Genomic DNA, 72,089 nt, shown 5'->3' with positions numbered 1-72,089 from the left:
AAAAGAGAGTTCGCTGTGAGTCACTTTAGAAATTGACCTCACAAACAAACACACACACACGCCACAGCTTATTTCAAAAATTAAAATACCTCTGCCCACGAACAGAAGGCTAAAAAAAAAGGGGTTCAGTTTTGCCTTCCTCAACTGCCCCTAACAGAAGGCATAGGTGAACTTCAATTATTTATCTGGAGCATATTCCAAAAGCTTACCTGGTTATCAAGGCATCATGAAGGCACTCTCAAAGGCAGAGTAAGGTGACAAAAAAGATACCAAAAGATACCAAAGCCCAAATCAACCTTGGAAGTAAATGCTACACTACACTAGTACAGAATTTCCATTAACAGTGGCAGAGGAAATAATCGATCCTGAAATTGTCTCTCGGAAATTAGACTACTTACTGTCCAGGCCCAAGGGCAGGGAACCTCTGTGCCAGACATTCCAGTCTCCTTGATCGTTCAAAGACCTGGTGCATCATTGGAAGCTGAATCGCCAAGAAGGAAGAGGCTTCACTTGGTGAGAGTGGTGGATGAGGTTAGAGATATGGATTGTCAGACTGGCTAATACAGATTGATTGTCAGACTGAGAAAGAAATATCTAGATTAGCAGGCTTGAGTAATACATACTGTGTGAGAGGGAAGTGAGTGGCAGAGATTTTCTAGTGAAGACAGCAGCTCTCCCCCTAACTTTGTGTAAAGATTTGTGGACATGGTAAGATTTTCTCACACAGAGGATTAATAGAACATGAAATGTTTTACCCTGAATGACTACAGAGGCACAATATCCTGAGCCATTTAAAAGGGAATTGGGCAAGTATGTGAAAATATGAAATTATAAAAGCATTTTTCAAAAAGGCTAAGACAACGGGATTAATGTACGAAACTCAACATCAAGAGCTGGGCTGTAGGTTTCTTTTGTGTCATAAATTCAGTGATGATAAGGTGAATGGATTGAGTGAGTGACTGGGAAGAGTGCACAGACTGAGTGATGGGCGAGGTGATTGAATGGGTGACTGTAGATCTGGTGCATGGACTGAGTGATGGGTGAGATGATTGAATGGGTGACTGTGGACCCGGTGCATAGACTGAGTGATGGGTGAGGTGATTGAATGGGTGACTGTGGACCCAGTACACGGATTGAGTGATGGGCGAGGTGATTGAATGGGTGACTGTAGATCCGGTGCATGGACTGAGTGATGGGCGAGGTGATTGAATGGGTGACTGTGGATCCGGTGCATGGACTGAGTGATGGGCGAGGTGATTGAATGGGTGGCTGAGCCTGGTGCATAAACTGAGTGATGGGCGAGGTGATTGAATGGGTGACTGTGGATCTGGTGCATGGACTGAGTGATGGATGAGGTGATTGAATGGGTGGCTGAGCCTGGTGCATGGACTGAGTGATGGCGAGTAGACTGAATGGGTGGCTGTGGACCCGGTGCATGGACTGAGTGATGGGCGAGGTGATTGAATGGGTGACTGTGGATCCGGTGCATGGACTGAGTGATGGGCGAGGTGATTGAATGGGTGACTGTGGACCCGGTGCATGGACTGAGTGAGGGCGAGGTGATTGAATGGGTGGACCCGGTGCATAGACTGAGTGATGGGCGAAGTGATTGAATGGGTGACTGTGGACCGAGTGCACAGACTGAGTGATGGGTGAGGTGATTGAATGGGTGGCTGAGCCTGGTGCATAAACTGAGTGATGGGCGAGGTGATTGAATGGGTGACTGTGGATCTGGTGCATGGACTGAGTGATGGACGAGGTGATTGAATGGGTGGCTGAGCCTGGTGCATGGACTGAGTGATGGCGAGTAGACTGAATGGGTGACTGTGGACCCGGTGCATGGACTGAGTGATGGGCGAGGTGATTGAATGGGTGACTGTGGACCCGGTGCATGGACTGAGTGAGGGCGAGGTGATTGAATGGGTGGACCCGGTGCATAGACTGAGTGATGGGCGAAGTGATTGAATGGGTGACTGTGGACCGAGTGCACAGACTGAGTGATGGACGAGGTGATTGAATGGGTGGCTGTGGATCCGGTGCATGGACTGAGTGATGGGCGAGGTGATTGAATGGGTGGCTGAGCCTGGTGCATGGACTGAGTGATGGCGAGTAGACTGAATGGGTGACTGTAGACCCGGTGCATGGACTGAGTGATGGACGAGGTGATTGAATGGGTGACTGTGGACCCGGTGCATGGACCGAGTGATGGGCGAGGTGATTGAATGGGTGACTGTGGACCCGGTGCATGGACTGAGTGATGGGCGAGGTGATTGAATGGGTGACTGTGGACCCGGTGCATGGACTGAGTGATGGGCGAGGTGATTGAATGGGTGACTGTGGACCCGGTGCATGGACTGAGTGATGGGCGAGGTGATTGAATGGGTGACTGTGGACCCGGTGCATGGACTGAGTGAGGGCGAGGTGATTGAATGGGTGGACCCGGTGCATAGACTGAGTGATGGATGAGGTGATTGAATGGGCAGCTGAGCCCAGTGCACAGACTGAGTGATGGGCGAGGTGATTGAATGGGTGGCTGTGGATCTGGTGCACAGACTGAGTGATGGGCGAGGTGATTGAATGGGTGGCTGAGCCTGGTGCATGGACTGAGTGATGGCGAGTAGACTGAATGGGTGACTGTAGACCCGGTGCATGGACTGAGTGATGGACGAGGTGATTGAATGGGTGACTGTGGACCCGGTGCATGGACTGAGTGATGGGCGAGGTGATTGAATGGGTGACTGTGGACCCGGTGCATGGACTGAGTGATGGGCGAGGTGATTGAATGGGTGACTGTGGACCCGGTGCATGGACTGAGTGATGGGCGAGGTGATTGAATGGGTGACTGTGGACCCGGTGCATGGACTGAGTGATGGGCGAGGTGATTGAATGGGTGACTGTGGACCCGGTGCATGGACTGAGTGAGGGCGAGGTGATTGAATGGGTGGACCCGGTGCATAGACTGAGTGATGGGCGAAGTGATTGAATGGGTGACTGTGGACCTAGTGCACAGACTGAGTGATGGGCGCGGTGATTGAATGGGTGGCTGTGGATCCGGTGCATGGACTGAGTGATGGGCGAGGTGATTGAATGGGCAGCTGAGCCCAGTGCACAGACTGAGTGATGGGCGAAGTGATTGAATGGGTGACTGTGGACCTAGTGCACAGACTGAGTGATGGGTGCGGTGATTGAATGGGTGGCTGTGGATCCGGTGCATGGACTGAGTGATGGGCGAGGTGATTGAATGGGCAGCTGAGCCCAGTGCACAGACTGAGTGATGGGCGAGGTGATTGAATGGGCAGCTGAGCCCAGTGCACAGACTGAGTGATGGGCGAGGTGATTGAATGGGTGACTGTGGATCTGGTGCACAGACTGAGTGATGGGCGAGGTGATTGAATGGGTGACTGTGGATCTGGTGCACAGACTGAGTGATGGGCAAGGTGATTGAATGGGTGGCTGAGCCCAGTGCACAGACTGAGTGATGGGCGAGGTGATTGAATGGGTGGCTGAGCCCAGTGCACAGACTGAGTGATGGGTGAGGTGATTGAATGGGTGGCTGTGGATCTGGTGCATGGACTGAGTAATGGGCAACTATGAGACAGTTGTATTGATAGAACAATGAGAAAATAAATTAACTGGGTGAAGCTTGACCTTTTGATCTGTATGCTATTAAAAGGTTGGGTGTGTAGTAGTTCATGATTTCCTGTGCTGGTGGCAGAGGCATTGTGGTAACACAGAAGTCAGGGTGTTACTGCTGTTTTGTGTATCTAAGCAAAGCATTGGGCGTGTCTGAGTAGTTGTTTTGAGATAAGAAGCAAAACCAGGAGTGTGCCAAGGCCCGACTCTCACTGGCAAACATTATTAAGCCCTAGAAAGGGTAAAACCAACAGTACATTTAAATCAGAGTTAACCCCCATCTTCCAAAGCTTCCCTATTTTTACAACATTGCTCAATATATCATTGGGAAATATATAGTGTTGATCAGTTGTCAAGTTCAGGTCAGGCATGTAGGGAGGGGATTAAAACATGTTGCTGTCCCTTGTTTCAGTTTTTCTTGTTTTGCAACTAAAAGTTCCTATCAGAAAGTTGGGAATTATGTTATTAAGACTTCTGTTTAGACGGAAGCCTAAAGGGCATGTTCTGCGGAACTGAGATATAAAGAAAACAGCAAACACTGTAAATGTCCAGCAGATTGATCAGTGAGGAAAACAGACTAACACCTCAAGTCTTTTGTTCTAACAAAGTATCAGAAGATCGTTAGTGCTGAGGAACTGAATGGTCCAGGAACCTAGCTCCCCATGATGCCCCATGACTGCCAAGAGTCATTGTGCAGCACAATACTGGAAAGAGACCTTGAGCAGAAGGTGCACTGTGTATCTAATTATCTGATCCCTTTGAAGAAAAACTGGGTGCAGAGTTATTCTGGCTCTTTTAAATCTGATTTTGAGGATCAGTTTGGAGAAGCTCTCTTTTCTCCAGTGCAACTTTTGAACGGATTTCCATTGAATGATATGTTTCAGGTCTCTTGCCTTCTGGGTGTTCATTTTCTACAAGGCTGCTGATCTTTCAGATATTAACTTGACCCTTTTAGGAGGGTAGAGCTGGGTGTCTCCTACATGGTTTGAATCAGGGTGATGATTTTTTTATGGGACATTATCTGCAGGTCGAAAGTCATCAGGAAAATCTATGTGCTGACGTACGACTGCCCCAAGAAATAAGCTGAAGAGACCACAGTGTGTCATTTTGAGACCATAGGCAGGATCTTCCCTGTGGGCTCCTGAATCCCGCCATCAGGCTGAAACGTGGGTCAGAAGCCTGCACTGTGCAAGCAGCAGTCACCCGAAGTAGCCAACTAATGGCCAGAGAGTGGGCCAATTCGGCAGCAGGCGGTGGCGGACTGTCAAGGGTGAGGAGCCACCTAAAGGCCTCCCAACTTGAAAGGAGCAACAGGATGTGATGGCAGGAGAGGAGCCACTTCAAAATGGAGGCAACCTCTCTCCAGCGCTTTGGAATTTAAAGTTTAAAAAGTGGGTTTTGCAGCCAGAGCACCACTGTTGGGGGAGGTGTTGGGGAAGCCCATTTACAAGACGGCCTGTGGCTGTTCCTGTACCCAGGCAGGCAGGGAGGGCCTCTCGATCTGTCACTGGGAGATCTGCCTCTGGACACTGAACTAGCCCCGCCACCTGTGGGAATCTGAAGGCTGACTTGAAAATCCGGTTTGCCTCCGTAAAAATAGCCCGGGGTGAGATGGGGTCGGAGAACCAGCATACTGGCTGGCGGGTCTATTTTTAGCCCCTGCCTGCCTCTGATTCCAATTCTGGGAGGACCTAATAATCAAGCCCAATATCTTTGACACCCTTACTTCCCTGCAGGGATAGTAACAAAATGGCATCATTGGCTGCAGACTGATTTTCAAACCACACAAAGGAGTGTAACTTCTTGTGCCTGTCAAGGTGACAAGTTCCCCTCATGTCACTCACCACCCTGACTTGGAAATATATTGCCACTCCTTCACTGTCGCCGGGTCAAAATCCTGGAGCTCCCTTCCTAACAGCACTGTGGGTGTACCTACAGAAGGTGGACTGCAGCGATTGAAGAAGGCAGCTCACCACCACCTTCTCAAGGGCAACTAGGGATGGGCAATAAATGCTGGCCCAGCCAACGAAGCCCACATCCCATGAATGAATTTTTAAAAAACACATTAGCATTCTAAGCGACACTTCACATCGGGTATAGCTCCGCCACAGAGGGTTTCTCCTCTCTGCTGGGGAGCTGCCAGCATTTAGCTGTAATGGAACAACATGGTTTCGGGAGCAGCTAGCTCTGGCTGGCTCAAAGGCTTTGCTCTGTCCATTGCATTCAGCTGCTTCTTAATATCATGTGGAGTAAACAGAATTGGCTGGACACTGGAACCACAGGAGGAGACCAGGGAGGATCAATCATTCAGCACTTCTGGCTGAAGACTCTTACAAACACTTCAGCCTTATCTCTTGTCTAATGTGCTCCAGCATTAGGGTCTGAGAATGTGGACATTCATGGAGCCTCCTCCTCCACCTGGTTTTATAACATCATTCTCAATTTGACGTGTAGGGGATACTATAGTTTCCTCTAACTGTTGCTTCTGGGATGCTTAGCTCTGTCTATAGCCTTGCGCTTGTGTGTTTAGGATGCAGGTAGCCCTGTGTAGTAGGTTGGTACCTGATCCTAAGCTGTGCTTGTTGTTTAGCACAATGTATGCCTGTTGTGGCTTTCCACAATCTGCACTGAATCATAGTTGGTCTGATGGTGGTCGGGGACATGCATTGTTCCACAATGTGGTTTCATGCAATTGTGCAGCCAGTGATGCTCAGACCTGGGCTGCTAGATCTGTCCTTCACGTTCAGCACAGTGGAAGAGTTGCAACTGCTCCAGATCATTTTCCTACCCAGAGGCTGGCAACCAACAGAAATGAAATATATCATAATAAAGTAATAAGGCCAGTGGAAGTGCATGTCATGGTGCTATTTTAATGCAAGCCCCAATGAAAGAAAATTCGGTGTTAAGCAGTGCAGCTGAGACAGCAAAACACATTGGAGTGTGTTTTTTTTTTGCTTGACTGCTAATTATTTCCTGTCATGTTAGGTTAGTGGTTGTTTTTCTTTAAGGCCAAATCGCTCGGCTGTTTGCAGAACTGAAGATGTTGCCCTTGCCATAAAGTGAGTTTGGACAAAATCCAATTTCTAGTGGGTGTACATCTATGGTGCAAAATCTACTCACAAGCTGGTACAGGTTATTGAATTAATTCAGAAAGGCAACAGAGGGCGGATCTAAGATGTCTGGAAGATCTACCACTGAAGGTTGGAGTGGAGGGAAGGTGGTAAGGGAGCTGGAATCACAGGAGTGTGTTGGCATGTAGGGCCTGAGGTAGGAAGAGATAGCACCCTCAAGAGATCAGTAAACAAGGCCAAGGATTTAGAGCTCAACTCTTTTGGAGATGAGGAACCAGCAGTGATCAGGAAATATGGTAGTGATGAGTGAAGAATCCTGCTTTGGACATCATGAAGTAGGCTTCCAGTTGGGAATATGTTAACAGCAAGTCGTTAATAACAATGTATTACTATGTACATATTTACAGTAGAAGGTACAGGTATGGAGATGACCCCATTCTTGGTCTTTACCCAACTGTGTCCATCGCCAGTGTTATGGCACAGCCGATGGTAAATGCTGAGCTGTTGAAACCAACTGCCACAACTATTTTGCAATTTGTATAAATTTTAAGATCCATGCCTTGAATTCAGTAGTAATAAGACCACCTAGTCTTATAGATTTCTTACAAAACTAATTAAACCTTTATTAATAGAAGAAATGATCTTAAGTACACACATAGATCTACAAATTACTACTATGATAACTTCTAAATCCCCTAGTTAATCTAACTCCCAGTTACACTTTTGTTAAGACAACAGTGAGGCACAAAGATTTTAAAAGACCCAGGCAAAGAAACGCGATACTCTGAACAATCCATTTCAAAGTTAGTTTCCTTAACTTTGGTTCTTTGTAGACAGCAGATTGAGGCTTAGATGCTGAAGGCTTTTCATACTTGTTCGATCTTTGAATTCCTGCCCTTACATACAGCTTTCTCTCCTTTATACATATTTTCCCTTTGAATGCAAATTCCCATTGTTTTATTATGTCTTTGGACTTTCACCTCTAATAATAAAATCCATCATAGTACCAATTTTACCAGTGATCTTTGGTAATACACTGTTTCTTAACTTCTCCTGGCTAGGTGTAATATTTCACTCCCTCTTTTGAATTAAATCTAATCTGGTTTATTTAAAAAAGCAATTCTTCCCTTTATATCTTACATCCTAAAACATCCTCCATGTTTACCTACTTAACTTTTCAAACCTAGCTTATCTGCTGTTGTATCAAAGCCTTCAGACCAGCTGCCTTTAATTCAGTTAAGTCACACACACACACACACACACACAAACACACACAGACCCATAGACACAGACCCCACTATTATTCTACTTTATAATAAATTCCAATAATGTTATGAAAATTATTATATCTTCCTGACACCAGACTGATCCTTACTCTGGATCAGGTGTCTTCTTCAATCACTGTGTGGGTGGTGCTGTTCTCAGTTCCACATTAACCCTTTATGTACCAGACCCTTCTACTACACCTCCCCCTAAGTCTTGATCCCATAGATATAGTTGCTTTAATTTACTTCCAAGTCTTACATTGTTGTAATTCTTATAATTCTTATAATTTAACCCTATTGTTACAAACTTAGTGCTATCCTAACATTATTGCTATGACAGTATTAATATTAACACATTAACACATTATCCCCCCAACACCAACCCCCACCCCCCCCCCCCCCACCCCGCCCCCCCCAACCCCCTCCATGTCCTTGAAGTTAGAAGTTCAGGCGGTCTGGTGGCCTTATAAACCTTCCACATCTTGTTTGCAGCTCTGTCAGGAGAATGGTATGCTCTGGTGTTGCTTGTTCTTGTTGTTGGCTCAGAGGTTGGACTGGTGTTTGGGTATCTTTAATCCATTTCTTCTATTGCTTGAGGTTAAACCACGTCTGGTTGGTCTGGCTGGTTTGGCAGGGTATGATTGTTGTTATTCTTGATTGTTTCTTGCAGGGTGGACAAAAATAGTAGTCATCTACTTGGCGGTGTTTTTTCTCCTTCCTTCTCCATTTAGGCCATCTGGAAGCTCACTGAGGCTGAAGAAGAGCATTCCTCTAGTAAGAAGAAGATTGACTAGCATGCTCACCTCTGCTTCTTACTGTGATGGTGCACAACTGCTACCAGGTTCCAGCATCCCTTGTGATTTCAGCATGCTGGCTGGAAGTCACTGTGTGTACACAGAGGTTGGTGTGTCTATTGACAGAACTATCATCATAGTTGGACATAAAGGCTCCTCAGACTGCTGATGCATCTCTGGTACCACTGCCACTAGAGGTGCAATGGTAATTTCGTGTGCGGCAGGTGGGTCTGAACATTGGAGACTTTCCAGGACCCAAAATGATGATGGGCAAACCTGCTCCACAAAAAGAGAAGAAAGATCACAGGTGAAATCAGAGCCTTAATACTCTTTAGTGTTTGAGGACTCAAGACAATGCTGTTCTGACTGGCTAAGGACAGTGTGGTCCTGACATCTTCTGCCAGCTGGATAAGATTGAGGGCTATGCAGGCATCTCTGCTCAGAAGAGAGAACAGCTGACTTTGGACAACATACATCAGCTCAAAGATTTGTTTGTCACCATCCCTCAGTGGTTCAAGGATTACGCCGATGGCCGGGAGTCGGACTCCCCCTGCACCAAACAATGGAGCGCTTGTCATTCGAATCCAAAAGCCTTAGAGACATGGTTCCTTGTCTGACAGGGCTGTCACCCTGGCACCTGAATCTAATTTTAAAATTTGTTAAAAGACCATTTACCAGGATATCAGCATTCCTAAATGAAGAGCTGCATTCTCTTTTCCCCAAGAAGAATGGCTGTGCATCTTCAGGGTTTTCAGCCTCAACCTCGTGGATCACCTTTGGGGTGTTTGTGCAGTGCTGGGGTTTATCAAAGTGACCCTGCCTGTGGCAATGGAAGTATTGGGCACTGCTCGCAGGGCACTGATCTTCCCTGTGAGGGTGCTTCGCACTGCACTGCAGCACTAGCAAGGTCACTCTGCGGGGTGGTTCAGGGGTTGCTTTCCCTGACTTGAGTGGTCCCTGTGTTTTAGTGACTTGATGTGGTGGACGGAGGGTTGATTTCTGCCCCATATTGTTCACTTAACTCAGTCTAACTAGCTGGATTGCCTTGTCAAGGGTAAGATCATCTTTAGCTTGTAGGAGGTCAGAGAGTGAATTGTCTGGAACACCTACCATGATTCTGTCTCAATGAGCTCAGATTTTAAATCGTCATACTTACATCCTTCTGCCACCCTATAAGGATCGTTAATGAAGGAATCGACAGGTTCCCCAGGGAGCTGGACTCTTTTATCAAATTTAGCTCTCTCCAGTATTTTATCGGATCTCAAGTTGAAATCAACATTGAAAGATTTCAAAGCACCATCAAATTTGGCAAATACTTCATCAATAGCTTGTCATGCAATGATGTCGTCTGCTATTGGCCCAATCAAGTAAAGAAATGTACTAACTTGTTCTGTTTCAGATTTTTTATTGAGTCCTGCAGCAATGCTGTATCTTAAAAACCTCCAAAAGACTCCAATTGTGTGACTGGTCTGGGCCATGGGTGAATCCCAGTGGAGCTGGAAGTGTGGAATTATGATTCATTTTCGAAGATTTTAAAAAGTGTGGGCACAGCTTTAAGAAATTACAGGCTTCCAAGATGGTGTCACCGGTTACTGCTGAACAAAGGAACTTCCCACGCTTGCCGGTTTTTGGTGGGTTTTTCAAAATGGTGGCGGCACACTTCTGCCTGAGGAAGGGACTGTAATGGCAGTGTAGGTCAGCTGGCTTAGTTAATTTGGTGGTATCGCGTTACAAGTTGGGTCTCTTGGAAAAGAGCCGTGGCCTTGCCGTTTCAGAACCTGGGTGGCCATGAGGTACCCGGAGTAGACAAAATGAATTGTTAATGATGATTATTTTTTTCTTGCCGGACTCGGGAGCCACGTGCCGAGGCTCAGGGTCTGGAATCAGGTGTAGCGGCGGGTTTTTCACAAAGGGCACTTCTGACTGAATGACTCAAAAGGGGTTTCTCAGGATTTGCTGTCCTGGGATTTTAAGAAGTAATTTGCAGGCTGGGAGCACTGCTCGCTGAAGCTGGACTTCCAAGCGGGATTGCAATGCAGTCTTCTGCTTGAGTAAAACTATCTTTCTTATCTGCTTCCAGGCTCCTGTGCTTCTGGAGCTGCTCTTTCTGGTGAGCTTCTCAGTGTCTATAGCTTCAGTTGGGAGTTAAGGTTCAGTGCAGAATCCGGTGAAGGTGTCCTTTCTCTGTGACCAGAATTTTACAGAGCTTGGGCAGGTGCGTGCCTAACCCGAACTCATGTGAAATCATGCGAGAAGACATCGGGCGCAGGTCCTATCGTCATGGCGACATCGGGCGCAGGTCCTATCGTCATGGCGACATCGGGCGCAGGTCCCATCGTCATGGCGACATCGGGCGCAGGTCCTATCATCATGGCGCCCTCGCACAATATTACGGTCGGCAGGCGCAGGCGGGAGTCGGAAGCATTCCCGCTAACAATTAAAAGGGCAATTGAACCATTAAATATGCAATTGTCCCGAATGTTACTGTATGGAGCTGACTCCAGCTTTTTACGCTTGGCGGATGGGCTGATCAGCCAGGTGGCGCTCACGTTGTTTCACCATTCTCAATCCAGGGTGGGATAAAAGGCCTCAATATGCTTGAGGTTGATGATTTGTGTGTGTTGCTGTCAGTTGTTTGTTGCGTCATTATAGATAGTTTGGGGAAATTTTTGTGCGCTGACATCCCTCCAACAATTCTGCAGCCCCCGGTGGCATCTTCACAACAGTTGTCAGCCTTCAGGGAGCTCGTGTGATACCGCCCGCCTATACCCTCACCTGTCTCGGCACCCGTCCTTCCCCCACCCCCCCACTCCCTCCCTCTCTTCCCAACAATGAGCACATTTCACACTGCCGGCAGTTAATTACTGTCGGGACCTGAAGGAGGGCGGGAGCGGATTTCACATTCACTTACGATCCCACTGATCACATTCCCACACCAAGCTTCAGACCTTAGCTTCTCAGTATTCTTGTGAGGATGGGGGTTTTAATCCCAAGGCTGCCACCATGAATCCTGCTTCAAACACCATGAAGTAGGCTTCCAGTCTGGAGTGTGTTAACAGCAAGTCTTTATTGACGAAGCTCGAGGTCAAACAGGCTGCTGAAGTGAGGGATGAAATTGATGGCTCTCTTACAGAGTTTGGGTCAGGGGATGAAGATAATGAGTTCAATCCTAGCGATGCTTAACTGGATGAAATTGTGACTTATTTAAGTCTGTATATCAGGCAAGTAGCTGTGAATAATGGTGAACAATTAAACAACCAACTGGAGAACAAAAGAAAAGGAACATAGGAAATAGGAGCAGGCCCTCAACCTGCTCTGCCATTTAACTAGATCATTCCTGATCTTCTACCTCAACATCATCTTCCCGTTCTATCCCCATATCCTTTGATGTCATTGGTATCTAGAAATCTATTGACTTCTGTTTTGAACATACTTGATGACTGAGCCTCCACAGTCCTCTAGGGTAGAGAATTCCAAAGATTCAATGCGCTCTGACTGAAAAAATTCCTCCTCATCTCAGTCCTAAATGGTCTACTCCATATTATGAGACTGAGTCCCCTGGTTCTAGAACCCTCAACTTGGGGAAATGCCCTTCCCGCATCTACCTGTAGAGCCCTTTAAGAATTTTTTACACTTCAATGAGATCATTCTTCTAAACTCTAGAGAATACAGACCCAGTCTCCTCAATCTTTACTCATAGGACAATCCCGCCATCCCAGGGATTAGTCTGGTGAACATTTGTTGCACTCCCTCAATGGCTAGTATATCCTTCCTCAGGTAAGGAGACCAAAACTGCACATAACACTCCAGGTGCGGTCTCACTGAGGCTCTATACAGCTATAGCAAGGCTTCCTTACTCCTTCCCTTGCAATATAAGGTCTAACCTACCATTTGTAATCCTAATTGCCAGTTGCATCTGCATGTTAGCTTTCAGTGACTTATGAACAAGAACACCCAGGTCTCTTTGGACATCAACATTTCCCAATCTCTCCGCATTTAAGAAATACTCTGCATTTCTGTTTTCCCTACCAAAGTGAATGACTTCACATTTTTCCATATTATATTCCATTTGCCATGTTCTTGCCCATGCACTTAGTCTGTCTAAGTCTGCTTGAAGCCTCTTTGCATCCTCCTCACAACTCGCACTCCCACCAAGTTTTGTGTCATCAGAAAACTTGGAAATATTATATTTGGTCCCCACATCCAAATCATTGATATAGAATGTGAATAGCTGGGCCCAAGCACTGACCCTTGCAGTACCCCACCAGCCACAGCCTGCCAACCTGAGAATGATCCATTTATCCCTACTCTCTGTTTTCTGTCTGTTAACCAATCCTTAATTCATGCCAGTATATTTCCCCCAATCCCATGAGCTCTAACTTTGCTTACTAACCTCCTGTGTGGGACCTTATCGAAAGCCTTCTGAAAATCCAAATACAGCACATCCACTGGTTCTCCCTTATCTATCCTGTTGGTAACATCCTCAAAAAACTCCAAAAGGTTTGCCAAACATGATTTCATTTTCATAAATCCATGTTGACTCTTCCCAATCTCACCATCCAATCTAAGTGCCCAGTTATCTTATCTTTTAGAATATATTCTGGATTTTCCCTACTACTGATGTCAGGTTAACAGGTCTGTAGTTCCCTGTTTTCTCTTTCCCTCCTTTCTTAAATAGTGGGACCACATTTGCTACCTTCCAATCGACAGGAACTATTCCAGAATCTAGAGAATTTTGAAAGATGATCACCAATGCAGCCAATATCTCTACAGCCACCTCTTTCCACACTCTAGGATGTCGATCATCAGGTCCAGGGGATTTATCAACTTTCAGTCCCATTAATTTCTCCAGAACAACATTTTTACTAACACTAATTTCTTGCAGGTCCTCAATCTCACTAGTCCCTTGGCTCCCCAATATTTCAGGAAGGTTTCTTGTATCTTCCTCTGTGAAGACAGACACAAAGTATTTGTTTAGTTTCTCTGCAATTTCCTTATTACACATTATAAATTCTCCATTCTCTGCCTGTAGTGGGTCCACATTTGTCTTTACTAACCTTCTTCTTTTTACATAGTGGGAGGTGGCGGCATGGTGGTGTCACTGGACTAGTAATCCAGAGACCCAGGGTAATGCTCTGGGGACCCAGGTTTGAATCTCACTATGGCAGATGGTGAAATTTGAATTCAATAAATATCTGGAATTAAAAGTCTAATTGATGACCATAAAGCCACTGTGGATTGTTGTTAAAAACCCATCTGATTCACTAATGTACTTTAGGGGAGGAAATCTGCCGCCCTTACCTGTTCTGGCCTACACGTGACTTCAGATCGACAACACTGCGGTTGACTCTTAAATGACCTCTGAAATGTTCTAGCAAGCCACTCAGTTGTATCAAACCACTAAAAAGCCTAAAAGGAATGAAACCGGACATATCACCCAGCATTGACCTAGGCACCAGAAACGACAACAACAAAATCCACCCTGTAGACAGCACTGTGGGTGTACCTACACCACATGGACTGCAGGGGTAGGCAGCGACACCCTCCATCCCACGAATGAATTTTTAAAAAACCTGTAGAAGCTTATCCAGTCCATTTTTGATGTTCCTCACTAGTTTACTTTCATATTCTATTTTCTCTTTCTTTATCAATTTCTTGGTTCTTCTTTGCTGAATTTTAAAATGCTCCCAATCCTCAGGCTTACTACATTTTTGGCAACATTATATATCTCTTCATTTGATCTAATAGAATCCTTAACTTCTCTTGTTAACCATGATTGTATCACTTTTCCTGCTTGATTTTTGTGCATTAAAGGAATATAAATTTGTTGCAACCATGTATTAATTCTTTAAATGATAGCCATTGCCTTTCTACCATCATACCTTTTAAAGTAGTTCCCCAATCTACTTCATCCAACTTGCCCCTCATACCTTTGTAGTTTCCTTTGTTTAGATTAAAGACCCTAGTTTCAAATTGAACTACATCGTTTTCAAACTTCATGTAAAATTTTGTCATATTATGGTCTCTCTTCCCTAAAGGCTCCTTTACAACAAGATTATTAATTAGCCCTTTCTCATTGCACAATACTAGATCTAAAATAGCCTTTCTGTAGTTGGTTCCTCAATATAATGTTCTGGAAAACTATCGTGTATACATTCCAGGAATTCCTCCTCCTCAACATTAGTGCTAATTAGGTTTACCCAGTCTATATGTAGAGTGAAGTCCCCCATGATTACTGTATTACCCTTGTTACATGCATTCATAATTTTCTAATTTACACCATGCCTATAAACAACACCTACCAAAGTTTTCTGCCCCTTACTGATTCTTAGCTCACCAAAACTGATTCTACATCACTCTACAAGTCTAAGATCCTCTCCCATTGATCCCATCCTTTAGTGCGATCCCACCTCCTTTTTCTTTTTGCCTGTCCTTCCTAAATGCTAAATAGCCTTGAACTTTCAGTTCCCAGCCTTGGTCACGATGCAGCCATGTCTCCGTATGGCAATTAGATCATAGCTGTTTACTTCTATTTGTGCTGTCAATTCATCTACCTTGTTGCGAATGCTGTGTGCATTCAGTTAGGGTGCCTTTAATTCTGTATTATTATTTTTGCAATCTCTAGCCTCAACTGATAAACTAGTGAGGAACATCAAAAATGGACTGGAAAAGCTTCTACAGGTTTTTTAAAAATTCATTCGTGGGATGGAGGGTGTCGCTGACTACCCCTTATATTTCTACTCTTACATTTTTATGCTCTGCCTCTTCCTGAGGAGGAGGTTAAACAAATATCCCCACCCTCAATGATGGGAGAACCAGCACGTCAGTGCAGGAAGATAAGGCTGAAGCATTTGCAAACATCTTCAGCCAGAAGTGCCGAGTGAATGATCCACCTTGGCTCCTCCTAAGGTCCCAGCATTATAGGTGCCAGTCTTCAGCAAATTCGATTCACTCCACATGATATCAAGAAATGACTAAGTAAACTGGATACTGCAAAAGCTATGGGCCCTGACAACATCCTGGCTATGGTGCTGAAGGCTTGTGCTCCAAAACTAGTTGTGCCCCAAGCTACGCTGTTCCAGTACAGCTAAAAGAGTGTGGAAATTTTTCCCAGTATGTCCTATCCACAAAAAGTACGACAAATCCAATCCAGCCAATTACTGCCCCATCAGCCTACTCTCCGTCATCGGTAAAGTAATAGAAGTGTGTTGTTGACAGTACTATTACTCAGCAATAAACTACTCACTGATGCTCAGTTTGGATTCTGCTAGGGCCACTCAGCTCCAGACTTCATTATACCTTAGTTCAAACATGGACAGAAGAGTTGAATTCCATAGGTGAGGTGAGACCAACTGTTCTTGACATCAAGGCAGCATTTGACCAAGTGTGGCATCAAGGAGCCCTAGCAAAACTAAAGTCAATGGGAATCATGGGGAAAACTCTCCACTGGTTGGAGTCATACCTACAACCAAGAAAGGTGATCGAGGTTGTTGGAAGCCAATCATCTCAGCCCAGGACATCGCTGCAGGAGTTCCTTAGGGTAGTGTCCTAGGCCCAACTACCTTCAATTGCTTCATCAATGACCTTCTCTCCGCCATAAGGTCAGAAGTTGGGATGCTCAATGATGATTGTACAGCATTCAGTAACATTCGCAACTCCTCAGATACAGAAACAATCCATGCCCACATGCAGCAAGACCTGGATAATGCCAGGTTTGGGTTAATAAGTAGCAAGTAACATTTGTACCACACATTGCCAGGCAATGACCATCCCTAAGAGAGAATCTAAATATTCCCCCTCAATTTTCAATTACCATTGCTGTAACCCCCACTATCGACATCCTGCGGGTTATCATTAACCAGAAAATTAACTTGGTCAGCCATATATATATATATATATATACTGTGACTACAAGACCAGATCAGAAGCTGGGAATTCTGCAGTGAATAACTCACCTCCTGACTCCCCAAAGCCTGTCCATCATCTACAAAACACAAGTCAGGGATATGATGGAGTACTCTCCACTTGCCTGAATGAATGTGGCTCCGACAACACAACAACACTCAAGAAGCTTGACATCATCCAGGACAAAGCAGCCTGCTTGATTGGCATCCCGTCCATCAACTTAGACATTCACTCCCTCCACCACCAACACACAATGCAGCAGTGTGTACCATCTATAAGATGCACTGCAGCAACTCACCAAGGCTCCTTTGACAGCATCTTTAAAGTCTGTAACTCCCATCACCTAGAAGGACAAGAGCAACAGATAGGTGCGGAGCTATGGTGGGGGGGTTCAATTGAAGGAAAGTTTCAAAAATCGAAAAGAAATGAGAGAGCAGAGGTACAAGGGTAGTGAAGAGGCATACGATAATCAAAGTGTGACAGGAGGGCAGAAAATATAAGCAGAAGAGTGCAGCAGAAATCAGAACCAGAATGAGCAATAATGGTAAAAAGTCAAAGCTTACGGCTCTTTATTTGAATGCACACAGCATTTGTAACAAGATAGATGAGTTGACAGCACAAATATAAATAAATAAATGATTTGATAGTTATTACAGAGATGTGGTTGCAGGATGACCAAGACTGGGAACTTTCAAGGTATTCAATGTTCCGGAAAAATAGACAAACAGGAAAAGGAGGTGGGGTAGCTTTGTTAAAAAAGGAAGGTATCAGTGTGGTGGTAGGTAGTGATATAGGTGCAATAGATCATGATGTGGAATCAGTTTGGGTGGAAATAAGGAATAGCAAGGGGGCTAAGTCACAGATCTATAGGCCCCCGAAGAGTTGCCTCAGTAGGTCAAAGTATAAATCAGGAAATAATGGAGGCATGTAAGAAGGGCACTACAATTGTCATGGGTGATTTTAATCTGCACATTGACTGGGCAAATCACATTGGCAGGGGTAACATGGAAGACAAATTTGTAGAGTGCATCAGGGATTGTTTTTTAAAGCAATACATTGCAGAACCTACCCGAGAACGAGCTATTTTAGATCTAGTAATGTGCGATGAGGTGGGATTAATAAGAGGTCTCACAGTTAGGGGTCCTGTAGGGGATAGCAATCACAACATGGTAGAATTTCAAATTCAGTTTGAGGGCGAGCAATTGGGTCTCAAACCAGTGTCCTCAGCTTAAATAAGGGAAATTACAGAGGTATGAAGAAAGAGTTGTCTAAAGCGGGCTGGGAAAATAGACTAAGGGGAAGGTCAGTGTATCAGCAGTGGCAGACATTTAAGAAGATATTTCATAATGCTCAGCAAAAATTTATTCTGGTCAAAAAAAGGACTCAATGAGAAGGATGAACCACCCGTGGTTCACAAAGGTGGTCAGGGAGAGTATCCATTTTAAAACTAAAGCATACAAAGCGGCGAAAACTAGTGGTAGGTCAGAGGATTGGGAATTTTTTCGGAACCAGCAGCAGATTACTAAAAAGCTAATAAAGAGGGAGAAAATTGATTATGAAAGTAAATTGGCAAGAAATATAAAAACAAGCAGCGAGAGCTTCTACGGGTATATAAAAAGAGAGTAGCTAAAGTGAGCGTGGGACCCTTGGAGGATGCAACTGGAGAATTGATAACGGGGAACGGGGAAATGGCAGATAATTTAACCAATATTTTGCAATGGTTTTCATGGTGGAGGACACTATAAACATCCCAAAGATATCAGATAAGCAAGGAGCTAATGGGAGGAAAGATCTTGTAACAGTCTCTATCACAAGGGACAATGTATTTGACAAACTAATGGGACTAAAGGCAGGCAAGTCACCAGGACCTGATGGCCTGCATCCAAGGGTTTTAAATGAAGTGGCTACAGAGATAATAGAGGCATTGGTCGAAATAGTCCAGAATTGACTGGATCCCGAAAGGGTCCCAACAGATTGGAAAACTGCTAATGTGACTTCCCTGTTCAAGAAGGGAGGGAGACAAAAAGCAGGAAACTATACACCAGTCAGCCTAACATCTGTCGTTGGGAAAATGCTAGAGTCCATTATTAAGGAAGAAAAAGCCGGGGATTTAGAAAAGCTTAACGCAATCAGAGTCAGCATGATTTTGTGAAATCATGTTTGACAAATTTGCTAGAGTTCTTTGAAGATATAAAATTGATAAAGGGGAACTGGTAGATGTAGTATATTTGGATTTCCAGAAGGCATTCGATAAGGTGCCACATAAAAGGTTATTGCACAAGATTGGAGCTCACGGTATTGGGGAATAACCATTAGCATGGATTGAGGATTGGTTAATACACAGAAGGCAGAGAGTCGGGATTAATGGGTCTTTTTCAGATTGGAAAGATGTAACTAGTGGAGTGCCACAAGGGTCAGTCCTAGGGCCTCAATTATTTACTATCTATATTAATGACTTGGAGGAGGGGGCAGAGTGTAATGTATCCAAATTTGCTGATGATACAAAAATAGGTGGGAGGGCATGTTGTGATGAGGACATAAGGAATCTGCAAGGGGATATAGATAGGTTGAGTGAGTGGGCAAAAGCTTGGCAGATGGTGTTTAATGTAAGAAACTGTGAGGTCGTGCACTTTGGTAGGAAGAATCATAAAGCAGGCTATTATTTAAATGGAGAGAGACTCCAAAAAAGCGCAGTACAGAGGGATCTGGGTGTTTTGTGCATGGAACACAAAAAGTTAGCTTGCAGGTGCAGCAAATAATTAAGAAGCCAAATGGAATTTTGGTCTGTATTGCTAGAGGGTTTAAGTTTAAAAATAGGGAAGTCTTGTTAAAACTATATTGGGTGTTGGTGAGGCCGCACCTGGAGTACTGTGTACAGTTTTGGTCCCTGCATTTAAGAAAGGATATCCTGGCATTGGAGGCAGTTATAAAGAGATTCACTAGGCTGATTCCTGAGATGAAGGGGTTGACCTATCAAGAGCAGCTAAACAGGTTAGACCTTTATTCATTAGAGTTTAGAAGAGTGAGGGGTGATCTTATTGAAACATATAATATTATGAGGGGGCTTGACAGGGTAGCTGTTGTGAAGATGTTTCCTCTAGTGGGGGAATCTCGAACTAGGGGACATAGTTACAGAATAAAGGGGCACTCCTTTAAAACTTGGATGCGAAAGAATTTCTTCTTTCAGAATGCCTGGAATCCTCTACCCCAGAAAGTTGTGGAGGCTCGATCACTGAAAGTTTTTAAAGAGGAGATAGATAGGTTTAGAAATATTGGGGTGTTGAGGGCTATGAGGAGCTGGCCTGAAAGAGGAGTTGAGGCCTGGGGCAGATCAGCCATGATCTTATCAAATGGTGGGGCAGGCCTGAGGGGCCAAATGGTCTACTCCTGCTCCTATTCCTTGTGTTCTTGTGTTCTTAGATTCATGGTAACATCCACCTGCAAGCTCCCCTCCAAGCCGCTCACCATAACTTGGAAGTTTGTCGCCGTTCCTTCACTGTCGCTGGGTCAAAATCCTGGAACTCCCCCACCCCCTAACAGCACAGTGGATGTACCTACACCACAAGGACGGCAGCGGCTCAAGAAGGCAGCTCATCACCACCTTCTCAAGGGCAACTAGGGATGGGCAATAAATGCTGGCCCAGCCTGCGATGCCCACATCCCTTGAACATATATTTTTAAAATCTGACGACACAGTGGAGGGGTTCAGAGAGATGCGGTGGCGAATTACAACTATTACTCAAAGTGGTGAATAAAGGGGGTTGTAGATCTTCAAGTAAGTCTGCCAACAAGAACACATTATCACCTATCACCGTTCTTTAATAAATTACGGAACAGACACTCATAGATTACCCAGCATACCGTTGATATAGACATCAAATGGAGTGGTTGAATGTGGACAAGCTTGCCTCACTCTATTCAAAAGAGCTGTGATTCTCTGACCTATCGTACATTTCAACGAAGGTCCTTTAAACTAGCAGATATAGGAGATTTTCAGCCCATCCGCCTTGGCTCGATACAAACCCAAGTCCTTATGGGGAAGGGCTAGTGACTAACTAACTCATTGTACCACCCAGCTGGCTGACTTGTTTACAGATGTTACCCCGTTAAATTGGTTTCTGTAGGAGTGTAATGTGGTTTGATGTCTTTCATCACAGTCCCACTGCGGTTCTGCTAGTCTGAGCTGTGGTTCCTGTTTTTCTTTTGCGGTACCTTCTGCCAAGAGAACCTTTAGCCAACATGTCTGACCTATTCTGCTGTTAACATGGCGCTGTAGTGCCAGTTCAATGAGGAGACTTGGAGTTCCGCCTTTATCAGAGTCCTGTGTGGCAAACTTGTAAAATGCTCCCAACACTGGAAGCAGCAAAGAGGCCAGTGCACCCCAGCTCTGGGGTGCCAGGAGCAGCAAAGTCCTCCATGAGGAGCAAAGGGGGAGGTCAGTGCCATCTGGTGACAGGCCAAACCTTCCCCAGTTACACAACACCCCCGATGTCAACCAGGTGGAACAATGCTCCGGTGGGAGACCAGGCTGGCGACCGTGCATCAGTTTCTGAGCGCTAACTGTATGCAGGGACATAAAGTACCAATGTAAATTACACAGTTTAAATGGGTTTAAAGATTACGTCCATTAACAAGCGCAGCATTAAGGCCACTGCATGATATGTTTCAAAGCTGACCTGCTATTTCTGCAGGAGTGTGCAATACACTAGCTCAGCACCCATATGGTGGGTCACGATGGTGGCTCCACGTGCCATCGATCTGATGAAGAAGAAACAATCCTGTTCCTCTGGCCTTGGTATTCTGCTGCGGGGAGGCAACTTCATCATCTCCAGAGTGAAGAAGGTGGTCAGCATTCACTTCCTTATAGATGATGTGGTGCTGCTTGTGAAGCCTGGCACTGGTGACTGCGAGTGTCCCCAAAGCAAGGCAGACAAACAAGCTTCAAAGTTCCGAGCAAAGTGCAGCTCGCCAGTTGCACGTCGCTTATGTCCTGTTGTGAAAGTGCGCTGACGTGGGCAGACCATCCAGCGTGGGGAATGAGACCGGCGGGCTGGCCTTATTATATTATGCAGATGTATTGCAATGAGGTTCCCCACGTCCGATGGTTGGAGACTCAACCCGTCATCAACAGGCTGAGCAGAAGATCACAAACACGACATCGTGAAAACAATTTTTGGCCTTCTCGCCATATTGTCCGCTCACGCCACCGAACACGTCCGACACCAGCGGGCATGGACGATTCCGCCCATAGACAGGTCAAGTGAGTGGGCAACAAGATGGAGTACAATATACAGAAGCATGAAGTTATTTGCTTTGGCTGTAAGAGTAGAAAAGCAGAATATTTTTAAAAGGTGTGAAACTTGTAAGTGTTGATGGTCACCAAGACTTGGGCGTGCTTATACAAGGAACACAGAAAGAACACAGGAATGCAAGTGCAGCAAACAATTAGGAAGGCAAATAGCATGCTGGCCTTTATTGCAAGGGGTTTGGAATACAGGAATAAATAATCCTTGCTACAATTGTACAGGGTTTTGTGGAGACCAAATTTGGAGTGCTGTGCGGAGATTGGTCTCCACATTTAAGAAAGGATATACTTGCATTGGAGGCAGTACAGAGAAAGTTCACTAAATTGTTCCCTGGGCTGGGGGAGTTGTCCTATAACGAGAGGCTAATTAAATTGGGCTTATATTCTCTGGAGTTTAGAAGAATGAGAGGCGATTTCATTGATGCCCACAAGATTCTGAAGGGGCTCGATAGAGTGGATGCTGAGAGATTGTTTCCATTGGTCGAGGAGTTTAAAACACAGGGGCACAGTCTAAGGATAAGGAGCCAATCATTTAGAACTGAGGTCAGGAGAAATTACTTCACTCAACGGGTTGTGAATCTTTGGAATTCTCTACCCCAGCGGGTTGTGGATACTCCATCACTGAATACATTAAAAGCTGGGATAGACAGATTTTGCACCTCTCAGGGAATTAAGGGATATGGGGAACAGGCAGGAAAATGAAGTTGAAACCCAAAATCAGCCATAATCCTATTGAACAGCAGAACAGGCTCCACGGGCTATATGGTCTCCTCCCGCTCCTATTTCTTGTGTTCACAAACGCTTCACTCCAGTTATACAATGTGTACACCATGGCTCTAAACAGTGAGTGGCTGTTCACCAGCAGTTCCACTGCTGCTGGTGACATCAAGGTTGTTCAGTCTAGGTGGTGACTTCAGTTGCATCATTGATGCAACTGGATGGTCTGACAGGGCTGACAGAGAACTGGACACCATGTCCAGATTCTGATGGAAATGGTAAAAGATGCTAAACTGCACAACGTCTTTAGTTGTAAATGTACACCTGCATTGTGTACGTACAGCTGGCCAGACCAGTCCACCCATTCCAGGACAGACTTCCTGTTTGTGCTCCGAGAGTTCACTATCAGATCCACCGACATCAAGCTGGCGTTCTTCTCTGACCATGCCTCCTACTGCCACCTAGAGGAAGACCAGAGGATTGGCAGGGGCTCATGGAAGCTGAACCTGAGTCTGTTGACCCCAGAAAATATTGAGGAACTGAAACAGGATTACAAAGGTTGGGGAACCGTGAAACCCCTCCTTGTGTCCCCGTTGCACTGGTGGAAAGCAATCAAAGTGAAAATCAAGAGGCTCTTCATCCTCAAAGATGTTCAGAAGGCAAGAGAGACAAAGGGAAATATCCCAACTCCAGAACAGCATGCGGAATCTGTTCCTGTTGTAGTCAATGGGGTTCGATGTCAGGGAGGATCTTCAAGAGATGAAGAGCCAGCAGTCCTCCAAGATCACCTTCCATTCCAGAGTCCGCTCCATTCTTCCAAATGGTACAGACAGGGAGCTTTGTGATCAGCAGCCTGAGGGAAGAAGACAGCGCTAGAGTTGGTATTCCGCCCTGATCAGACCTGTACTTAACCCAGCAGGAAGATCTCTGATAGCCTCTTGCTACTGAGGGATATGATCACCTATAAGCGGGACAGGAGCCTGCCTCGTCAGCTTGGACCAGGAGAAGGCCTTTGACACTCTATCAAATGCCTACATGATGGATGTGCTCCATACAATGGGGTTTGGGGAGAGAATCTACAATTGGATCAAACTTATCTGCACAAACGGCAGTAGCACAGTTTCAAACAATGGTGGGATTCAGAAAGCTTTCCAATTAAATTTGGAGCCAGTCAGAGCTATCCTCTCTCCCCTGCCTTATTTGTGTGCTGTATTCTTACCATTGCTGGCAAGAACCTGATCATCAAGTGTGAGGAACTCTTGGCATTGTTCTGTATGGTGCAGGTTTGGCTCATACCCAGCTCCTGAGCGATGGTGCCACCCAAGCCATCCTCCACTTTATCTGGAGATTGCAAATAGACCATGTCCAGGGCCATGATGCATAGACCGCTAGATAAAGGGGGAAAATATACCCAAAGTTGTACTCACATCCTGATGTCCACTTTTGACTGTGGCGGCACCAAGGTGTGCTTAGACCCTCATTACACAGACACCAAGTGTCACTGCCTGCTGAGTTTCTATCTTTCCCCGGTGTTGCAAAGGATGATTCTGCTGTGGAATGCTCCATTCAGTTGCACTGTGCCATACCACCTGGCCCTCATGGAAGAGTTTTTACAGAGAAGCATCTTTGACCACAAATCCATCAGGCAGTGGTCTGCAGATAACGTCCTCGAGGCCCCATGGGTAAAGGAGATGCTGTATCCAGCCACATGGTTTCCTGAGCAGACTGTCAAAGTCCTTTGGCAGAATGCCTCATCACTGGAACTTTCAAACAAGCACCAAGACATAACTTGGCTGATGGTGTGAAAGCCGCCCCCCCCCCCGCCCCTGCTATCAGATCCTTCATGCACAACTGGAGTCTCAGCACACCAGTCTAGGCTGCCCTCAAGGCAGCTACGGTAGTGAAGAGACCAATATCCACCTCTGATGAAGGGTCATACAGACTCGAAACGTCAACTGTATCCCTCTCTGCAGATGCTGTCAGACCTGCTGAGTTTTTCCAGGTATTTTTGTTTTTGTTCTAGATTTCCAGCATCCGCAGTATTTTGCTAATATCCACCTCTTTCTGGAATGTTCCTTTGCAAAGGAGGTCCAGAAAGAGACAGAGCGGTTTTGTCAAAGTTCATCCCGAGCAGCTCAGTAACACGGGAGTCTCTGCTCTACAGGTGGTTTCCAGGGACCCGCATCAAGATAAACATTAACTGCTGCTGGAGCCCCATCAAAGACGCAGAGTTCCGGTGAAACATCATCACGACCGGAAAGGTTAACTCTGTTTCCCTCCACAGATGCTGTCTCACCTGCTCAGTATGCCCAGCATTTTCTGTTCTATTTTTGGATTTCCAGCATTCCATCAGTATTTTGCTTTTGTACATATGTTTGACATGGAATGTAAATTGTAAGTATAGCCTGTACTTGTAAGTGTGGTGAGGCACCTCAGAGTGCCATATCTGTAATGAAAGAAATTGAACCGCATTTCACTTTATGCAAATTTGAACTGTTATGTAATCCACTTGTACAAATTTTATGAATAAAGTATATTTTTGAATAAAAACCTGTAAAATGCTTTAATAATTCAACTTCAGTTAGTGTGCATTTCAGATTTGTGATTTTTCTATTCAATCCCACCAGAAATACGTGGGATAAAACAGGCCAGCAGACCAAGTGGTTCTGTGGTTTAGGCATTGGCCTTTCACCTTTAGGGCCTGACCTGAATCTAGCCCCATCTGCTGGCCAATTTGAGCAATGTCTGCACTGGGGACAAGGTACCAGGGAGCATTGCACACCCCCAGGTCAAGTGCAAAACAGGGCAGGGTGGCGGTAAAGGAGCAAAGGGATCTGGGGGTATACATCTTCAAATCATTAAAGGTAGCGATACAGATTAGAAAAGTTGTAAAAATGCAAATCAGATTCTGGGGTTCATTTCTGGAGGACTAGAATTGAAAAGCGGAGAAGTTATGATAAATTTGTTTAGAAGGTATGACTAATTCGTATATGGTTAGACACCCCCCCCCCCCCCCCCACCCTTCGAGTACTAGACACAGACCTGGTCTCCATATTACAAAATAGATATAGAGGCACTAGAGAAAGTGTAAAAAGATTTACAAGGGTAAAACCAAGACTTAGAGGTTAGAACTAACAATCAAGACTGAACAGGCTGGGACACTTCCCTCTAGAAAATAGAAAGCTGAAGGATAATGTGGCTGACATCTTTAAATTTAGGAAGATGTTTGATAGATTAGCTGTGGAGAAAATGTTTCCATTTACGGAAGAATGCAAAACTAGGGGCCATAAATACAACATGATGATTATGAATCCAACAAGGGGTTCAGGAACAACTTCTTTACCTTTAAGGGAAGCTAGATAAATACACAGGGGAAAGAGGAATAGAAGGTTATGTTGAAAAGATTCAGTTAAGTAAAACGGGAGAAGGTTCATGTGGAGCAAAAACAGCAGCGTGGACCCTATTGGGCTGAATGCCCTAGTTAAATGTTTTAGGTTCTGTGTAGTGTTAAATCTACTATGTGGTGTGTTGCGACCATGGATTACCTTGCCAAGGTCAAAGCTGACCTGCTGTTTCTGCAGGAGTGTGCGATACTGCACCTCATCTCCTACAGGCAATGGTCACAAGGGTGGTCCCATGGGCCATCGATCTGGTTGGGAGGAAACGACTCTCGTTCCTCCGGCCTGGAGATTCTGCTGCGTGGAGGCAACTTCACCATCTCCGAGGTTAAGGGGTTGGTGGGCAGGTGCCTCCTCGTAGCAGACGTAATGTACAAGGATGCTCCCCTCCAGTTAATTAACATGTATACCCCGGTTCAAAACAGTGAGTGGCTGGCGGTCCTTCAGCAGTTCCCACTGCTGCTGGCAACTTCCAGGCCGGTCATTCTGGGTGGTGTCTTCAACTGCACCATTGATGCAGCTGGACGATCCATCTGGGCTGACAGCAGACTGGATGCCACGTCCAGACTCCTGATGGAAACAGTAAAGGATGCCAAGCTGCACATCGTCTTCAGCAACCCTGCAAATGGAGTGCAGTATAGAGACACCTGGTTGCAGCTAGACGGGTCCATCCATTCCAGGATAGACTTCCTGTTTCTGTCCCGCGCGTCCACAGTCAGATCCACAGACGTCAAGCCGGTGTTCCTCTCTGACCACTGCCTCCTACTGGCCAACTGTCACTTACAGGAAGACCAGAGGGTTGGCAGGGGGACATGGAAGCTGAATGTGCAGCTGCTGACCCCAGAGAACATTGACGAACTCAAAACAAAAACAAAAATACCTGGAAAAACTCAGCAGGCCTGGCAGCATCTGCGGAGAGGAGCACAGTTAATGTTTCGAGTCCGTATGACTCTTCAACAGAACTAAAAAAAAAAGAAAAGAGGTGAAATATAAGCTGGTTTAAGGGTGGTGGGGGGGTGGGTGGGATAAGTAGAGCTGGATAGAGGGCTAGTGATATGTGGAGATAACCAAAAAGATGTCACAGACAACAGGACAAAGAGGTGTTGAAGGTGGTGATATTATCTAAAGAATGTGCTAATTAAGGGTAGAAAGCAGGACGAGCAAGGTACAGATAGCCCTAGTGGGGGTGGGGTGAAGGAATCGAAAAAGGCTAAAAGGTAGAGATAAAACAATGGATGGAAATACATTTAAAAATAATGGAAATGGGTGGGAAAAGAAAAATCTATATAAATTATTGGAAAAAGCAAAAAGGAGGGGGAAAATCGGAAAGGGGGTGGGGATGGAGGAGAGAGTTCGTGATCTAAAATTGTTGAACTCAATATTCAGTCCGGAAGGCTGTAAAGTGCCTAGTCAGAAGATGAGGTGCTGTTCCTCCAGTTTGCGTTGAGCTTCACTGGAACAATACAGCAAGCCAAGGACGGACATGTGGGCATGAGAGCAGGGTGGAGTGTTGAAATGGCAAGCGACAGTGAGGTCTGGATAATGCTTGCGGACAGACCGAAGGTGTTCTGCAAAGCGGTCACCCAGTCTGCGTTTGGTCTCTCCAATGTAGAGGAACCCGCGTTGGGAGCAACAAATGCAATAGACTAAGTTGAGGGAACTGCAAGTGAAATGCTGCTTCACTTGAAAGGAGTCTTTGGGCCCTTGGACAGTGAGGAGAGGGGAAGTAAAGGGGCAGGTGTTGCACCTTCTACGGTTGCATGGGAAGATGCCGTGGGAGGGTGTTGAGGTGTAGGGGATGATGGAGGAGTGGGCTAGGGTGTCCAGGAGGGAACGATCCCTACGGAATGCCTCCGGGGGGTGAAGGGAAGATGTGTTTGGTGGTGGCAGCATGCTGGAGTTGGCGGAAATGGCGGAGGATGATCCTTTGAATGTGGAGGCTGGTGGGGTGATCCCACCTACATCCGTGATTCCTCTGACACCCTACATCATATCAACAATTTCCAGTTCCCTGGCCCCAACCGCTTCCTCTTCACCATGGACGTCCAATCCCTCTACACCTCCATCCCCCACCAGGATGATCTGATGGCTCTCCGCTTCTTCCTCAAACAGAGGCCCGAACATTCCCCATCCGCCACTACTCTCCTCCGTCTGGCTGAACTTGTTCTCACACTGAACAATTTCTCCTTAAACTCCTCTCACTTCCTCCAAATAAAAGGTGTGGCTATGGGTACCCGCATGGGCCCCAGCTATGCCTGTCTCTTTATAGGGTATTTGGAACATTCCTTGTTCCAGTCCTACTCCGGCCCCCTCCCACAACTCTTTCTCCAGTACATCGATGATTATTTTGGTGCTGCTTCATGCTCTCGTCGGGACCTGGAAAAATTTATTAATTTTGCTTCCAATTTCCAAACCTCCATCATTTTCACATGGTCCATCTCTGACACTTCCCTTCCCTCCCTTGACCTCTCTGTCTCAATTTCTGGTGATAGACTGTCCACCAATATTCATTACAAGCCTACCGACTCCCACAGCTACCTCGACTACAGCTCCTCACACCCCGCTTCCTGTAAGGACTCCATCCCATTCTCTCAGTTCCTTCACCTCCATCGCATCTGTTCTGATGATGCCACTTTCAAAAACAGTTCCTCTGACATGTCCTCCTTCTTCCTTAACCGAGGTTTTCCACCCACGGTCGTTGACAGGGCCCTCAACCGTGTCCGACCCATCTCCCGCGCATCCGCCCTCACACCTTCTTCTCCCTCCCAGAAACATGATAGGGTTCCCCTTGTCCTCACTTATCACCCCACTAGCCTTCGCATTCAAAGGATCATCCTCCGCCATTTCCGCCAACTCCTGCATGATGCCACCACCAAACACATCTTCCCTTCACCCCCCCCGGCGGCATTCCATAGGGATCATTCCCTCCGTGACACCTTGGTCCACTCCTCCATCACCCTCTACACCTCAACCCCCTCCCACGGCACCTTCCCATGCAACCGCAGAAGGTGCAACACCTGCCCCTTTACTTCCCCTCTCCTCACCGTCCAAGGGCCCAAATACTCCTTTAAAGTGAAGCAGCATTTCACTTGCGGTTCCCTCAACTTAGTCTATTGCATTCGTTGCTCCCAATGCAGTTTCCTCTACATTGGAGAGACCAACACAGACTGGGTGACCGCTTTGCAGAACACCTTCGGTCTGTCTGCAAGCATTACCCAGACCTCCCTGTCGCTTGCCATTTCAACACTCCACCCTGCTCTCATGCCCACATGTCCGTCCTTGGCTTGCTGCATTGTTCCAGTGAAGCTCAACGCAAACTGGAGGAACAGCACCTCATCTTCTGACTAGGCACTTTACAGCCTTCCGGACTGAATACTGAGTTCAACAATTTTAGTTCATGAACTCTCTCCTCCATCCCCACCCCCTTTCCGATTTTCCCCCGGCTTTTTGTTTTTTCCAATAATTTATATAGATTTTTCTTTTCCCACCTATTTCCATTATTTTTAAATGTATTTCCATCCATTGTTTTATCTCTACCTTTTAGCCTTTTTCGATTCCTTCACCCCACCCCACCCCCACTAGGGCTTGCTCGTCATGCTTTCTACCCTTAATTAGCACATTCCTTAGATAATATCAGCACCTTCAACACCTCTTTGTCCTTTTGTCTGTGATATCTTTTGGTTATCTCCACCTATCACTAGCCCTCTATCCAGCTCTTCTTGTCCCACCCCCTCTTAAACCAGCTTATATTTCACCTCTCTTCTATTTTTACTTAGTTCTGTTGAAGAGTCATACGGACTCGAAACATTAACTTTGCTCCTCTCCGCAGATGCTGCCAGACCTGCTGAGTTTTTCCAGGTATTTTTGTTTTTGTTTTTGTTTTGGATTTCCGGCATCCACAGTTTTTTGCTTTTATCTTATTGAGGAACTCAAGAGGGATTACAAAGGTTGGAGAACCGTGAAACCCCTCTTTGAGTCCCTGACACACTGGTGGGAAGTGATAAAGGAAAACATCAAGAAGTTTTTCATCCTCAAAGGTGCCCAGAAAGCTAGAAAGGAACAGAGGGAAATGTCCCGACTCCAGAAAAACATGCAGAACCTGCTGTCAAGAGGTGAAGAGCCAGCAAGCCTCGCTCTTTGCCTCGGAGGTCTCCAAGGTCATCTTCCTGTCCAGAGGCCGCTCCGTGGGGCATGATGAGCAATGTTCACGTTTCTTCTTCCAAAAGGTACACAGAGAGAGCTTTGTGATCAGCAGCCTGAAGGAAGAAGACAGCTCAGTAAAGTCATTGCAGTCCGACATTTTGAGGATCAGCAAATCCTTTTATGCCGATTGTATGATGTGAAGCCCACAGACAGCATGGCCTCCCAGTCCTTCCTGTCCTCTATCACAGGGGTCTTAGACCACAGTACATGGGAGAGTCTGGACAAACTGCTAACTCCTGATGAACTGACTAAGGCCCTTGAGTCCTTCAAGAAGAGTAAAACTCCCGGAAGCAACGGCTTGCCGTCTGAGTTGTATTCGGCTCTGTGGGACTGGATCAGCCCAGACCTGCTAGAAGTGTACGAGAGTATGCTCCTGGCCGGCAGCATGTCAGAATCCATTAGGAAAGGCATCATCACCCTCATCTATAAGCAGAAGGGGGAAAGGGAGGAAATTGGAATTTGGCGACCCATTTCACTGTTGAATGTGGACTATAAGATTTTGTCCGAGGTCATCGCCAATCGGGTCAAGTCTGCTCTGGAATTGGTGATCCACCCTGACCAGACCTGCACTGTGCCCAGCAGGAAGATCTCTGACAGCCTCGCGCTGCTCAGGGATACGATTGCCTATTTATGGGACAAGGGGTGGACACCTGCCTCGTCAGCCTGGTCTAGGAGGAGGCCTTTTACAGAATATCGCACACCTACAGGGTGGATATGCTCTCCAAAATGGGGTTTGGGGAGGGAATCCACAACTGGATCCAACTGCTCTACGCTGACATCAGTAGCGCAGTCTCAATCAATAGGTGGGAATCAGATAGCTTTCCTATTAAATCTGGAGTCAGGCAGGGCTGCCCTCTCTCCCCTGTCCTGTTTGTGTGTTGCATAGAACCTTTTTCTGAGTCCATCAGGAAGGATCCGGGCATGAGGAGTGATGATCCCAGGCAGTGGAGGCACTCAGGCAAAGCGTCCCTGTACATGGACGATGTCACCTTCTTCTGCTCGGAGCCGCTGTCGGTGCGCAGACTGATAAACATCTGCGACCAGTTCGAACTGGCCTCAGGAGCCAAGGTAAATCGTGGCAAGAGCGGGGCCATGTTCTTTGGGAACTAGGCTGACCGATCCTTTATCCCCTTCACTGTCAGGTCAGACTGCCTGAAGGTGTTGGGAATATGGTTCGGAGGGACCAGGGCATGCGTTAGAAACTGGAAGAAGCGAGTGTCTATTGTGAAAAGAAAACTGGGCATGTGGGAGTGACACTCCCTCTCCATTGCAGGTAAGAACCTGGTCATCAGGTGTGAGGCACTCTCGCTGTTGCTGAATGTGCGCAGGTCTGGTCTATTCCTCACTCCTGCGCTGTGGTGATCACCCCAGCCATCTTTCATTTTGTCTGGAGGTCGAAAATGGATCGTGTCCGCAGGGACACGATGTACAAGCCTCTAGATATAGGGGAAAAACATGCCCAACATCGCCCTCATACTGATGGCCACCTTTGTGTGTGGCTGCATCAAGCTGTGTGTAGACCCTCGGTATACAAACGCTAAGTGTCACTATGTGCTGAGGTTCCACCTGTCCCCGGTGTTGCGAAGGATGGGTCTGGCCACGCTGCCGCGGAACGCTCCAAGTAGTTGGACCATGCCGCACCACCTGTCCCTCGTGGAAAACTGTATGCAAAGAAACACCTTTGACCACAAGTCCATCAGGCAGTGGTCAGCACATAACGTCCTAGAGGTCCTGAGGGAAAAGGCGATGGTGGATCCTGTCGGATGGCTCCCCGAGCAGACTGTCAAAGCCATTTGGCAGAATGCCTCATCGCCAGAACTTTCCAACAAGCACCAAGATGTAGCTTGGCTGGTGGTGAGAAAGGCCCTCCCTGTCAGATCCTTCCTACATGCCAGGAGTCTCACCCCCTCTGCACATTGCTTTCGAGGTGGCTGTGGTAGGGAAGAGACCATTGTTCATCTCTTTGTGGAATGTGCCTTTGTAAAGAAGGTCTGGAGAGAGATGCAGTGGTTTTTGTCGAGGTTCATCCCGAGCAGTTCTGTGACACAGGACTCTGTGCTCTATGGGCTTTTCCCAGGGACACACACCGAGACAAACATCAACTGCAGCTGGAGGATCACCAACTCGGTGAAAGACTCTCTTTGGTCTGCCCGAAACTTGTTGGTCTTCCAGCGCAAAGAGTTGTCCCTGACCGAGTTTTGCAGACTGACATGTTCCAGGGTCCAGGACTACGTGCTGAGGGACGCACTAAAGCTTGGGGCAGCTGCTGCAAAGGCACAATGGGGAAAGGTCGCAGTCTAAGACCTTTCTGCCATAGTGCACCGAGGGGCTGGGAATTGTATATACCCCTCAGGCTGTGTGACTCACATGTAGTATGCAATGAATACTACATGTATCACAATTGTATTGAAGCACTTCACAGTGCGACATGATCTATGTAGACAACTTAAGTACCATTGCACTATCTGACTGTCTGTAATGACCATATCGAAATGTCTGTTATGTTCATTGATTGTATTGAAGCACCTCATGATCTATGTGGAAAAGTTGAATATGATTGCATTTTTTGTGATGACCGTTTTGAAATGCTTTGTAATGCTCTCTCAGATACTTTATGAATAAAGTATACTCTTTTTAAAAAAAACTCTGTCAAGAATGGTTCAAGAGCTTGCAGTGTAAGGCTGTTTTGCCTGAGGACAAACCCCAGGCAATGAAAGGCAGGAACAGGGTTTGCCAAGTGGAGTTATTCATTCATAGAATGTGGGCTTCACTGGCTAGGCCAGCATTTATTGCCCATCACTAATTGCCCTTGAGAAGGTGGTGGTGAGCTGCCTTCTTGAACCACTGCAGTCCATGTGGTGTAGGTGCACCCACAGTGCTGTTAGGGAGGGAGTTCCAGGATTTTGGCCCAACAACAGTGAGGGGATGGTGATATATTTCCAAGTCAGGATGGTGTGTGACTTGGAGGGAGACTTCCAGGCGATGGTGTTCCCACGCGCCTGCTGTCCTTGTCCTTCTAGATGGTAGAGGTCGTGGGTTTGGAAGGTTCTGTCTAAGGAGCCTTGGTGAATTCCTGTGGTGCATCTTGTAGATGGTACACACTGCTGCTACTGTGCATCGGTGGTGGAGGGAGTGAATGTTTGTGGATGTGGTGCCAATTAAGCGGTCTGCTTTGTCCTGGACAGTGTCAAGCTTCTTGAGTGTTGTGGGAGCTGCACTCATCCAGGCAAGTGGAGAGTATTATATCACACTCCTGACTTGTGCCTTATAGATGGTGGACAAGCTTTGGGGAGTCAGGAGGTGAGTTTCTCGTTGCAGGATTCCTAGCCTCTGACCTGCACTTGTAGCCACAGTATTTATATGGCTAGTCCAGTTCAGTCTCTGGTCAATGGTAACCCCTAGGATGTTGATAGTGGGGGATTCAGTGATGGTAATGCCATTGAATGTCAAAGGGCGATGGTTAGATTCTCGTTTGTTGGAGATGGTCATTGCCTGGCACCAAGTCTTCAGTACTATTGCCAGAATATTGTCAGGGCCCATAGCCTTTGCAGTATCCAGTGCCTTCAGCCATTTCTTGATATCACGTGGAGTGAATTGACTGTGTTGGAGGAGCGATCAATTCACCTCAATTCTTAAACTTTATGGCTGGATCTGCCTGGGGCCCTGTGTAATTGCTCGAGTCATACAGACCTGAGGCCATTCTCCAGGCGCACACATGCTGGTGTCTGCACAGACCCATCACCATAGATTCTGGTGAAATTTGAGGAAATTGTGCAGTCAACATAAGGCATAAAATGTATGTTAATTCCAGATTAAATAAATGTATGTATATAGAAACATAGGAAATTTACAGCACAAAGGAGGTCATTCAGTCTATCCTGTCAAGGCAGGCTGAAAAAGAGCAAAGTAATTTAATCCCACATTCCCATTCTTGGTCTGTAGCCCTGTAAGTTATGGCACTAATGCATATGCAAGTACTTCTTTAGTGAGATGAGAGTTTCTGCCTCTGCCACTCTCCAAGGTGAGTGTGAAAGATCCCACCAACACTATCTTGAAGAAAGGCAGGATTGGTCTCCCAGAACTCCTGACCAACTCCTTGAGCAACATCACAGAAACAAAATTTGTGGTCATTATCACATTGCTATTTATGGGATCTTGCTGTGCACAAATATCAACACTTTTAAGAAGTACCTCATTGGCTGTAACCGGCTTAGGGATGGCCTGAGGCCTTGAAAGGCGCTACATAAATGCAGGTTCTTTTTTTTACATATATAGTGCGGTTATTTTGGAAATATCTGTTTATTGTATATGGGATACGGCAGATATGTATGTCTATTATATATAATATGTTATATGATGATTTTCTACGCTGTATTTTCTGTCTAGTGTTTTATATCTAACCTGCAGTGAGTACTCAGCAGAGGGTGCTGTAGGACAATCCGATTGCAGATAAATCAGTGCAATATGAAGACGGTTCGGTGTAAATACGCTGCAGATGGGTGTTGATGTGGGTTTAACATTGACCTTCAGTGCCCGGGCTTGCTGTTGGTCAGGGCTTGGGGGTCTAGGTACTCTTTGGAGGTGGAGGTGGGGGGTGGTAGCAGTGCTGGGTACACGTGAGCTGAATTTCGAATGCAGCATCTCAGTGACAGCGCAAAAAGAGAGAGGGAGGGAGGGAGCAGACATGCGCCAGCTCGCTAATCTCTCCGCTAATATTGCGGATTTGGACGCGGCTATGGAGGAGCCCGCAAAGGAAGCTCTTGCAGGGTGAAGCTGACCAGTGAAGTCCGGGGGAGGCTCCAGATTTGCTCCTTGGTATTTCTCGTTGCGTTGGGAGCTGCTGCCATGGCTTGGCCATGCATCAGTAGGGTCTGCTGCCTCTCTCGCTTCTGGAGCCAGTTGGACAAGTCGGATCTCTCGGTGCCATTGACTGTCCAGAATTATTCCGAGGTCATAGAGCAGGAGGTGAGATCGGTGGCCCAGCAAGTGCCCCCAGACTCGTCCCTAAAGAGCAACCCGCCCCTGGTGCCCGAGCCCCGAGGAGCAGAAGGCGCCGTCCAGGAGTCCGTCTCCAAACACGACTTCAGGTCTTGGAAGGTGCGCAGGGAGGCGAGCTGTAAACCCAGGCGGGAGTACCATCCGTCCGAGGTCCCGTTCTCCAGCGACACTCAGTACAAACTCGACTTCAGAGCCTGGCCAATCCCCAAAAAGGAGAGTTATCCCTGGGTCAAGGGAGGGCAGGAGCAGCGCTCCGTCCCCAATAGCTCCAGCGCCCACACTCTCCACCCCGGGCCAGTTGCCGACAAGCAGAGAGAGAAGCAGCAAAACCCCAGGGAACCCATCCCAAGACACATCAGGGAGGAGCAGATCAGACCTGCAGTGAAAACCACCTCCTACAGGTCAGTGTTTAGAGCTGTGCACTGGATTCCACTCGGGACAATTTGTTTTGACCCTATACATACAGTGAGACAGCCCCTTCTGGCCAATCCTTTGGGTCTTGTTCTTTTGAAACTATCCAAAATCTCCCTAATGTAGTTTAGCTGGTCCTGTCTGAATCACAGCTTAGCACTGTGAACATGGTGAAATAAGTTTTCTACCCTGCATTAATCATAAAACAATGATCTGATTGTGTGATATTTGTGAATTGGATTATGGTCTGCTTTGTTCAAATTAGACCTTATGTTTAAATTGTTTTATTCGTCATACATCCTTACTAAGGCAAATTTGCACAATTGTTTAGCTGGGATAAGGCAGGGTGACCTAGACTGGGATCATCACTGGTCACTGACTAGGCCAACAGCGAGAATAACTGACTTTCTAATTCAGTTCACACTTGCTCTGTACTGTACCAAAAGCTCACCACAGTTCCTCAGTGATTGCTAGAGTGTCCCATCTCCACGAGGAGTTACATTTCTCATCTCCATCATGAGCTACTCTGCTCATCACCAACAAGAGTTACTCTGCCCCATCTTCAGGAGTTACTCTGTCCCATGTCCATCAGGGATTCTGTCCCATCCCAATCAGGAGTTATTCTATGCCATTTTCTGGAGTTACTCTTTCCCATCTCCATCAGGAGTTACTCTGTCCCATCTTCATCACCATTTACTCTGTCCCGTCTCAACAGGAGTTACTCTCCCATCTCCATCAGGATTTACTCTGTCCCATATCCATCAGGAGTTATTCAGTCCCTCTCCATCAGAGGGTACTGTGTCCCATCTCCAACAGGAGTTACTCTTTCGCCATACGATCAGGAGTTACTCTCTCCCATCTTCCTCGGGAGTTACTGTGCCTCATCTCCATCAGCAGTCACTCTGTCCCATCTTCTGGAGTTACTTTGTCCCATCTCCATCAGGAGTTACTCTGTCCCAGCTGCATCAGGAGTTACTCTGCCCTTTCTCCATAAGGAGATAATCTGTCGATCTTCAGGTATTACTCAGTCCAATCTTCTGAAATTACACTGTTCTATCTCCATCAGGCGTTACTCTGTCCCTTCTCGATCATGAGTTCCACTTTCCTATCATCATCAGGAGTTACTCTATTCAATCTCCATCAGAATTTATTCTGTCTCATCTCCATCAGGAGTTACTCTGCCCCTTCTCCATCAGGAGTTACTCTGTCCCATCACCATCAGGAGTTATTCTGTCCCTTCTGGATCAGGAGTTACTCTGCCCCATCACCATCGGAGTTACTCTATCCACCTCCATCAGGATTCAGTCTGTTTCATCTCCATCAGGCGTTACTCTGCCCTTTCTCCATCAGGAGATACTCTGTCGATCTTCACGAGTTACTCTTCCCATTACCATCAGCAGTTACTCTGTCCCAGTTTCTGGAGTTTCTGTCCCATCTCCATCAGGTATTACTCTGCCTCATCAATATCAGGTGTAACTCTATTCCATCTCCGTCAGGAGTTACTCTATCCCATTCCTATCAGGATTTACTCTGCCCCATCGTCTGAAGTTAGTCTGTCGCATCTCCATCAGGATTTATTCTGCCCCATCACCACCAGGAGTCACCCTGTCCCATCATCAGGAATTACTCTTCCTATCTCCATCAGGATTTACTCTGTCACATCTCCATCAGATGTTACTCTGTCCCATGACCAACAGGAATTAAGCTGTCCTGTCTCCATCAGGAATTATTCAGTCCCTCTCCGTCAGAAGTTACTCAGTCTCATCTCCACCAGGAGTTACTCTGTACCTATTCGATCAGGAGTTACTCTCTCCCATCTGCCTCATCTCCATCAGCAGTCTCTCTGTCCCTTCTTCTGGAGTTACTTTGTTCACTCTCCAACAGGTGTTACTCTGCCTCATCTCCATCAGGAGTTTCTCTGTCACATCTGCATCAGGAGTCACTCTGTCCCATCTTCTGGAGTTACTCTGTCCCATCACCATCAGGAGTTATTCTATCCCATCTCGACCTTGGAGTTACTCTATTCCACCTCCACCAGGAGTTAATATATCCCATCTCCATCAGCAGTTACTCTGTCTCATCTCAATCAGGAGTTATACTGTCCCATCTGCATCAGGAGTTACTCTAATCCATCTCCATCAGGAGTTACTCTAATCCATCTCCATCAGGAGTTACTCTAATCCATCTCCATCAGGAGTTACTCTAATCCATAGATAAAAACAAAAAGCTAAAAGCTACTGCGGATGCTGGAAATCCAAAACAAAACAAAAACAGAATTACCTGGAAAAACTCAGCAAGTCTGGCAGCATCGGCGGAGAAGAAATCAGTCAACGTTTAGAGCCTTCATGGCTCTTCGGCAGAACTGCAGCATAGTTTCAACAAGGGAGAAATATAAATTGATTTAAGGTGGGTGGTGGGGGGGGGGGGGGAACAGACACATTGAGGGTGTGGTGTGAGCAGATAATCAAAAGATGTCACAGACAAAAGGGTCAAAGAGGTGTTGAAGGTGGTGGTCTTTGTCTGAGAAAAGTGCTTTTCTCAGACAAAGACCACCACCTTCAACACCTCTTTAACCCTTTTGTCTGTGACATCTTTTGATTATCTGCTCACACCACACCCTCAATGTGTCTCTCCCCCCCCCCCCCCCCCCCCCACCCCCAACCCACCTTAAACCAATTTATATTTCTCCCTTGTTGAAACTATGCTGCAGTTCTGCCGAAGGGCCATGAAGGCTCGAAACGTTGACTGATTTCTTCTCCGCCGATGCTGCCAGACTTGCTGAGTTTTTCCAGGTAATTCTGTTTTTGTTTTGTTACTCTAATCCATCTCCATCAGGAGTTACTCTAATCCATCTCCATCAGGAGTTACTCTAATCCATCTCCATCAGGAGTTACTCTAATCGATCTCCAACGGGAGTTACTCTGTCCCATCTCCGTCAGGGGTTACCCTGCCTCATGCCCATCAGATGTTATTCTGTCCCATCTCCATCAGGAGTTACTCTTTCCCATCTCCATTAGGAGTAACGCTTCCCATCTCCATCCGGAGTTACTCTGGCCCATTACCAACATGAGTAACCCTGTCCTATCTTCATCAGGAGTTGTCTATTCCATCTCCATCAGGAGATACCCTGTCGATCTTCAGGTGTTACACTCTCCTATCTCCATCAGGAGTAACTCCATCCCATCTTCAGGAGTTACTCTGTCCCATCTTGTGGAGTTACTGTGTACCTTCTCCATCAAGATTAACTCTGTCCCATCTACATCAGGAGTTACTTGTCCCATCTTCAGGAGTTCCTCCAAAGCAGTTACTTTGCCCCATCACAATCAGGGGTTACTCTGTCCCAAGTGCATCTGGAGTTACACTATGCAATCTCCATCAGCAGTCACTCTGTCCCGCCTTCTGGAATTACTCTAACCCATTACCATCGTGTGTTACTCTGCCTCACCTATACCAGGAGTTACTCTATTCCATCTTCATCAGGATTTCTTCTGTCCAGTCTTGATCAGGTGTTACTCTGTCTCATCTATATCAGGAGTTACTCTATTCCATCTCCATCAAGAGTCACTCTGCCCCTTCTCCATCAGGATTTACTCTGTCCCATCTCCATTAGGAGTTACGATCTCCCATCTCCAACAGGAGTTACTTCATCCCATCTTCAAGAGTTACTCTGTACCGTCTTCATCAGGATTTACTCTGTCCCATCTCCATCAGGAGTTCCTCCATCCCATGTCCATCAGCAGTTACTTTGCCCCACCACAATCAGGGGTTACTCTGTCCCATGTGCATCTGGAGTTACACTATGCAATCTCCATCAGCAGTCACTCTGTCCCGCCTTCTGGAGTTACTCTAACACATCACCATCAGGTGTTACTCTGTCTCATCTATATCAGGAGTTACTCTATTCCATCTCCATCAAGAGTCACTCTGCCCCTTCTCCATCAGGAGTTACTCTATTCCATCTCCATCAGGATTTCTTCTGTCCTGTCTTGATCATGAGTTACTCTGTCCCATCACCATCCAGACCAACTCTGTCTGTCTGGATCAGGAGTTTCTCTATTTCATCTCCATCAGGAGTCACTCTCCCCCTTCTCCATCAGAAGTTACTCTATTCCATCTCCATCAGGAATTACTCTGTCCCATCTTCAGGAGTTACTCTGTCCCATTCCCATCAAGTGTTACTCTCCCATCTCATCAGGAGTTACTCTATCCCATCTCCATCAGGAGCTAGTTCCTCCCGTCTACATCAGGATTCACTCTGTCCCATCACCATCAGGAGTTACTTTGTCCCATCATCAGGAGTTATTCTGCCTCATTCCCATCGAGTTAATCGCCCATCTACATCAGGAGTTACTCTATTCCATCTCCATCTGAGTTATTCTGTCCCATCTCCATCAGAAGTTACTCTTTCCCATCTCTATAAGGAGTTACTAGCCTTATTTCCAACAGGAGTTACTCTGTCCCAACCTAATCAGCAGTTACTCTGTCCTATCTCCATCAGGAGTTACTCTTTCCCATCTCTATAAGGAGTTACTAGCCTCATTTCCAACAGGAGTTACTCTGTCCCATCCTAATCAGCAGTTACTCTGTCCTATCTCCATCCGGAGTTACTCTGTCCCATCTTCATCAGGGGTTACTCTGCCTCATTCCCATCAGGAGTTACTCTGCCATGTCTCCATGAGGAGATAGTCTGTCCCATCCTTAGGAGTGACTCTGCCTCATTCCCATCAGGGGTTATTCTGCCCATTCTCCATCAGGAGTTACTCTGTCCTATCTCTATCAGGAGCTACTGTGTCCCCAACTCCATCAGGGGTTACTCTGTCCCATCTTCTGCACTTACTCTGTCCCATCTCCATTAGGATTTACTCTGTCCCATCTTCAGGATGTACTCTGTTGCATCTCTGTCAGCAATTACTTTGCCCCATCTCAATCTGGATTCATTGTCATCAGGACTTTCTCTGTCCCATCTTCAGGAGTTACTCTGTCCCATCTCCATCAGCAGTTACTCTGTCCCATTTCAGTCAGGGGTTACTCTGCCTCAATTTCAGGAGATACTCTGCCTCATTGCCATCAGGACTTTCCCTGTCCCATGACCAACAGGAGTTACTCATTACCATCCTACTCAGGAGTTACTCTCCCATCTCCATGAGGAGTTACTGTGCCACATCTTCAGGAGCTACTCTGCCTCATTCCCATCAGGAGTTACTCTGTCCCATCCTAATCAGGAGTTACCCTGCCTCTCCTCGATCAGGAGTTACTCTGTCCTATCTTCATCAGGAGTTACTCTGTCCCGTCTCCATCAGGAGTTACTCTGTCCCATCCTAATCAGGAGTTACCCTGCCTCTCCTCGATCAGGAGTTACTCTGTGCCATCTTCATCAGGAGTTACTCTGTCCCGTCTCCATCAGGAGTTACTCAGTCCCATCATCAGGAGTTACTCAGCTTCATTCCCAGCAGGACTCTGACCCATGTGCATTACAAGTTACTCTGCCCAATCTCCGTCAGGCATTACTCTCTCCCATCTCCATCAGGAGTTCCTCTGTTCCATCTGGATCAGGAGCTACTCTGACCTATCTCAATCAGAAATTACGCTCTTCCATCTGCATCAGGAGTTACTCTGTCCCACCTTATGGTGTTACTCTGTTCCATTTCCTCAGGTGTCACTATGTCCCATCTCCATCAGGAGTTACTCTGCCCCAACTTCATGAGTTACTCTGCCTCATTCCCACCAGGAGTTACTCTGTCCCATCACCAACAGGAGTTTCTCTCTGCCATCCTAATTCGGAGTTACTCTCCCATCTCCATCAGGAGTTACTCTGCCCATCTTCAGGAGTTACTCTGCCTCATTCCCACCAGGTGTTACCCTGTCTCATCCTAACCAGGAGTTACTCTGCCCCATTTCCATCAGGAGTTACTCTGTCCCATCTCCATCCAGAGTTACTCTGTCCCGTCTTTAGGACCATAAGACTTAGGAGGAGAAGGAGGCCATTCAGCCCATCGAGTCTACTCCACCACTCAATGATATCATGGCTGATCTGATAATCCTCAACTCCACTTTCCTGCCTTTTCCCCATATCCCTTGATTCCCTGAGTTACTCTGTTTCATCTCCATCAGGATTACTCTGCCTCATCTCCATCAGGAGTTACTCTGTCTCATCTCCATCGGCAGCTACTCTGCCTGACCTCCACAGGGTATTTTTCTCTGTCTGATCATCAGGAGTCACTCTATCCCATCTCCGTCAGGAGATATTCTGTCCAATCTCCATCAGGAGTTACTCTTTCCCATTCTCCATCAGACATTACTCTGTCCCATCTCCATCAGGAGTAACTCTGTTCCATATTCTGAAGTTACTCTGTCCCGTCTCCTTCAGGGGTTAGTCTGTCCCAGCACAAGCAGGAGTTAACCTGTCCTGTCTCCATCAGGAGTTACTCTGTCCCTCTCTATCAGGAGTTATTCTGTCCCATCTTCTGGCGTTACTGTGTCCCATTTCCATCAGGATTTACTCTGTCCCATCTTCAGAATATACTTTGTTGCATCTCCATCAGCAGCTGCACTGCCTCATCTCAATCTGGAATTACGATGTCCCATCTTCAGGAGTTACACTGCCTCATTCCCTTAGGAGTTACTCTGTCCCTTCCCAATCAGGAGTTACACTCCCATCTCCATCAGGAATTATTCTGTCCCATCTCCTTTAGGAGTTACTGTGTCCCATCTTCGGGAGTTACACTGCCCCATCTTCAGGAGTTACTCTGTCCCATCTCCATCAGGAATTACTCTATTCCATCTCCATCAGGAGTTACTCTTCCCACCTCCATCACGGATTACTCTGTCCCATCTATATGAGGAGTTACTCTGTGCCATCTTCATCAGGAGCTCCTCTGTTCCATCTTGATCAGGTGTTACTCTGATCCGATCTCCATCAATAGTTACTCTGCCTCTTGTCCGTGAGGAGTTTCTCTGTTTGCTCTTCATCAGGAGTTACTCTGTCCCATTTCCATCAGGACTAACTCTGTCCCATCTTCAGGAGATACTCTGTTTCATCTTCATCAGGATTACTCTGCCTCATCTCCCTCAGGAGTTACTCTGTCTCGTCTCCATCAGCAATTACTCTGCTTGACCTCTATCAGGAATTATTCTGTCCCACCTTAAGGAGTTACTCTGTACCACCTCCATCAGAAGTTACTCTGTCTCTCCTCCATCGGGAGTTACTCTGCCCCAAAACCAACAGGAGTTAGTGTGCCCCATCACAAATAGAAGTTAATCTGTCCTGTCTCCATCAGGGGTTAACCTGTCCCATCTTCTGGAGTTACTCTGTCCATCTCCATCAGTATTTACTCTGCCCCATCTTCGGGAATTATTCTTCCCATCTCCATCAGGAGTTACTCTGCTCCATCTCCATCAGGGATTACTCTGTCCCATCTCCATCAGGTGTTACTCTGTCCCATCACCAACATGAGTAACTCTACCTCATCTCCATTAGGAGTTACTCTGTCCCATCTGCATCAGGAGTTACTCTCTCCCATCTTATGGTGTTACTCTGACCTATCTCCATTAGGTGTCACTATGTCCTATCTCCATCAGGAGTTACTCTGCCATCTCCATCCAGAATTACTCTGTCCCATCTCCATCAGGAGTTATTCTGCCTCATCTGAATCTTCTTTTCAACTGGAGCTGAGATCCTATTTCTCTGTTCTTCCATCATATTTTCTGATATTCTTCCAAATACTCACCCAGTTCTCTTTAAATGCTGTTATTGTCTCATCCTCAGTTTTCACTTGTGACAAACTTTTCCATGTGGGAATACATTCTGTTCCTTCTAACTTTCCCATACTTCTAGTTATAGTCCTGAGTCTATTCCAATTTGCCAAATGGTGCAAACAATGTTGAGGAAAAATGCGATGAAGAAGTAAATAACAGTTATTTGGAATCCACAGAGATACTCTGCATGAACAAAACATATGAGCACTACAATCTCAGCACATTGTGCATTGACCCTTGAATGAAATGATTCAGTCTTCACTAAACAATTGTACATTGTAGTCTTAAAGGGACATGCTTCTACTCTTTTTAGTGGGATAATATGTTTATGTAATATTTCAATCTTTATAATAACTGTAACTTGCATTTATATAGTGCTTGTGCTATGGGTCAGAAGCTCTAGGACTAGGACATCAAGGCTGCAAACAACCTGGTGCAGCATGAAACATTGGCTGTGATGTGGAATTAAATCATTGGCGAGTTTATGGTGGGTCCAAAGATTATAACTTCAAATTTTCTAATGCTTAACTGAGGATAATTGTGGTTTATCCAAGGCTGACTGTTGGACAAGCAATCCCACAACACAGGGGCAGTAGAAGAATTGAACTGGGTTAGTGAAGAGGAGGAGCTTTTTTAAAAAATTTATTCACAGGATGCAGTCATCAATGGCTAGGCCAGCATTTAATGCCCATCCCTAATTGCCCTTGAGAAGGTACTGGTGAGCTGCCTTCTTGAACCACTGCAGTCCATGTGGTGTAGGTATACCCACAGTCCTATTAGGTAGGGAGTTTGAGGATTTTGACCCAGTGACAGTGAAGGAACTGCGATATATTTCCAAGTCAGGATGGTGAGTGACTTGATGGGGAACTCCAGGAGGTGATGTTCCCATCTATCTGCTGCCCTTATGCTTCTAGATGGTATTGGTCGTGGATTTGGAAGGTGCTGTCTAAGGAGCCTTGGTGAATTCCTGCAGTGCATCTTGTAGATGATACACACTGTTGCTACTGTGCATTGGTGGTGGAGGAAGTGAATGTTTGTGGATGGGATGCCAATCAAGCGGGCTGCTTTGTCCTGGACGGTGTCAAGCTTCTTGAGCGTTGTTGGAGCTGCATTCATTCAGGCAACTGGAGAGTATTCTATCACACTCCTGACTTGTGCCTTGTAGATTGTGGACAGGTTTTTGGGAGTCAGAAGGTGAGTTACTTGCTGCAAGATTCTTAGCCTCTGACCTGTTCTTGTAGCCACAGTATTTATACAGCTAGTCCAGTTCAGTTTCTGGTCAATGGTAACCTCCAGGATGTTGATAGCTGAGTGGTTATCAGAAGAAGCCTTGGCAAATTACTGCAGTGCTTCCTGTAGATCGTACACATAGCAGCAACAGAACACCAGTTTATGGAGAGAGTAGAAGCTTCAGCTCGTAATAAATATCCATGAATGGTTATATAAATAGAATGGGCAATTGGAAGTGAATACTTTAGTGAATAATGAATACTTGAGAGTGATGCTCTAGAGAATAATAGACCCTTTGGCGTGGTTACTTGGGAGTATAACTGAGGGGTGAGTCCCCTCCTGTCAACACTATGCAGGTATTATTGTACACCATTTTATAAAATATGTTGCTGACACCAAGATACTGCCAGCTGACTGTGATAATGGAGATCAACAGCACTCAAAGCATCGAGATAAATGAAATTGGTTGACTAAGGAATAGCCAGTGGGTTTTAGTTTGGTGACGTGTGTTGAAAGTAGAAAGAACAAATGTGTGCAGGAGAAAAAAAGCAATTATTAACAGAAGTGGTGAAATTATGGAAACGAATGTAAGTGTGATCATTGGCCTCTCATTAAAATGTCCATCCATCGTAAAGCTGCAACTAATGATGCTGATCATAAACTGATAGGAAAAGGAAATGGACTATTAGTGAAACTAGGTGATTATAGTTTGTGTGCATTGCTATTGAGGCAGTTTTTTGAATATTGTGCATTGCTTTGGATACCTGACCTTTTAAAGGACATTGATGCATTAGAGAGGGTTCAGGGAAATACAATTAGGACAATTCTAGGACTTGATGAATAACAAAGGAACATACAAAGAGACATTGTGTGTTAAGCTCCGTGTTATAATTGTCGTACGGTAATGTGACTCACGGCCTTACTCCCTCCAGATACATATGTACACAAGCGAAGAGGGCATGCCTCCACCGCGCTGAGTAAATTTAACATCATTACAATTATGCAGTACTTCCTTGAGCTTTTTTTTTCCTGGTTGATGCTCTGCAAGAAATCCTTCTATTAAGAGCTTCGACCTCACTGAAGAAAATCATTCTATCAAGCAGGCTCTGGTCAGAAATCGTGTAAGTGGAAAACCCCCTTGACTCAAAACTAATCAGCCGCAGAGTTGGATTATGTTAGAAAAAACACTTGTGCAGGCCTTATGAGGTTTTGGCACACTGCACCCTAAAGAAACCACCAGAAAGAATACAGACTGATTGATGGGAAACCAGCACCCTGAAAGGCGTGCACCTCAATTAAATACCACCAGGTCTGTGATAACTGGATAAGCACAAGTAGCTTCTTAAACATGACGGTGCCCTGTCTATCATTGTCCTGAGCCCACAAGAACATGAGAATTGCTAGTTAGTCCACCTAATGGAGACAAGTTGATTTACCATTAAGAAATAATCTTAGGTCCTCTATCATTGTAGGTCTTAGAGAAGGTGAATCTAGAAAACTAATTACAGTTAAATTATGAGGGTTAAATAAGGGGACACAGGTTAGAACTGGCCAAAAACAAACAGAATTAAATTATGGAAATATGATTTTTAAGTTTTTGGCTATCAGGTTTGCTTTGTCCAGCAAACGCTTAGCTGTACCCTTGATATTAATGCATTAGTTGGTGCTTGAAACAATACAGGCAGAGGGACTGATTAACTGAACAAACACTGGTAGTTCAAAACAAAAACAAAAACAAAAATACCTGGAAAAACTCAGCAGGTCTGACAGCATCTGCGGAGAGGAGCACAGTTAACACGAATGACCCTTCAACAGAACTAAGTAAAAATAGAAGAGAGGTGAAATATAAGCTGGTTTAAGGGGGGGTGGGACAAGAAGAGCAGGATAGAGGGCCAGTGATAGGTGGAGATAACCAAAAGATGTCACAGACAAAAGCACAAAGAGGTGTTGAAGCTGGTGATATTATCTAAGGAACGTGCTAATTAAGGATAGAAAGCAGGACAAACAAGGTACAGATAGCCCTAGTGGGGGTGGGGTGGGGTGAAGGAATCAAAAAAGGCTAAAAGGTAGAGATAAAACAATGAATGGAAATACATTTAAAAATAGTGGAAGTAGGAGGGAAAAGAAAAATCTATATAAATTATTGGAAAAAAAGGAGGGGGGAATTGGAAAGGGGGTGGGGATGGAGTAGAGAGTTCATGATCTAAAATTGTTGAATTCAATATTCAGTCCGGAAGGCTGTAAAGTGCCTAGTCGGAAGATGAGGTGCTGTTCCTCCAGCTTCACTGGAACATTGCAGCAAGCCAAGGACGGACATGTGGGCATGAGAGCAGAGTGGAGTGTTGAAATTGCAAGCGACAGGGAGGTTTGGGTCATGCTTGCGGACAGACCAAAGGTGTTCTGGAAAGCGGTCACCCAGTCTGTGTTTGGTCTCTCCAATGTAGAGGAAACCGCATTGGGAGCAGCGAATGCAGTAGACTAAGTTGAGGGAAGTTCAATTGAAATGCTGCTTCACTTGAAAGGAGTGTTTGGGCCCTTGGACGGTGAGGAGAGGGGAAGTAAAGGGGTAGGTGTTGCACCTTCTGCGGTTGCATGGGAAGGTGCCGTGGGAGGGGGTTGAGGTGTAGAGGGTGATGGAGGAGTGGACCAGGGTGTCCCGGAGGGAACGATCCCTATGGAATGCCGCCGGGGGGGTGAAGGGAAGATGTGTTTGGTGGTGGCATCATGCTGGAGTTGGCAGAAATGGTGGAGGATGATCCTTTGAATGTGGAGGCTGGTGGGGTGATAAGTGAGGACAAGGGCGACCCTATCATGTTTCTGGGAGGGAGAAGAAGGTGTGAGGGCGGATGTGAGGGAGATGGGCCGGACACGGTTGAGGGCCCTGTCAACCACCGTGGGTGGAAAACCTCGATTAAGGAAGAAGGAGGACATGTCAGAGGAACTGTTTTTGAAAGTGGCATCATCAGAACAGATGCGACGGAGGCGAAGGAACTGAGAGAATGGGATGGAGCCCTTACAGGAAGCGGGTTGTGAGGAGCTGTTGTCGAGGTAGCTGTGGGAGTCGGTAGGCTTGTAATGGATATTGGTGGACAGTCTATCACCGGATATTGAGACAGAGAGGTCAAGGAAGGGAAGGGAAGTGTCAGAGATGGACCATGTGAAAATGATGGAGGGTTAGAAATTGGAAGCAAAATTAATAAATTTTTCCAGGTCCAGACGAGAGCATGAAGCAGCACCGAAGTAATCATCGATGTACCGGAGAAAGAGCTGTGGGAGGGGGCTGGAGTAGGACTGGAACAAGGAATGTTCCACATACCCCATAAAGAGACAGGCATAGCTGGGGCCCATGCGGGTACCCATAGCCACACCTTTTATTTGGAGGAAGTGAGAGGAGTTTAAGGAGAAATTGTTCAGTGTGAGAACAAGTTCAGCCAGATGGAGGAGAGTAGTGGTGGATGGGGATTGTTCTGTTTGAGGAAGAAGCGGAGAGCCATCAGATCATCCTGGTGGGGGATGGAGGTGTAGAGGGATAGGACGTCCATGGTGAAGAGGAGGCGGTTGGGGCCAGGGAACTGGAAATTGTTGATATGATGTAGGGTGTCAGAGGAATCATGGATGTAGGTGGGAAGGGACTGGACAAGGGGAGAGAGAATGGAGTCAAGATAGCAAGAAATTAGTTCTGTGGGGCAGGAACAGGCTGACACGATCGGTCTGCCGGGACAGTTCTGTTTGTGTATTTTGGGTAGGAGGTAGAAGCAGGCCGTCTGAGGTTGGGAGACTATCAGGTTGGAAGCTGTGGAAGGAAGATCTTCAGAGGAGATGAGGTCAGTAACAGTCCTGGAAACAATGGCATGATGTTCAGTGGTGGGATCATGGTCCAGGGGGAGGTAGGAGGAAGTGTCTGCGAGTTGACGCTCAGCCTCTGCGAGGTAGAGGTCAGTGCACCAGACAACAACAGCACCACCCTTGCCAGCGGGTTTGATGACAATGTCAGGGTTGGACCTGAGAGAACGGAGTGCAGCAAGCTCAGAGATAGACAGGTTAGAATGGTTGAGAGGAGCAGAGAAATTGAGACACCTAATGTCACGCCGACAGTTCTCAATGAAAAGATCAAGAGAAGGTAAGAATCCAGAGGGAGGGGTCCAGGTGGAGGGAGAATATTGGAGGTGGGTAAAAGGATCCATTGAACGGGGAGAGGACTTCTGCCCAAAGAAGTGAGCACGGAGACGAAGGCAGCGGAAGAAGAGTTCAGCATCGTGCCGAGCCCGAAATTCATTGAGATGAGGGCGTAAGGATATGAAACTAAGTTCTTTGCTGAGCACTCAACGTTCAGCGTCAGAGAGCGGTAGGTCAGGGGATATAGTGAATACACGGCCGGGGCTGGGATTGGAAGACAGGATGAGGACAGAGGGACAGGCAGGGGTGGAGGGTCCTGGATGGGTGTTGGTGTGGATGAGTTGTTGGAGCTTGCGTTCCTTTGAACCTGAAAGAAAGAGCAAAGTTTCTTGTTGAGGTGTCGGATGAGACGAAGAATAAAATGAAACTGGGGGCACGCGCAGCTTTGAAAAAGGGTGCGGCGGTGCTGCTGGAGGGACAGGTCGAGTGTGTTCATATGGCGGTGCATGGCACTGAGTGTGGATCTCAGAATGTGATAAGAACAGCAGTCCGAGGACTGCAAAACTCTGTCGCAAACAGTCTATGGTGGCAGCAGACATGGGTGACTGGACTTTGTAGACATCCATCCACTTGGAATGGGCGTCTATTAGTAAAAGGAGCATCACAAAGTCGACGTGAAACACCCATGGCCACCCCAGCCATTCCCAGGGGTGCAATGGAGCTAAGGGGTGGTAGTTTATGTGTCTGCTGACAGTGAAGACAACTTTTGACTAGAGTTTCAATGTCCGTGTCCATCCCTGGCCACCACAAGTAGCTGCGTGTGAGCATCTTCATCCTACTAATGCCAGGGTCAGCGCTATGTAATTCAGCCAGTAATGGCCTTCGCCCTCTCGGGGGCACGATAACCCTTGCTCCCCCAGAGCTATATGCCGTCCTGGCAGGTGAGCTCATATCTGCAATTGAAATAGGGCTTCATGTCACCAGACTTTGGCTTGCCTGACCATCCATTCAAGACCTGGAATTCTCTACCTCAAAGAGTTGTGGCGGCTAGATCACTGGAAGTATTTAAAGAGGAGGTAGATAGATTTTTGAAGTATCGGGGAGTTGAGGGCTATGAGGAGCTGGCATGAAAGAGGAGTTGAGGCCTGGGACGGATCAGCCATTATCTTATTGAATGGTGGGGTGGGGCTTGAGGGGCTGAATGGTCTACTCCTGCTCCTATTTCTTAGGTTCATTTGACAGCGCCGCATTATGTGACCATTGGCAGTGGCAGAAAAAGCATTTGATATTTCTGAACTGTCGATCGCCTGCAGGCTGCCTGGATGTATTTCTCTCATTAATGTTGTGGGTTTTCACTGTAGTACTGTTGATCTTCAATGGTCTGTACATAGTGGGCGTTCCCTGCCTTTCTGCGGAGTCCAACGTTTTTGCGCCTTTTGTTACCGGCCCTTCCTGCCCTAAAAGATGGACGGCACCATTTTGTGTATCTTTTATTGCCTCCAAGTCTCTAACAGCCTCTCCATGGCTGTTGCCAATTCTAATGCCTTACTGAAGTCCAGATTAGTTTCAGATAGCAATCGCTTTTAAATAGCATCATCCCCGATTCCGCAGATCAATTGATCTCTCGACATGTCATTAATTGAAGTTCCGAACTCACTATATTCTGTTAATTCCTTTAAAGCAGCCACATAGCCAGTTATTGTCTCTCCTGGAAGCCTATTCCTCGAATTGAATTTAAAACACTGCACAGTGACTGAGGGCTTTGGCTTCAGGTGGTTTTTTCCCACTTGTGGACAAAAGAATCACCCTCTTCTTGTCCTCCCCTGTGATGTCATGAGTGGTAAAGAAGAACGCTAGGCGTTCAACATAATGAGACCAGTCTTCAGAAATGGGTCAAATGGTTCAAGATGCCCAAACCGCTGCATACGGTTTCAAACAGCTTTCAAGGTAGTGGCGGAGTAACATAGCTGGCCAACCACAGCTTTTTTGATTGCTGTCAATTGATCCGGTTTATCCTCGTCGCCAGTTTTATGTTTTTGATTATCAGGTTCGCTTTGTCTGGCAAACGCTAGCTGTGTCCTTGATATTAACACATTAGTCGGTGCTTGAAACAATACAGGCAGAGAGACCGATTAACTGAACAAACACTGGTGGTTCATTGGAACTAAGTGCAGAGCACTAACACCAGGGCGAGAATTTTCTCCCCACCCGGGGTGTGGTGGGGTTGTGCGGGAGCGGGTGCGGGCATGCGCTGCCCCTGCTCGCCAAGCTGAAGATTCTGCCCCATGTGAGCTTCTTCAATCACCTCTGGCTCTAGACTTACAGTTATGTAAGAAGCTGCTGTGTGGCGATTGGTCAATACAGTCACATGGTCAACTAACTACATTCTCTTAAAGATACATAGCATTCCACTTTACCACAGTGATTCAATACATGAAATGGACTGCCACATGGAGTAGCAGATGCAAAACCCCTAGAATTATTGATGGGCCTGTTCTGTGCTGCAATAGCAGGACTTTAGGGTAATTTATGCTTCCTTGCTTTTTTATTCACTGATAAGATGTGGGCATCGCTAAGGCCAACATTTATTGCCTATCCCTTGACACAGTGATGGTCAGCTGCCTTCTTGAACCACTGCAATCCATGTGTGTAGGTAGAGGTGGTTCGAAATTTTTGACCCAGCAATAATGAAGGAACGGCAATATACTTCCAAGTCGGGATGGTGTGTTACATGGAAGGAAACTTGCAGGTGGTGGTTTTCCCATGCACCTGCTACTCTTATTCTTCTAGATGGTAGAGTTTGCAGATTTGGGAGGCGTTATCAAAAAATAAAGGATGTGCCAGGATAACACGCACAATAGAACCACTAACGTACAAGCAAGGTTCCACCCGTACGATTTTCCTGGTGGCCAGACGTTCTGCTGGAAACAGCTGACAATCTCATGGATATATGCTAATTGGGGTTAGATGACAATTTTGTTATGCCTGTCAGATATTGGTAGTTCCTGCTCCGCCTATCACACCTTGGCGGTAGAAGTTGTGAGGCGGTCATTTTGTGTGTCCATTAAAGAGATCCTTGGATTCAGTCGGGAGAAACTGGAAGCAGGTTTGGCACACATTTTGATACCAGTGACTTGTGAGTTTTAAGCCTTAAAAGCTTCATATGACTTTGCTGCTGCTAAAAGTTTCCCTGTTGCTCTAATTGTTTCTTTGTTTAATTCTGATGCTCCCAGCCCTCCCCTTTAAGGTACAGCAGCACCTCCTTCACATTCAGCCACCCTGCCTCCAGATTGTCAATAGGGAGCATATTTCACACTGGTCGCTCATTGAAGTGAACTCAAACTAAGCCCAAACAGACAGGCTCAGCACATGCAATGCCTGCCTGACTCATGTCCCACCTGAAAAACTCCCACCCCAATAGGTTTAAACTGTTTTGATTAAGAAGTTTCAAAGAAGATGAACATGAGTCATTAAGCAGAGCAGATGAGTAAGTCTTTATTGAGCCACTTTGAAGTGCGTAGCTGTACTTAACAGGGCTACCTGTTATATGCAAGATGCAATGGAAATCACAAAACAAAAGGATGTATGAATAATACAGATGGAAACCCCATAATTTAGATGTACCTACAAGGCTACAGAGATTCTAGTGTTAATATGCTTTAGTGAAGTCGACTTGCAAAATACAAAACAAAATTTAATTAACATTTTGCTACTTACCAAAATCAAAATATCATCTTGATTAATGTTCAGAGCTTGTCAAGGAATATGCCCCCAGCTGCCATGCTAGATCTGTGCTGTTCCCTGGTGTGAAGAATTGTTTGTATTTCAAATTCCTCAGATCCCTGAACTTTCTAAGGCCCATTTCAGAGTTTTCATATGATAGAATTGTCCCCTGCACTTTCCAATGCAGTGTATATTTAGAACCACATAAATCGTGGATCTGTGCCTGCCTAGGGTGGCCTGAATTAAGAGAAGATTGTAAAACTCAGATTCTTTCAATGACAATCTATGGATACCTGTTTTTTTATCCTCTCTGCGATTAATGCTGCTTTCGAAATCATACTCTCAGAAACAGCACCTTTGAAACTCTTGTAATTGTGTCAACACTCATTCGAAAGAGAAGCAGCTCCTTCCTAATTTTCATTTGGAGAGATTCAGTCATTTTTTTAAAACTCAAGGGGCTGTACATTTTCCCTTCAGGCTTTTAAAACCCAAAATATGACAGCGTCTGATCAGTACTATGTGTTTTATTGGTCGGCTGCTGGTCTTCTGTATCTGGTTGACCGCTCCATCTGCACGCAGAAGAACAACACTCGGAAGAACAACTTGCATTTATATAGCATCTTTAATGTATCAAAACGTCATGAGGTGTTTTACCAAAGTGTAATCAGTGAAGAAATTGATGCTGAGCTGAAGGAAGAAATATTAGGGCAAATGGCCAAAAGCTTGGTCAAGAAAGTAGGTTTTAGGGAGGGTCTTAAAGGAGGAGAGAGGTGGAGAGCTGGTGATGTTTAGGGAGGGAATTCCAGGGCTTGGGGCCTAGACAGTTGAAAGCACAGCACCTATGGAGGGTGGATTAAAATGGGGTTGCTCCAGAGGCCAGAATTGGAGGAACACCAAATTCTTGGAGGGTTGTAAGGCTAGAAGAAGATACAGAGATAGGAAGGGGTGAGGCCATGGAGGGATTTGAACACGATGAGAATTTTAAAATTAAAGTGTTGCTGCTGAGGCCAGCCAGGAAGCATTGGACATCTAGAGATACAAAAAGGATGGATCAGGTTTTCAGCAGCAGGTGAGCTGAGCAGAGGTGGAAGTAGATGGTCTTGGTGATGAAGAGGTTAGGAGTCAGAAGCTCAGCTTGAGGTCAGTTAGGAAGCAGAGTTTAAGAACAGTCTGATTGAGCCTGTAACCAGGGAGCAGGATGGAACCTGTAGCTAGGAAACACAGTTTTTGGTCTGAGCCCCTTGTTTACTTTTGAGAGAGGGGAAAGCAATCACCTTTAATCAGGGGCAAATATTGGAGTGGTTTGTGCTATATGATAATCAGGGACAGTCAGAAATTCAAGGTTGTTTGGACTCATTCGTTTAAAGAAAGGTGGGGTGTACATTGATGTACTGTAATAGTACATCCATTGCAAGGAGGGAGAGAGGGAGTGGAGCATATTGGACACTGGAGTGAAATGTTTATGGCAGTAACATGCAATTTGCAGAAACTCCTTTTGTAACTAACACTTGTACTAAGCCCCCATTGTTTGTTCCAGACAGGAATTCCAACCCTGGGCTGGAGTTAAAGTGGTCCAACCTGTGAGGATAAAGCAAGTGTACACCCCCCCAGGGGATAAGATTGTCCTTGAGAGCAGTTACAGGGCTGCCTTCACAGAGGATGCCTTCCGACGTATAGAACCACTGCGGGTTGCATCCAGCAAGTCTCAGAACCAAATAGCTTCAGTAACAGAGACGGACAATGCAACAAAGACCGAGAGCCCAGTAAGTACATGTTAATCCATTCTAACGTATATGGCCTTTGATATACTTTAGTAGCAAACACACCATAGATTTCCGGTTGGCTTAAGCTCAATTTTACATCATTCTTTGTGAGTGGATTCTAGCTCTGTTTACTTACTCAGTGAGGTTAATCAAAACTTTTAGCACAGGGTAGAAAATGGAATATAATCAAATATTGATTGTAATATAATATTTTTTATAATTATATTATAATATAATATAATCAAAAGTGTTGATGAGGGTAATGCATTTGATGTGGTCTCCATGGACTTTAGCAAGGCTTTTGATCAGGTCCATCATGGCAGACTGGTCAAGAAAGTAAGAGCCCATGGGATCCAAGGCAAAGTGGCACGTTGGATCCAAAATTGGCTGAGAGGCAGGAAGCAGAAGGTGATGGTAGAGGGATGGTTCTGTGACTGGAAATCTGTTTCCAGTGGCGTTCCGCAGGGCTCGGTGTTGGGGCCCTTGCTGTTTGTGGTGTACATAAATGATTTGGATTTAAATGTAGGGGATATGATCAAGAAGTTCGCGGATGACACGAAAATAGGTAGGGTGGTAAATAATGAGGAAGATAACCTTAAACTGCAGGAGGAAATCAATGGACTGGTCAGGTGGGCAGAGAAGTGGCAAATGGAATTCAACCCGGAAAAGTGTGAGGTAATGCACTTGGGGAGGGCCAACATGACAAGGGATTACACGATGAATGGCCGGACGCTGGAAAGTACTGAAGATCAGAGGGACCTTGTTGTGCATATCCACAGATCCCTAAGGTTGCAGGGCAGGTAGATAAGATGGTTAAGAAGGCACGTGGGATACTTTGCCTTTATTAGCCGAGGAATAGAATACAAGAGCAGGGAGGTTATGCTGGAACTGTATAAAACACTGCTTAGGCTACAACTGAAGCACTGAGTACAGTTCTGGTCACCACATTATAGGAAGGTGTGATTGCACTGGAGAGGGTGCAGAGGAGGTTTACCAGAATTCTGCCTGGGCTGGAGGGTCTGAGCTATGAGGAAAGATTGGATAGGCTGGGGTTGTTTTCCTTGGAGCAGCGAAGGCTGAGAGGGGACCTGATATAGGTGTATAAGATTATGAGGGGTATCAATGGGGTGGATAAGAAGGCCCTTTTTACATTAATGGAGGAGTCAATAACCATGGGGTGTAGATTTAAGGTAAGAGGTAGAAGGCTAAGAGGGGAGTTGAGAAATTTTTTCACTCAGAGGGTGATGGGAGTCTGGAACTCACTGCCTGAAAGGGTGGTTGAGTCAGAAACTCTCATAACATTTCAGAAGTATTTAGATATTCACTTGTGTTGCCATAGCCTCCAGGGCTATGGGCCAAGCGCTGGAAAATGAGATTAGTGTAGTCAGATCTTTGTTGACCAGCATGGACATGATGGGCCGAATGGCCTCCTTCTGTGCTGTAAACACCTATGAGTCTATCGAATTGTCTGCACGTTTTAAGCCTCACCCAAATTTATTTTCCATTGGAGGTGAATGAGGGGTAAAGCTGGAGGCCCATCACCCATTTACTCGGTCAGAAAAGTTGAAATTAGCTCCATAAATTCTTTAATTCAGTCCTTCCACACTGAGCATTTGAGCTTCTAGATTATGAATAGGCTGATGCTACAATGCATTACTGGGGGAGTGCTGCATTGTCAAAGGTGCAACATTACCAGTTGAAGTGGATTAGGGTAGCACTTGGCTGGGCAGTAATACTTAACTTTGGTACAATGATTTGTGGCTTTTCTGTGTCTTTAATCATTCAGAACCCATGAAAGTTTTGCTGCAAGCCCAGAGTATTGTGAATGCTAGGCCTTTTTAAAACCTAATGGCAGTACTGGACTTGTATACAGCCCAGTCAACTTGCAAGCTATACATGGGCTGAATCCCTATTTATATGTTTGAACAGGATCAAAGCATAGTTCAATTGAACAGGACCACTGGACTTGCAATGAGTGGAACAACAATGTTGGGCTTGTATAGTGTCTTTAACATAGTAAAATGTCCTGAAGTGCTTCATAGAGCCTAACCAGAAAAATAAATTAATACCAGAGATATTAGAGCAGATGGCCAAAAGCTTGGTCGAAGAAGTAGGTTTTATGGAGCATCTTAAAGGAGGAAGGCATGGTAGAGAGGTAGAGATGTGTAGGGAGGATATTCTGGAGCTTAGGACCAATGCAGCTGAAGGCATAGGCACCAGTGGTAGAGTGATGAAAATCAAGAATGTGCAAGAGGCCAGAATTGGAGGAGCTCAGGTATTCGAATGGTTATAAGGATGGAGGAGATTACAGACATAGGGAGGGGCAAGAGCATAGAAGGATTTGAAAACAAGAATGAGAATTTTAAAATTGAGACATTGCTGGGTTGGGAATCAATGTGGGTCAGCGAGGGCAGGGATGATAGGTGAATGGAATGAGTTAAGATACAAGCAGCAGAGGTTTGAATGAGCTCCAGTTTACCAAGGTGGAAGATGAGTGGCCAGTTAGAAGAGCAGTGGAATAGTCCAGTCAAGAGGTAACAAAGGCATGAGTGAGACTTTCAGTAGCAGATAAGCTGAGACAGAGACAGGCGATATACCTGTGTTCACTGAACTGTCAGACCTGCGGTAATTCACCGACAGGCTGCAAACTCACTGCTGCAAGCTGTACTCAAATGGACCCATTGCCTTAATCAGTATTGCATTGTTAAGTGCAGCATTGTCCATCTAATACCCTGAGCTGCAGGGGATTTACAGGAGTAATGAATGAAGGGAGAGTAGCTCCAGATACTGTCATCGCCTCATATGATAAAACTCCTGCTACACAGTGCTGTGATAGAGGCTGGATGTTGCTCGAATAGAGCATCTCACCACCTGCCGCTTTATTTACCTTGTCCTGCATCCTTCAGCTTAAAACGTTTTGCGCAGCAGCTTCTGGAAGTGCAAGCTGATAGTATTGTGCCGAGAGCAATCTATCTCCTTAACCAATGAGATTTAAGGATTGAGCAAAAAACAGAGAAAGGACAGAGAAGGAGGTGAATTAAAGCCAAATCAGGTACAAAAAGAGGAATAAAGAGAAAGAAAGATTGAGGTAGAAAAGAGAAGAATAAAAGATAAGAAAACATTTTATAATTTAAAATTTGACATCTTTACAACCCCAGTGAGCAATTTACCACTTGAAGAAAATGTTCAGATTGTTCAGTTTCTAGACCAGAAATTTTGATTGGCTTTGTATTAACAAGGTACTTACGCTGTTAACTACCAGATGTAACTTTCTGTGACAAGTTTAATGGGTAGTTAATGTGAAATTCCAACATTTAAACAGATTTAATCTTTCAAAGGAAATATATTCCAGGAGTTAGATTGGCATCAGCAGGCACATTCAGCCATAGCAACTGTCAGTGAGGCCTGTCACAGAAAAAGCCTTGGCAAAAAGCACTCATACAAATTGACTCAGGCAGCAGGTTTGGATCTCTCAGCATTTCACGATGCAACTAATGAGCCATCCTGACAACAGGATGTGGATTACGCTGCTGACACTTAATCTTTTCAAAGGCTGAAATGCTAAAATTGTGCATTCTCAATCAATAGACATCATTTTAAGATCCTATAAAAAGCAACCACTCGCTGCGACAGCAGGCAGACAGCTATCAGCACAACATTTAGTTATACAGAATACCTGAGCGCAAGGTTTGACTGATATTAATTTCAGGGCTTTTGTTTTATAGGTTTCTCCCTCACCTCCCTCTCTTACTAATCTAAATGGCTATTCCTCACATGGGTGGGATTACAGTGGAGAATGAGAGAATAGGCCCCATTGGCCTGGTCAGGACATTCCGGCCCACCAGAACTAAGCACTGGCCATTCCATCCCAGTCCACATTCAAATAGTCGTTGGGGGCCAGGCCTGAGGTCGCAGAGTTCTGGCCTCCAGTCCACCCCACTTACCACAAGGCCCACATCTAGAAGGCAATGGCAGTATGTCCCGGGAAGTGGAAGTCAATAGAAATAAAAACCAGGAAAGACATAAAAAAAGGCTGCAGATTTGCTATCACCTGTTTTACGCTATTTCAGAAGTCTACCTGTGTCACCTCCTCTGCGTGTATCGTTTCTGTGTGTGTGCCACCCCATACGTGTGTTGCTTCCTCTGCGTGCGCCTCCTGCTCTATGTGCTGACTCCTCCACATGTCACCTCCTGCATGTGTCACTCCCTGTGTTCATCTGGCATGTGACACCTCCTCCGTGTGCCTCTCCCTCTGCGTGTGTCACCCCAGTGGGAAGTAAAACAATGACAAGTTAATGAGGCCCAGGATTCGAAGTATCCCGGGCCTCACTTCTTCAGTCGCAAGTGAGTTAAATCAAGGCCTCATCTGCTTGTCCAACTGGATGTAAAAGATCCCATGGCAATTTTTCAATGAGGCAGATCATCTTGGTAATTTTTCTCACTGTTGTTTTGTGGGAATTGCTGGTTACAAAACAGCAATGCCTGCGCTTCCAAAGTGATTTATTGGCTCTGAAGGGCTTTGGGATTTCCTGAGGGTGTGAAAATACTGTGGAACTGCTGCAAGAAAATACTTGCCTCACTTTCTTTAACTCTTTCTGATTTATGCTAAGGAGCCGGTGGTGAAGACAAAGTTATCACCATCATCAAATTCGTCAGCGGTGTTCCAGAGTCGTTCCCGTGTGCTGAACATATAAACCCAGTCACAGCCTCCTCTTCCAAGGAGCTGGTCCCACTGCTGAAGTAGTCCCAGACTAAAGGCAGCTGCTTTAAATCCACCACAACAAACTATGCAAAACAAACCTTGGAGAAACGGAATGCTGGCGTTTGAAGTGACCCTCACCTGGATGTTTGTCTGCAATTGCCTGATAAATACTTGGCCTTGTACAGTAGATGATAAACCGAACGGTACTTGAACAAACCTCCATTTAATGTGTGTATGCCTCATCTGCATGTTGGGTAAGGATAGATTGTTTAATTGCGCACCAGAGACTTGGACAACAAGCAATAGGTCGGGCAATAAAAGCTGAAAGAAAACTAACGTGTGTGAGTTTTTCTGCTGCTGTTGCTGTGCCTGCTGCAAGGAGCCGCTCCTCTATTCAAACCAGGAGAACCCCTTTTCAAAGGAGGGAGATCTCCTCTGCCCGGATACCGTTCAAATTAGGAACGCACCTTGAATTCACAAGAGAGTCATCCCCTCCAGGTGAAGAGAAGATCTGTCTTTGTAAGTCATAGGCTGTGCCTTACAGTTCCCGGATTGTCGTTTGCTTCCCTCTTAAAGGGCCCCAATTTTAATAATTGCTTTGAGTGTGTTTGAAACAGTACAGTGTGTTGATATAATTGTGTCACAATGATGGGAGAGTATACTGGAACCAGTCAGATAAATAGACATACTCTTTTCAGACATGTTTACACCTGTATTATGGTACTAAAGGCTGAGTTTCATAGAGAGATTTAAAGTACTAGAGGGGTGGGCTTTGATGATTGAGTTTCTATATGAGAGGAACAAAACTTGACTGGAGATTGAGCATACTAGAGAGGTTGACTTTAATGAGGGGTATGAGCTGTGAGTTAGAGTGCTTGAGAGATGGGCTTCATTGGTGGGTTAATGTCCTAGAGGAATAAGGTTCAATGGGAGATAATGTACCTGAGGGGTAGACTTCAATGGAAGAGTTAGGTTATGAGAGGAATTGGTTTGGTCAGAGTGTTAGGGAATTACAATGATGGGCTTCAATGGGAGAGTCAGGGTACTAGAGGGATGGGTGTTTTTGTTAATTTAGTTTATTGTTTTGACTCAAAAGAGTTACTAGAGAGATGGGCATCAATAGGTTGTTTGGCTTTAATTATCTTTGACTTTCCATTTGAACCTCATCAATGTTTTATCTCTAGCACCTGACATTATAACCAATCCTGGCTCTTTCCCTCCAGGATCACATGCCTCACCAATAGGAGTTGGAAGGCAACGCACAGAAATAGTGAATTCAAACATGTTGATGTGAGACTTCAGTAAAGATAATGGTCCTAAAAGGTAACTATCTTCACATCAGATCCAAAGCACAATCAGGGCTAGATTTGGGATTGGGCGGGGGTTTATTAGGGTTGGGGCTTAGGAGGATTTGTGGCCTTTGTTAAGGTTTGGGGTTGGGGGTTTATTGGCATTAGGGAAGTTTGTTTGCATTGGGGAGTTGGCAGGTTTGTTGGGAATGGGACGGTTGGGGTTAAGGATGGTTTGTTGGAGTTGGTGTGTATTGAGGTTTGGAGGGTTTGTAGTTGTAGTTGGGTTGCAGGGAGATGTTTGGAAGGATGGGAGGGTTTATTTGACTTACATAAAATTGCAGAGGATATACGGCACAGAAACAGGCCATTTGGCCCAACCAGCCAATGCCGGGTTGGAGTTTTTGTTAGGGTTGGTGGGTATCTGGTTACGCTTAGGATGGTAGTTACGCAAGGCAGCAGGGGCCGTGCCTGCCAACGGGAGGGCTGGTGAAAATCTCATGCTGCCTACTTACAGGAAGGCCCACCATATTAAGTGCCAGTCAGACCTTCCCCGGGGTCAAGAACCCAGGGGCGGCAGTCCCGCCCGCCAAGAGTTGCCAGCCAATTCATTGGTCAGCAGTGCCACTGGGGAGGAGGTGGCTGCAGCCAGTACTACACCAACCCCCTACCTCCCTGAGGTCTTGGATTGCCATGGACCCAGGCACAGGTGAATGATGGCGGGAGGGGGGATTGCGAAGGGGGGTCGGCAGCAAGGGCAGAGGATGGCTCTCTGAGATGTGTCTGCCCACCTCCCCAACCCTGGATCTCTCGATCAGGCACTGAATGCTTGACAATGTGGGACAACCTCTGGAAGCCCACAAGAAACCCCGACAGGGTTTGCTTTTCGGGCTTCCTGCATGGCGAGTTCTCCATCCTCCGCTGAGCTAATACCAGGGAAGGTGGTATGAGGCCCTTAAGTGGGCCAAACACTGGCCTTCAGCCACGGACTTAATCAAGTCAGAGGCGGGGAGGCAGCTGGGTACCGCCGTCCTCCGCCTGATTAAATGTTCGTCCAGCACCAAACTCTCCACAGGGGATGGTGTTAAATTCTGTCCTGGGTATTTACGCTGGGGTTACACATTCTGGAGACGGATACTTCTTCCATCCTTCTCCTTTCAGGATAATATCAGGACAAGAGACGGGACTGATGTGACGGTGTCCCCTGACAGAATTCCTGCCTGTGTTTTTCCCGGGTTAACATGGTGGAAGTGGGAGACATCAAATTGTTGAAAAGTCAGTTAACCTACGCCAACCCGCATGAAATGCTAAGATGCCTAACAGCACCGGCCATTTGGGGAAAGGGCTGTTTTTTTTTATTGTATGAAACATGTTTGCCCCAGGAGCTGGCCCTCCACTCCGGCAACAACTTGCATTTATAACGCACCTTTAACGAAGTAAAAGCACCCCAAGCCATTTCAAAGTAGTGTTATATTACTTACAGATATTAAGACACGTGACCAAAATTTAATTAGAAAAGTAGATTTTAAGGCATGTCTTAAAAGAGGGACAGAGGTGGAGAGATCTAGAGAGGGAATTCCAGAGCTTAAAACCTTAGCAGCTGATGGCATAGCTGCCAATGACAGAGTGCAGGAAATCTGGGATTCGCAAGAGGCCAGAATTGGAGGAGTGCAGAAAGCTTGGAGGGTCGTAGGGCTGGAGGATGTTACAGAGTCGAGGACGGGGCGAGACCATGGAAGGATTTAACAACCTAAGAAATAAGAATAGGAGTAGGCCATTCAGCCTTGTGCACCTGTTCCACCATTCAACTCCACTTTCCTGATGATCCCCATAACCCTTAATTTCCTTAGCACCTACAAATCTTATGGACCTCTGTCTTGAATATGCTCAACCACTGAGCAGCCACAGCTCTCTGGGGTACAGAATTCCAAAGGATCACAACCCTTTGAGTGAACAAATTTTTCCTCATGTCAGTCTTAAATGGTTGATCCTTTATTCTAAGACAGTGACCCTTTGTTCTATGTTCCCTGGCCAAGCAAGTATTTTCTCTGCATCTATCCTGCCAAGCCCCTTAAGAATTTTATATATTTTAATTAGATCACCTCTCATTCGTCTAAATTCCATGGAATATAGGCCCTGTCTACTCAATATTTCCTCATAGGACACTCCTTCATCCTAGGAACCAGTCTGGTGAACATTTGTTGCAATCCCTCGAGAGCAAATATGTCCTTCCTTAGGTAAGGAGTCCAAAACTGCACACAGTACTCCAGTTGTATTCTCACCAATGCCCTGTATAATGGTAGTAAGACTTATTGACCCTAACATTCCAATCCCTTTCTAACAAAAACTGATATACTATTTGCTTTCTTAATTGTTTGCGCTACCTGTATTTTAACTTCTGTGATTCATGGAAAAGGACACCCAGATCCCTCTAAATACAAACATTTTCCAAACTCTCACCATTCAAACCATATTCTGTTTTTTCCTATCTTTCCTACCCAAGTAGATAACTTCGCACTTTGCCACATTGCATTCCATCTGCCATGATTTTGCCCACTCACCCATCCTGTCTATATCCCTCAGCAGCTGCTTTGCATCCTCCTCACCACTTACTTTCCTACCTAACTTTGTATCATTAACAAATTTGGATACCTTACACTCAGCTTCCTCAATTAATTTATTAATATATAATATATAAATAGCTGAGGGCCAAGTACTGATCCTTGGGGTAACCTGCTAGTTACAACCTGCAAACCTGATAATGTCCTGTTCTTCCTACTCTTGATTCTCTGTCCATTCATCTCTGCAAAATCCTTGCTAATGTATTGTCCCAGTACCACAAGTCCTAATTTTCTGTCATAACATCTTATATGTCACCACATTAAATGCCTTTTGAAAATCGAATACATTACATCCACCGATTTCCCCCTTATCCATCCTATTAATTACATGCCCAAGAGCCTCTAACAGATTTGTAAAACATGATTGCCCTTTCACATATTTTTATACATCTGTATTGACTCTGCTTAATTATATAATTATCTTCTGAATTCCTTTTTACCAGATTACTAATAATGGATTCTAGCATTTTGCCTACTACTGATGTTAGGCTAACGGACATAAGATCCCTATTTTCTCTCTTCCTCCTTTCTTAAACAGCAGGGTTATGTTTGCTATCCACCAATCCTTGGGAACTGTTCTTGAATCTAAGGAATTTTGGAAGATCAAAACCAAGGCATCTGCTATCTCCACAGTTAACTCTTTTCAAACCGTAGGATGCAAGTATCAGGTCCAGGGATTCGTCACCACTTAGTCCCATTAATTTTTCCAGTACTATTTCTTTACTTATACTGATTTCTTTAGGTTCCTCATCCCTGCTAGACCCTTGGTTCCCCATTATTTATAGAATTTTTTTGTGTCTTCTGCTGTTAAGACAGATACAAAGTATTTGTTTAATGTCACTGCTATTTCCTTATTCCCCATTATAATTTCACCTGTCTCTGCCTCTAATGGGCCCATGTTTACTTTCACTAATCTCTTTCTGTTTACATACCAATAAAAACGTTTACAATCTGTTCTTCTGTAGTTACCAGTCTACTCTCATAGTCTCTTTTCTCTTTCATTATCAATTCCTTAGTCTGCCTTTGCTGAATTCTAAAATCCTCCCAATCCTTAGGCTTACTAAACGTTTTAGCAACATGATAAGCCCCTTCATTTGCCCTAACAGTACCTTGTTAGCTATGGTTGGACCTCTTTTTCTGTTGGTTATTATTTTGCGTTAAACAAATGTATATTTGTTGCAAACTATGTATTAATTCTGTAAATGCTAGCCATTGTCTGTCTTTTAATGTGGTTTCCCAATCTATCTTAGCCAACTTGCCTGGCATACTTACATAGTTCGCTTTGTTTGGAGTTTCAGACCCTTTCAGACTTAATCAAATCACTTTCAAACTCAATATAAAATTCAATCATATTATGGTCACTCTTCCCTCAAGGTTGCTTCATTACAAGGTTATTAATTAACCCCTTCTTATTGCACAATACTAGATCCAAAATAGCCTATCCTCCTAGTTGGGTCCTTGACTTACTGACCTAGAAAACTACACTGTATACATTCCATGAACTTAATCTCTAAACTATTGCTGCAAATTTGGTTTTCCCAATCTACATGAAGATTAAAGTTTCCCTGTGATTACTGTATTACCCTTGTTACATGTACCTTTAATTTCGTGATTTGTACTCTGCCTGACACTACAGATATTGATAGGGGCTAAAAACAGCAACTGCCAATATTTTCTACCTCTTCGTAACTTCACCCAAACTGACACTACTTTTTGATTTTCTGAGCTAAGATCCTTTCTCGCAACTGTCTTTATTCCATCCATTATTATCAGGGCTACCCTTCTCCTTTTCCATTTTGCTAATCATTTTTACAAGTTAACTATCCTGGATATTTAATTTTGGAACTGAGGTATTAATGGACTGGGAGTTAATCAAGGTCAGTGGGCATAGGGGTAATGTGTGAAAGGGACTTGGTATGAGTTAGGAGTCTCACACCTGTTCCAAGTTCTACAGGAAGCTTTTAGAATATTTTTTTAAATGTATAACTTCACCTCAAATTGACGACCCCTACTTAGACCATTCCTGGCACTCTTCACAGTCTAATTTCAATGAGGGAACCTAAAGTAGGAGTTAGACTGATATTTATGTAAAGGATCTAATGCCTGTTTTAGGAAGATGCCTGGAATGTCTTAAAAATGGCCTGATTGAATGTTGGGTCAGACATTTTTCAGGTATCCTTGGGTGGAGGATGTTGGTCCTGAACTAGTTTGTTTTACATCTGTAATATCTACCCCTGTGAAGGCAGATATCACCTTGCTCCTGACAAGCTATGAACCTCTGCCTTCTAGGGCTAGAAACTCTGGTTGGACATATTCTTGGAGGTTTCACCCTATGAATTGCCCTACATATACCTCTGCCCTTGTAGCTGGAAAGGCAAAGAACTTGCCAGGCCACCCTCTTAATATTCTACTTGTCGGTCACCACAAAGTTTTAGCTTTAACCAATTATCCCACATTCCTCACAAAGCAAAAATCTGCCTTTCTATGTGAGGTATAGGGTCTAGTGTATGCAGGGAAGAGTGACCATAATATGATAGAATTTTATGTTGAGTTTGAAAGTAATTTGATTAAATCCGGAAGGGTCTTAAATTCTAACCAAAGCGAACTATGTAAGTATGACGGGCAAGCTGGCTGAGATAGATTGGGAAACCACATTAAAAGACAGGCAATGGCTAGCATTTGGAGAATCAATACATAATTTGCAACAAATATACATTTGTTTAAGGCAAAAAAATAACCAACCGAGAAAGAGATCCACCATGGCTAACAAGGTAGTGTTAGGGCAAAGGAAGGGGCTTATCATGTTGGCAAAAGGTGTAGTAAGCCTGAGGATTGGGATGGTTTTAGAATTCAGCAAAGGCGCACTAAGAGATTGATAAAGAAAGAAAAAAGAGACTATGAGAGTAGACTAGTGAACAGTCTGCCCTTCTGACAGAAACTGGGCAGAAAGCCACTACACTGGCAGAATATTTTAGGCTAAAACCACTAACTGTTTATTACAGGAAATCAATGCAGACAGAAGGGAGCTATATAGGCAGACGAAAAATGATTAATGTAGAACAATCAATAGATAATCCCCTTGCGATGTTTTTTATGTTAAAGGGTTATATAAATGCAATTGTTGTATTTGACTTACACGAGTACATTAAATTGTTTCCAAACCAATTAAATGAATCATATTCAAAAGCAAATAAGTACTGTAGGTGCTGGAAATCTGAAATAAAAAGAGAAAATGTTGGCAATACTCAGCAGATTTGGCAGCATCTGTGGAGAGAGAAACAAGAGTTAATGTTTCAGGTCAATGACCTTTCATCAGAACTGGAAAAAATTAGAGGTGTAACAGGTTTATGCAACTGCAGAGGCAGGGAAAGAGGGTGGGGGAAGAACAAAAGGGAAGATCTGTGTTAGGGTGGAGGGCAGGAAAGATTAAATGACAAAAGGGATCACGGTGCAAGGCAAAAGGCGATGATAACGAGACAAATAAAGAGACAAAAGATGCATCTCGAGGAGATGTAAATGGGAATAGCAGAATCATTAATAGAATCTGCAGTCCGGAAAAATAGGAGCCATTGTTAAGATCTGAAATTGTTGAACTTAATGTTGAGTCCAAAAGGTTGTAAAGTATCTAATCAAAAGATGAGATGCTGTTTCTCAAGCTTATATTGAGCTTCATTTGAACGTTGCAGGAGGCCAAGGGCACAAAAGTTGGAACGGGAGTGTGGCTGTTGAATTAAAATGGCAAACACCTGGGAGCTCAGGATCATGCTTGCGGTCTGTTCCGGAAAGTGGTCACCCAATTTGTGTTTGCCCTCCCCAATGTAGGGGCCACCACATCATGAGCGGCGGATACAGTCCAACAAATTGAAAGAAGTACATGTAAATCACTGTTTCACCTGGAAGAAGCTTCTGGGGCCCTAGATGGTGGGAAGGGAGAAGGGGATGGAGCAGGTGTTGCACCTCCAGCACTTGCATGGAAGGGTGTGTGGGAAAGAATCTTAATACTTAGCAAAAACTTTTGAACATGCATTTGACAGTCAGCAAACCCAGTAGCTTGTTGACCCGACTGTACAAAACAGTAGAATATAAGTCAGAGGGAGTTGTCATTAAACTGTGCAGGGCTTGACTATCTCTGCTCTTCAAGAGTGTGCAGAGAAGAGCCAGGAGGTTGATTCCTAGTGTCAGGAGTTTGATTTATGAGGAAAGACCGAAGAAACTTGGGCTTTTCAGTCTGGAAAGATGTCTGTTCAGTGATGTTATAGAGCTTCGGAAGAATATAAAATGTTAATTTGGAATATTACTTTCATTTAAACTGCGTGAGTAGAACAAATGGGCACTAGTAAACAGAATGATATCAGGGGTTTTCAACAATGGGAACAAAGTCCATGTTGAATATTAGAGGAGAAAACTCTAAAAATTTTTTAAGGAACAACTAATGGGGTAAGGTGAAAGGTCCTTCTTATTGGGTGAATTAAAATGGAACAGCCTGGCCTTCCTCATCCGTAAGTATCTTGTGGAATTCATGTTAAAACCATTTCCTTAAGTAGTCACTATGCTGACTGACTGTTCCTACAATCTGGTTAATTCAATTCTATCACCAGTTTGTGGGAATTCAGCCAGTGAAATTCAAGGGCGGTGAAATGATGGTTCAGTAATTATAATGCTGAACCCTTGAGCATCAACATCCCTCACTAACCAGGGCTATTAGTTGTTTTATTCTAGACCAGTTTTGTCTAATACATTAGACACTAGCCACCTGTGACCAATTGGGATTCAAATGTGGGTAATTTCATTTCTGATTCACAAATTAAAATTGACTAATAGACCATTGTTGAATGTGAGATCTCAATATTCATACTCGCATGGTGTATGCATAGGAACATAACCTGTTGTGTGTTTGCTGGTAAAATGTTGAGGATAATCGGTATTTGAGAATGTTTTTTGATCATTGGGAGTGCTTCACTTCCTTAATCATTGAACAGTGGTAGATGTCTGCTATTAAATATACTGTCGACTCTTAACACTGGCCAGCTGGCTAGGAGTAGCTGCTGACTGTAATGTATGTACAGACAATAAAGGTGTTTGTTTTTAATGTACACCTCAAATTATCTCTGAGACAGTAGATATATTCAGCATGCAGCTTGAGTAGAGTGAAGATGCCAGAATGAGCTGTTACCAGTTGCTGTTGTACATGTGTCTGTTGCAGTCAGGTGCTTTGGAAAACCTCAGAGATTTGTTCTCTTAATCTGAAACATTGCAATTGAAAAAGATTAGCAGCAAAATCCAGAAACAAATAACTTACTGCAGCAGATGGGATCTCAGTGTGTGTCTGCTCAGCTTAAAAGGAAACTCCACTCTGCTGAAGCACATGGTCTCTCCTGGTTAAGGCTGTTCACCTGCAGTTGGTCAAAGTGCCTCCTGGACCTGGGATGAAGGGGAAAAGTATCAGCCACGGTTTCCACTCCCAATTGCTATCCAGTGGTAGCTGGAATAGTGACGTGAATTTGTGTGCAAGCTGGGTGTAGGTTGAATGATGAGCAGTTGTGATTCCCACCACAATCCTCCACCCCACCGCCCACCCACTCACCAGCTGTCCCATAGCTGAATAGATTGCCAATGTTCACTGTCCTGACTCAGACATGATGACAATGATTCTGGGTATTAAACAGCTGCCCTGCTCCCAGAAAACACTGAGCAAAGAGTATGACCCCACTGCCTGTGACTGATTTTGAGAGAATTGAAGATGCAAGCAAGGAAGCAGTACAGTTGGTCAACATGAAGCCTCTGCAGATACTAGAGGAGATTTGATAAAACATCAAACAAATATTCATCAGGTTTCAGGCAGCTGAGCTATCACGAAGGATTGAAGAGCCCCAAATTAATTACGCTGAAGAAAAGTAGGCTTTGCATGAGGGCTTGGGGAGTGAGGGAAATCATTATGCAAGCATATGGGTATCCTAATGGGACAGACAGCATTCCAACACAATGCAGTATTAATAAACAGTCAGCACAATGTACCTTGTCAATAGACAGCACAATGCACCCCAACTATAAAGGGACAGCACAATGCATCTTATCAATATACAGGCAGCATATTGCACCATCGATAAAGAAGCATACAATGCAATCTGTCAATAACTAGGCTGTAAAATGCACCATCGATAAACAGACAGCACAATGCACATTGTCAATAAACAGACAGCACAATGCATCATTGATAAACACGTAGCAGAATGCATCACCGATAAATAGGCACACAGTGTAACCTGTCAATAATGAAGCTGTTCAATGCACCATTGATAAACAGACAGTGTAATGCACCTTCTCAATAAAAAGCACAAAGCACCACCAATAAACAGGTGGCACAATGCACTCTGTCAATATAAAGGCAGCACATTGCACCATCAATAAAGAGACACACAGTGCAATCTGTCAATAACAAGGCTATACAATGCACCGTCGATAAACAGATGTCACAATACACCTTGTCGATAAAGAGCACAAAGCACTACCGATGAACAGACAGCACAATGCACCTTGTCAATAAACAGACAATGCATCATCAATAAATAGGCAACACATTGCACCATTGATAAATAGGCACACAGTGCAATCCATCAATAACGAGGCTGTACAATGCACCATTGATAAACAGACAACACAATGCACCTTGTCGATAAAGAGCACAATGCACCACCAACAAACAGGCAGCACATTGCACGTTCTCAATAAACAAACAGCACAATGCACCATCGATAAACAGGCAGCACAATACACCTTGTCAATAAACAGGCAGCACAACGTACCTTGTCAATAAACAGACAACAAAAGGCACCATTGAGAAACAGATTGCACAATGCACCATCAATAAACAGGCAGCACAATGCACCTTGTCAATAAACAGACAGCACAATGCACCATCGTTACACAGACAGCAAAAGACACCATTGATAAACAGATTGCACAGTGCACCATAAATAAACAGACAGCACAATGCACTCTGTGAAAAAGAGACTGTGCAATGCACCATCTATAAACAGATAGCACGATGAATTCTGTCAATAAACATTGGCAAAAAGCACCATCAGTGAACAGGCAGCACAATGCACGATCAATAAACAGACAGCACAATGTTGATTGGTCAAGGCATTGCCCTGAGGAATGCATCAGCAAATGGCTGTCACCATTGCATGAATCAGTATTCATTGACATTATGAACTTGCAGCTGAGTTGAGTTTTAATGACACCATGTATGCCCAAACAGATGGTGTTGCCATGGGATCCCCTCCAGGCCCAGCTCTAGCAAACATCTTTGTTAGGTTCTATGAGAAACTTGTCTTCGATGGAATGACACCTAACCTCCTACCTCTCGCATATTTTCGATATGTGACGTTCGCTATATTTAAATCTGCAGCTGCATGTAATAATTTCCTTACATGTTTTAACGGGCTCTATCCTGTGCTCAAATTCACCTTTGAAATGGAGCAGTCAAATGAACTCCCCTTCCTCGACGTACTAGTTGAGAAATCTGCCAGGGGATTCTGTCCCATGGTCTATCACAAGCCCACCTTCACTGGTCAATATATGCAATGGGATTCTTACGGCTCCACATGCTATAAGATTGGTCTTATCAGCAACTTTGTAAATTGAGTCTGAGCCATTTGCTAACCATGTAAGCTTGATGCTGGAATAGGGTGCGTCAAAGAAATCCTGCAGGATAATGACTACCCTGATCAGATCATTTCACGCTGTATATTGCATAAGCTCATGAATGGGCCAAAGGCCATCACTCTTGGCCCTGAGAAGTGCCCAGTCTACCTCAGATTACCCTGGAATGGCAGGGCATCTCACAAATTTGAGCAACAGGTGAAGCTAGCTGTTTCACGCTGCTAGTATTCACCACTAACAAGACGCTGCCGTCAAGCCAAAAAGACATTCTACCTATCACACAAATGAGTAATGTGGTGTATGAATTTCACTGCCTGTGTGATGCTAGGTATGTAAGCCGAATGTTCCAAAGCCTGACTGAGTGTAGCAAACAGCATGTCCCTGTCACTGATTTCAACAAGCAAGGTACAGACCATACCCAACCAGCCTATGCTTGCAAAACTCGAAATGTCCAGCCTTAGATGTGATTCCGCAATTGGACATTTGCTAAATAATCCTCAGTGTGCTAAGAATTACACTGACAACCAATTTAGATTGTCAGTCAGGCTCACAGTCTGGTGTATTTACGTGTACTGGAAGCTACATATATTAATACGCACGGCCCTGTTCTTTGCAGAGAGAAAGAACATGTACACACATTGTGCCTGTGTCATAAAAGCTGATTACAGCCACAAATTGCTTATGGGCATATTGAACTTTTTAAGGAAAACCTGTGTTTTTTAAAAGAAATACAAGCAAAGATATTGAGCAAAAGATGGCTAATAATGTAAAGTGACCATTTTCTGGAAAACTCCTATGTGGATTATACTGACAGACCTGTCCTGAGAGAACATGGACTGTCTCACCTGAAAAGGTATGGCCTTCTTCAAGCAGAGATACTTAAAAGGGAGATAGGAAAGACGCAAAAGACTGAACTTTAATCTCCTGTGGTTACAGAGACAAAAGACTGATTACCATGTCTCACCAGTCATCTAAAACCCATCTCCTGTTGATTTATATTTCAGAGTGTGTAAAATGGTCGGAGGTCAAAGAAAGCAGGCTCTAGGTGCAAGACATGGGTTTTTTTCCTTACAGGAATACATAGAGAAAAACGTGTTAAAAAGCTAGCTGCGGAGCAGTGCAGTGTGTGCTGGTGTGCTGGTGAGCTGTGTGTGTGAGAGCCCAAGAAGACCAACTAGTCATCCCTGCAGTTGCAGGCAAAGTCTCTTTCTGTTCCTGGAGGCAAGGCTCAACAGAAGCCACAATCTAAAAGGAAATAGTGCAGCTTCTTCAGCCAACCTTCAGAACCAAGTGCTTCCAAACCAACTGCTGAACTGACAAAGTCAGCTCTACCAGAATCACCCAACTTAATGGCCGCAACACTTCACCATCTACTCCTCACGGACAGGCCAAAGACTGATTCTTATATTGTCTTTAAATTTTTATTTGGGCTCTTAACTTCTCATTTCTGATCTATTAGTATGTGTCTTGCTTTTTTATTATTTTTCTTGGGTTTTAGTAACCAATAAACTTACTCTTTCCTTGA

The 72,089-nt window shown here is 45.2% G+C and overlaps 1 protein-coding gene across 1 annotated transcript; it reads left to right on the top strand.

Annotated features, from left to right (window-relative positions):
• The first annotated feature begins 34,894 nt into the window (after positions 1 to 34,894).
• map6d1 (MAP6 domain containing 1) lies at positions 34,895 to 59,321 on the top strand. The gene is made up of 3 exons (XM_078563550.1): positions 34,895 to 35,690; positions 54,062 to 54,287; positions 58,898 to 59,321. Exons 1-3 carry the CDS (start codon positions 35,137 to 35,139, stop codon positions 58,979 to 58,981), a joined length of 864 nt encoding a protein of 287 aa, XP_078419676.1. The 5' UTR covers positions 34,895 to 35,136; the 3' UTR covers positions 58,982 to 59,321.
• The last annotated feature ends 12,768 nt before the right edge of the window (positions 59,322 to 72,089 follow it).

This window comes from Cetorhinus maximus, chromosome 19 (assembly GCF_964194155.1).
Source record: "Cetorhinus maximus chromosome 19, sCetMax3.hap1.1, whole genome shotgun sequence".
In the NCBI taxonomy this organism is placed as follows: Eukaryota; Metazoa; Chordata; class Chondrichthyes; order Lamniformes; family Cetorhinidae; genus Cetorhinus; species Cetorhinus maximus.
The sequence above is the reverse complement of the archived record's forward strand: the minus strand, read 5'-3'. Positions and strand labels throughout refer to the sequence as shown.

What these genes read in the sequence shown, in the direction of transcription:
- map6d1 (XM_078563550.1), top strand. Translation starts at nt 35,137, where the DNA reads ATGGCTTGGCCATGCATCAGTAGGGTCTGCTGCCTCTCTCGCTTCTGG. An exon ending in GTGAAAACCACCTCCTACAG is followed by an intron (nt 35,691 to 54,061) that starts GTCAGTGTTTAG and finishes TGTTTGTTCCAG; the next exon opens with ACAGGAATTCCAACCCTGGG. An exon ending in CAACAAAGACCGAGAGCCCA is followed by an intron (nt 54,288 to 58,897) that starts GTAAGTACATGT and finishes ATTTATGCTAAG; the next exon opens with GAGCCGGTGGTGAAGACAAA.